Raw genomic sequence first — 70,001 nt, 5'->3', positions numbered from 1 at the left:
GATTAAGAATTCACTTTTAGTCTCCAGTTTCCATATTTAAGTCTTATCTGAAAATAAACAATGACTTGTGATGAAGCAGGTCAAAATATACCTTCAATGTACAACGATCAGGCATAAACATGACAGGTAAAGTGATTAACACTGCTTATCTCTTCTTTACAGCACCTGTTATTGGGTTTGCTCTGGGATTGCTTCAAGAAGTTAATGCTGGTTTTTACAGAAAGGTGTCAAAACACCATTTGTTGAGCATATAGCTGCAGACCAGTCAGTGTGCCCATACTGACCCCTGTCCACTGCCCAAAGAGCCAACAGTTGGACCACAGAGCAATGGAAGAAGGTGGCCTGTTCTTATGAATGACTTTTTCTTTTACATCACATGGATGGCTGAGTGCATGTTCGTCGCTTAGCTGGGGAACACATAGCACCAAGATGCACTATGGAAAGAAGGCAAGCCGGCAGAGGCAGTGTGATGTTTTGGGCAATGTTCTGTTGAGAAACCTTGGGTCCTATCATCCATGTGGATGTTACTTTGACATGTACCTATAGCATTGTTGCATTGTGCTGAACAAACAAGTCCGATCCATAAAGGCCACACATTGCAACTTACAGGACTTAAAGGATCTGCTGCTAACCATCTTGGTGCCAGATACCCCAGCTCACCTTCAGGGGTCTAGTGGAGTCCATGCCTCGATGGGTCAGGGCTGTTTTAACAGCAAAAGCGGGACCAGCACAATATTAGGAAGGTGGTCATATTGCTATGCCTGATAGGTGTATAAAGCCCCTTTCACACTGCGATTCCGGCAAATACACGGATAATGCGACCCGGCATTTGTTCCCAGGCCGCTAGATTTGGTCCATTCACACAGCCAGCGAAATGCCGTAATATGTGCGGTTTCACACACAAAGCTTAACGGTCCCGGGTCGAGTTGACACGTGACATCCTGATGTGAGGTGTAATGGCGAGCGATCTCAGCTTCAGCGCGGATAGTAAGGAGCTCCGTGGTCTCGACTTGTGTCCAGTTTGCACACATTTCTGCTTGTTTAATTTTAGTTTCTTTTGTATACGAACACTCTCTGCGTTTAAAACACCGACTAGCTCTTCTGGCACTGCAGGGTTGTATTATTGAAAAAACAAGCTCTAGGAGTCGCACGATAACTACGTACACGTTGCGGCATTAGTTTCGGCTTTTGTTCACACAGCGCTCGTCCCGGGTCGAATCCCGCAATATTACTAGGTCCCCGACCCGGGTCGAATTCGGTAATCAATGCCGGGACGTGGTTGCTTTCACACAGAAGGCGACCCGGCAATGTTCCGGGAATATTGCGGGTCTGACGTGCAGTGTGAAAGGGGCTTAAGAGATTTTTCTGCTTGTTTGATGAGCAGAAGTCCTAAGTCTAATTGTTTAGAAAACTAATAGTACACTTACCATCAATAAATCACACTATTTAAAGGTAGGGTAGGTTAAAAAAAACTTAATTTGTGTAAACTTTATTTATATATCAATACATAATTAAAATGTAAGCACTCTATGGTTCTCTACTTGATTTTTATACTCTCTTTTCCAGAGTACTTAGATTTATATTATGTATTGACACATTAGGACAAAAGTTTTTTTTAGATAATTCTTACCTACCCTACCTTTAAGATGTAATTAATGTCTATAGCACAAACTGGACAAGTTATAGTTTAATACTTAGGGTTAGTCAAAATCCCAGTAGTGATGCTTTCTTAAGAAAACATCACTAATTAACATTAAGCTACAATAAGCTACAATAAGCGTTTGATCTCAGGAATTGATTCATAAAATGTCTCAGTCTGTTTGTGGTTATAATTTATGTATACTTCAAATGAACTAAAGGGATGCAGAAATGATAAAGACATTAAACTTTTATTGAAAACAAGTTCATACAAAAAAACACTTTAATTTAGATACAAAATGATATTTTGCAAATGTGCATGGTTTATAATAATAGTAACAGTCATCTTACACTCTATAAGAAACAAAACAAACCACACGAGAAGTTAAGGAAGATCCACAAGTAAAATGTTGATCAAAATGTCTTCAGAATATGTCTACACACAGTGTAGCTTCTGGTCTCGCAAATGAACATGGTCAGGGCTCGAAGTCCAAACAGACCACAATTTTGGCACTTGAAGTTTTAAGGTTTTTTTTGGCCTGATGTTCAAGTTCACAGTGGAAGAGGCAACATCAGTGTCCTATCTTAGGACGAGGTTCTGAATGCATTACAGTACAGAGTATTAAATTGAGCATGCAATATCTGATCCCTCAGCGAACAATTTTGGAAGACAAGAGAAAAACAAAACAAAAAACCATAGGAAATCTCCCTGCGAGTAGTTATACAGCAACGTGCATCCTTAAAAAGTGCATTCAAATGAAAAACAAAACACTGGTACATAACTGACACAGCATGATTTTCCCTTGATATGAAAATATCGATATACTAAAAAAAATGTCTTTACATTTCAGTAACTTAGTATATTATATCTCTGGCAAGCACAGACTTGCCCTCACAACCAACATAAAAAAAATGCATTGAATGTTCTACATGCAAGAATGTTTCAACAAATTGAATTTTTCATCCCCACAAAAAAAAAAAAAAAAAATGTCACTGGGTTGTAATGGAATGATAACGAAAATGAGCCAAATGTGATGTCAGAGACTATTGATAAAGTACATGACTACCAATCGGGTTAAGTCTATATGAGCTTAAATGGCTATAATGCGGCACAATCAGTTTGCACCTCAGCAGTAATCTCATATCAAAAAAGACCAGCTCAACCATAATGAAATACGAATCACCAAACAGTCCGTGCCCCCTCTTTCAGGCCCTGAAACGGCATCAAAAATATGACGGAAACATGTTTAATTCGAGTGATGCGTTTTACAAGATGGCTGTCAGCAATGCAGGCACAAGAGAGCTTGGACTTCACGTCTTCTTCCTCTGAACTTCGACTAGCTCATCCTGCAGAGGCCATTCAGGCCCCGAAATCCTCCGCTCCATCTTCCCTTTCACACATCCATACGACACTTCTCAAACCAGCTCTGATCCGCATGGTGAAAGCCCGAGGTGCTTAGAGTGGGAAAAAAACCCTTTTATGATGGGCATCAGTTCAGTTCTAGAGATGCTGGGTTGGTTCAGCAGACGGGAAGCATGCGAGCATTGCCGTTGAATTCCTCCTCCACCTAAATGACAGAAGAACAAAAAAATGTATATTGATATTCAATACTGACTGGTATTCATATTGTGCACACTAAAGGTGCAATCACTTTAGTGCTACTTTGGAAAACTTCACAGGCCAAGATGCCCATTGTCAAAACTTCATGCCTTCATGCGAAACTCACTCAAAAAAACTAAGGTAAATGTGACCGCGCCTTTGGCTAATATATTTTAAACTCACCTCAGAATAAGCCGGGAGTAAGGGGAACTGAAAGTGGGGTGCATTCATAAAGATAGGACTGTCTCCACCATCATAGTCATCCAACAGAGGTGTGAGAGGTTGATCTAGGCTGGAGTCGCGTGTAAGGTCACAGTAGCTTGGTGGAGCGGATGATGGCATTTGCAGGGACACCCAGCTCGCTGACGCTGTGCTGACGGAACCATCCTGGCTGCTCATGCTGTTGGTGCGGCTACCAAAACCATTGTAGGGTACGGTCCCAATGACCAGAGGCAACTCCAAAACCAATTTATCACTGCCAGGGATGTGCATGTAAATCTGTAGATAAAGAAAAACAAAACAGCTCTAAATAAGTGCCTTCTTTGTAGATGAAAAACACAACATTGTGCAACTATAGCAAATACAATATGCAAAAACTCACCATGAGCGCATATTCCACTCGAATAATGTTGCAGCCTAAGATGGAGGGCTTAATCTTAGGGACACGAATGGTCTTCCCCTGCCAGGCATCGCACATGCCGGAGATTATATGGTTGCCACGCACAGAGGAGAGCTTTTGCCTTAAGACTTTGGTGCGGCCATTGGCCTGGTAGGTGTGCTTGGCGACAATCGCTGCTTTGGGTACCACGATGCGAGAACAGGTGTTCTCAAATTTGGCATCAATGCAGATCTCTTCACCCTCACAGAAGCCACGCCTGTCAATCTTGGCGTTCAGAGAAACCTGGCCATCAGGGATGAACATGCAGGTGACCTTCTTCTCCTTCATGCCTCCAGTAGGGGACTGGTGATTGATGGAAAAACAGAAATTATCAACTTGAGGACACAGTTAATTGTTATATCAATAAAGGACGTTTTCCTAAATGGACAAGAAACTACTAATGGAAGTGAATGATGAGAACATCACCCTCTAGAATTTGGATAAGCCCAACCAGTAGTGAAGAAATTATCTATGGGCTAAAGTTCATTTGTGTTGATATCAGTCGAATTAAAGGTATTAATATTAAGAACTTACCAGCAAGTCTGGAGTGTTGACATCCAAGGGCTCTTCAACTTCGAAGTGTTTCTTACACTCCAGGGCCGGCTGAGAGGGTCTTTCCATCAGAGCCTTCACAAAGTATTGAACAAACCCAAACTTGCCCTTGTAGGAAGACACCAGTTGCCTGTTGGGAAAATGACACTTGTATTAATTTACAGGCAAAAATGACTTAAACGGAAATAAATGCCTAGAGTTGGTCAATTGTAATGCTTACCCTTGTTGAGGAAGCTCAAAGCCAAATGTGTATTCATACTTGTTGCCAGGACGGAGAACGACTGACCCATCCGTGTCTGTGAGAAGCAAAGACAAGCGTATTAGTTTTGGACAATTCCAAGAAATCTTCAACACAAGACAAAAACAAACCCACTTAAACCTTCAGGCTTCAGTAAAGGAATCCCCTCACTATGAATGTGGCTTTGCTTTCGGTTAAGAGCTATTGTTAAAATGTTTAGCATTTGACATGACATATAGGACCACTTTCATATAAATAACACATTAAGTTACTGGTTGTGGTAGGTATAATTAGGTTTAAGGGAAGGGTCAACAGTGTAATTATAGAATGTTAGTACAATGTAAAACATGTATGAACAGAATAAATGCATTGTATCAAATGTTTAATTTTAACATTGGAACAAAGTAGCTTAATACACTTAATATATAGTGTCAAATATTTTTTATATATATCCAGCAACGTTATTCCAACATCAGCACCATCTCAGAAAATACATCTAGCGTTATCAGAGCAAGGTCAACATTAAAAGCAAGATAAACCGTTTTAGCTCACCTGAGGGATGGTCATCCAGATGGACAACCTCGTCATATTTCAGATAGTCTACTTCTTCACGGCATCTCTGTTTGCCTTTCGCGTACTCCACTTTAGCGCATCCGATTCCCACGACCCTCATGGACATCACCCTGGTCACCTCCGAAACCTCCAACAAGATCTTCCCAGCCACTTTATCTCCACTGCAGTAAAAAGTCTTGGACGGATCGTTGAAAACGATCTCGAAGGTTTTGACTCTTTTTGTCATCGCCACCATTGTGATTTAAAAGCTAAAAAGAAAGAAAGACTCGCGTCTCTTAGCAACTAAAAGTTGGTAAATCAGCCAGGTATTTAGTAGTAGTCCTTCAAAAAGTGCATACAATCCTCAGCCACAACGAATTAAAGATTGTATGAACTGCAGCTAAATAGTGCTTTATGCAAATAAACAATTCGCACAGTCCTAGCTCGCATGGTTAGAATAGAAGCTTTGTGCACGCTGGGCTAGGCTAGGGTTTTATACTCAGACGTTTCAGCCAGTGACTCACAGGGGTTGTTTACCACTTCAGCTGTTCATGTGGAAGTGGTATGCACTGCATGGCTCAGCGCATGCACAGCGCTCCCATTGGTCGAAAATTAGGGTTTGTGTCGTCACTGGCCAATCAGCGCCCAGAAGCGGCGCGTGGACACCTCGTGGCTGAGAGAGCCGAGCGAGTGCACAGCAGCTGCGGAAAGGGAGGAGGCGCTAGAGGAGTGAACCTGATGAAGAGTCGTCTCTGAACAAAGGGAGTGGGATGTTGCAAGGGCATGCTCAACAATTTGGGGAACCAATGAGACATTCAACCGAAAATGTTTATGTGTGTGATACGTGCACCGTTTTAGATGTTGATGACTACTAGAACACGGGGAGGAGAGAGAAAGAGGTGGTTTTCCCCTCTCTTAAAAAAAATAAGTATTAGCCTACTTTTGAAGGAAGAAACTGATGCCTCTGCTTGCACAAACTGGGAGTGAGTCTCAATCAGCTCCCTAGTCAAGTAGTCAGGGCACTGATCAGGGAGTCAGCCCATTGACTAATGTCCTGATCAGTGCCCTGACTATAACCACGGAGCTGATTGAGACCAAACCCTATTACCATACAATGACTAACATGTACTTGACTGTTTACAGGAGTATACATGACTGTGTGAGTGGTTATGAATTCAGCACAGACAGTATGATTTATGAAGTATTTGTCCTGTGAGGATAATCTAAAGCACTTTTACACTTTTCAACATATTTGTTAGCGGTCCAAGATGAAGTGCACCCCTACCCTTGGGAGATATTCTGTGATATGTTGTATATGGTATGATGAGAAGTGGCCTTTAACATCATAGACAGGACAAACATTAGTACATTTGTGTGAATGTAAAAATAAAAATAACATAAATTACCTTTCTTGGGATTACATTTTTTTTGTAAAAAATAATCATAAAAATGTGCTATGTGTTATTTATACATACCGGTATGCATAGCCTCTGGAGCCTGGGCCTCTAAACATGTGGTCCATCTAGTGTTCAAATAACTATACTACATTAGAATGTTTTTTCTCAACTTTAAGTAGCAAATCTCAAGGGTTAGCTCACCCCAAAATGACAATTCTGTCATTACTCACCCTCATGTTGTTCCAAAACCGCAAGACTTTTTTTCATAATCGGAACACAAATTAAAAAAATGTATGATGAAATCCAAGAGGTTTCTGACTTTTACCACTTTCAGGGCCCACAAATGCAGTAAAGACACCCTTAAAATAGTCCATGTGACTAGTGGTTCAACCTTAATGTTATGAAGTGACAAGAATACGTTTAGTTATTTTATTTAACAATTTCTTCTCTTGTGTGTCAGTCTTTGACACCGTTCACATGAGCAACATGATGCATGCGTGTGGTGCTGACGCAGGAGCCCGGCCAATACTGAGGACCCTGAAGCTCTGCCCTGTATTTTCAATGTGAACAGCGTCGGAGACTGACATGATTTTTAACAATGTCTTTACTAGGGTCTTGCAAGTGGTAAAATGCTGTTATGAGGGGTCAGAAAGCTCTGAGATTTCATAAAAAATATCTTCATTGGTGATTTTCCAAAGATCAACAAATGTCTTATAGGTTTGGAACGACATGGGGTGAGGAACTATATTAATTCCCCACCCCATGTCGTTCCAAACCTGTAAGAAAAAGATTATTAAAGCACCAGCAAAATGATTATAAATTTGTGGGGAAACTAAAAAGGAGGCATTTTATTAGTTTATTATTATACTAATATTTTCTGAGTCAGTGGCTGCAAAGATGAAGTTGAGGATGCTGCCTCCAGGGGGCTGCAAAGGAGTGACGGGGGTCCATGAAAAATCTAGAGAAAAACATTTAAATAAATAAAGTTTTTTTTTAGAATTTAACATGATAAAAAAGTAAATAAAGATATTAAATTAAAATAAATGTAAGCCTACCGTAAAACTGTGAGTAATAATAAAATAAATAAATTAGCTTAAATAAACTTGCAAAAGTTCAGAGAAAAACCATATATGTTAAATTAGGTACAAAAATAAATTAGATCAAATAAATGTTAAATTAACATATAATAAAAATTAAAACAATAAAGTAAAATAAATAAATTAAAATAAATGAATATTTTTTTATTAATCTATGAAATTAATGATTAATATAAATAAATAAATAAATAAAAATTGACTTAAATACACAAAATATAGCTACAATTTATGCAATTAACAGTACATTCTTAAAAAATATATAATAAAGTAACTTAATAGAAACTAATGTTAGATATATAATAATATTTTTAGTGTATTAATCGGGTGTTTATATAAAAATATATATTCCCATGTTGCTGAAGGCTTCATTTATGACGGTCAGGCCACACTCTGTAATTAATTCAAAGTTCACATTTTGTCCAACATTCAATTCAACAATATACAGTTTAACTTTCTGCAGCTCTGGGCAGCCAATCTGGTATGTGAGAAAACCCGAGGCAAAGAAATGCAAAGAAAAGTATTTCCATCATCATTCACTTGCACTTTGTTTGACTTATGTCGTGCTGCTTTGGCTGTGTCTCCTTTAAAGTGAGATTCTGATCTCTTGTTCTGGCATTGCAGCAAGCAAGAGCAATGTGTCTGCTTTTTTGAAAACTATGACACTTCCCACTTTTGTATCTGTAGCAGCCGTGTGATTTGATGACCATAATTTAGTTGGCTAGAAAAAAAGAGCTATAGAAAGTATTTTGCTAAATATGTGTAGTGTACCATATTACATATTGTCGCTCTCCGATTAGCCCACAGGGTCCTAGAGCTCACAGAGACTGAGTTACACACTTTCAAAAATTATTATTTTTTTTTTTTTTAAATCAAAAAGTGCCTAATTTTTGTGGGGGTTATAACAGTTTAGACAACATATACTTACATGTTTATCACTTTTAGCAGTGTTTCATGTAACTTTTAAGGGTTTCCTGTAAAATGACACCACAATTTTGAACCTAGACCACTGTATGTGAGTATGGGAGGCTTTTCAATATGGGTAGGCCAAATCCAGGTGGAAATGGCACTGGAGTAATTTAGTGTAAATACTTTGTGTAAAACAAATGCCAAAGTATGCATATCTCCAGAAAGTATAGACTCTAAGCTTTCAAATGGTACCACATATGACATCAAAGCTCCTCCACAGACATTTAAAATATAAAGTATATACATGACGATGTCATTCCCGACCGTGTACAGGGTCCACATAACAGATTTTCAATAAAGTATCCAAGTCTCCTAGTCAACGACTTTTATAAAAAAAAAAGAAAAAAAAAAGTATTATTTACAATCCCCTGGTGTTAAAAATAGTTCAGATACAATCAAATATTAAAAACATCTACCCATTTCATGGAGGGAGAAAAAAAAAATCATACATTATATAACTAAACAACTTAATTTGGTGAAACTGTGCACTTGAATTGGTCGTTGAGTCATACAGCCTGTGCAGTGCGGTGAATTACTATTGCGCTTTATTAGTCATTTAAATAACGGGTTATTAATAACATTATTTATATATCATTTAACATTGCACCACCCAAATATGTATTTATTTCCTTCTAATTCTCGTTGTCATTGCAGGCTGGTTTAGCCTATATTCACCGAAAAGTGATATTTGTAGCCTGCTTAAAATAGCACAAGACAAAAATATGGAGTCTCGCACATGACTTAATACAAGGGGGGCGGCCAATTTACTACTTCGTTCCCTCGTCCACACAATTTACTAATTTGTTCCCTCGATTTATCGTGGGCATGATTATTTTTTTTTTTTGCCACATCAAAACAGTAAAATGGGCATGGGTAAATTTTACTCCCTGGCGGTTTAGGCTACAGCGACCCCTGCGGTTCTAGGGTTAGTTCATCCAAAAATGAAAATTAGCCCGTGATTTGTTTGAGAAATATAGTGTTTATCATTATAAAATACACGACGAAATTCATCCTCCCCTCCTTCATTAGTAAAATCATAAATGGTCTTTATTAATTTGGATTTCTTCACCACTCTACTACTAACCGGTTTGATGACGTGGTTGTATATGCGGAAAAAGGGCCAAACTAATTAAATAAAATTGGCCACAAATAATTCCGCTTTATTATAACAATAATAGTAATAACTGTTCAGAAAGAACACATTTCTTATGTATTAAATAAAAAAGGACGAAATTAAGTTCAGATGTTAAGCTCCGATGTGCGCTTCATGATTTATTCGAATTTTAGTTGCTACAGCGACCGCGTGTTATGAATTCTTCTGAATGCATAAACAAACCCGACCCGATCGATCGCTGTCTGTCTGTTGTTGAGAGGCGAGGCGAATCCAGACTGAGACTTTTGCTGATTTTTCTGTGCGAATCTTGCGAAGCTGTTCGGAGGATTGCTAAGAAAACACTTTCATTCTAGAAGACCGGATCGAGGATCTATCCTTTACATTGCTTTTTGTTGTTGTTTTTGTATATTTTCATATTATTATTTCTGCAGGGCACTTTTATTTTATTGTTCTTTTCTTGTTTTAGAGGGAGTTTGGGAGTTTTATTTAACTTTATTTTGTTTGATTTATTTTCTTTCTTTTTCTTTCCGAGGAGATCGTTGTCTTCTCTCTTTTTTTCTGTATTGTATTTTGTATTGTATTTTATTGCAGATTGGAGGAGGATGTCGATGCCTCACATGGGTGAAAAAGGAGGTGAGTACTTGATTTTTCATTTGGCTATGGTATGATGTTGTCCAATGATTGACTTAATTAATGTGAAGAAACTTGTGCCAGGTAACCCATTTTATCCCCTAATTTTCCAAGCTAAGTGGTCACATGTTGATTTCTTTTTATATGAAATCAACTTTACAATTTGATAAGGTCTACAGTACAAATTAGTAATTGACCACTGACACTGGTTATTGATTATTATGAAAACGTTACTAACTAAGTTATGTGATGTCTGCAATATTCCAGCCTCGGGCCGCTCCAGATCCAGTAGAGCTACTTTCCCTCAGGAGGTTTGGAGACCCGGTTCTGGTGACCTTGCTCAGGATGCGCCGCAGGACCCGACCCACACACAGAAGATTCCTGGATGTTTAACACCTCTGTCTTGCGAGTTTTCTGTTTCTGTGTCCACAGGTCAGGCTGACAGGAAGTTGGAGTGGCAGAGCGGCAGCCGGCAGAGCCCAGACGATGGACGTCCATCCTCTTCATTCGAACGCTCTCACAGAGGTCAGAATAGGCTTTCGTTAAAGAAGTTGATACATGATTTGGCTTTTGAAAATAGAAAGTTGAAAAAAAGTAACAATTGGATGTGAACGCAGACATTATTAATGTTTATTTTCAAAATCTCTTCCACAGATGCTTCACCTTCACCATCTTTGTCCCTCCCCGAGGACGAAATAGAGAGGCGGTTAAACGATCTAGAGAGGAAGTTGGACGATCTAGAGAGGCAGTTGTTAAGCCCTAGCAGTGGTGATAGCTGGGATAGCCAAAGCGAACAGGGCAGTTTCAGCGACGACTGTTTGTCCAGGTCCGACAGCCTCGAAGGGTGGCTCTGCCCTCCGCTGCCAGGTCAAGTTCCTGTTGAGCCAACAGAGACTTCAAATGGCCGAACCGCTCAGGGTGCCACGGAGGCTTCTCCTGCGAACAAGAGCTCAACAGGTGAGATTGACATAAGGCTGGCCAGTGTAAAGTGTACAGATAGAGATTTTTAGCTGAGAAGTTAGCTGAGATTTGAACGTTAATGGCACATTTAGATATAATGTTTTCTTAACTTAATGGGAACATAGCAACATTCTCAATAAGCCATGAACTACTAATTGCTTTTGAATTGTCAAAGGCAGATAGCTTAGAAATAGCTCCATTGTATTGGATTTGTAACATTACAGATAAGAATTCAACAGTGAATTGTAAGTTATGTCATTATAGCTTTCCTCAATTCTACATCAGAGATGTCTCTAATAGTGTTTTCAATTGTTTTCTTCATTTCAGAAACACCCACAGGATCTAGGAAGAGGAATGTGATTCATTCTTTCCTCGAGAGGCTCTGGAAGGCTATGAAGAGTCCTTTCTGCTGCTGTTGCCTCAGCGCTGTGGATGTCGTGGAGCCTTTTGTCCCTCCACCAGATCTGGAGCCAGAACCTGATCCTAAGCCGTCCTCACCTGCGCCCGTTCACTCCGTCGTCGAGCCAAATAATGGTACATTGCCGGTCGTTATTTCTCAACATTATTCTAAACAATATTGTCGTCTTGTTTTCCTCGAAAATATCTAATGGCTTGTTTTCAGAGAATATTAATCTTACTTTCTCAACACAACTAGCACTGATATTTAAAAAAAAATAAAAATAAAACAATGGATCTAGCAAGCTCATATTTGTCTGCTTGTTTTTCAGAGTCCCTTGAGTCGCTATATAATGTGGGAAAGATGATTGGATCCGGAATGTTTGGCTGTGTGTACGAGGGAACACGCAAATTTGATGGCAAAAGGGTACATCTTACCGAATTGTACAAACATTTTGCCAATGCATGCATCAAAACATATGTAAAACAACTCACAGATGGTCAGCTGCTTGAATACTGTTACTGTTATTGAGACCGTTTTTGTTTTGTTTTGTTTTTTGCTTTTGCAGGTCGCCATCAAGCGGATGACCAAATTTGACAATTTTCTTTATCTTGATATTGTAAGTTGGCCCAATATGATACCTGAGTATGTATTTAGTTGTTTAAGTGCAGATTACTGTAGTTAATACAACCAATAGGAAGCATTAGGTGTAAATGTGATTTGACAAATTAGCCACCAAATAACTTTGAGCTGAAAAAGCTAACTTCTGTCTACTACTTTTCTCTAGCCTGGGCATCCCGAACCTCTCGTTACAGAAGTGGCGCTGCTGCTAATGATGAGGCGGGAACCCATCAGCCCCTACGTCATACAACTATACGAGTGGTTTGAACACCCTCGAAAATTCACCCTCGTTTTGGAGAACCCCGAACCCTGCGAGAGCTTGAAGGACGCCCTCACTCGTCATCCTGGACTGTGTGAAACAGTAGCACGGGTCTTCATGCAACAGGCCGTGCTGGCGGTACAACACTGCATCGAGCATGGTGTTTTTCACAACGATATTAATGCACAGAATATCCTGTTGAAGAAAAACACCTTCGAGCTCAAGCTGATAGACTTTGGCTGCGGTCAGCTATTTAGCAGTGATGGCTACGAGAGCAGCGCATACCTTGGTGAGCATTTTGGGAGTCTGGAAACCGGAATGTAGTGATTTACTAATTATTCTGATGCTTTAAAAGGGAAACTCAACAATGCGCAAATGTCAGGATTACAGGACCACTGCCCACCTGAAGTCTTCACAGAACCCAGATTCCACGCCGTACCAGCAAATGTCTGGGCTCTGGGAGTGCTGCTGTATGAGATGGTGAACGCACGTCGTCCTTTTCGCAATAGAATGGAGACCATACAAGCGAAACTTCGATTTCAGAATGGCAACTTATCCCTAGGTGAGTGAATGAAATTGATAACATTTATAAACACGCACATAAAGCAAAAGCTCTGTACAGAAACAGTTAAAGGTAAAGTACGTACGTACGTTTTTTAAAACACATATCAACGTACAGCGAGAGTTTGCGGCGTGGCTACTGTAGCAGGCGGAGCCACGGGAAAATAAATTGATTTTTGTTTGCAGAAGTGAAAGCCAAAATTAGCTCCATTTATACCTTCAAAGAATAAACGGGTCATGAAGACGTCAAAAGTGAACAGAGCATTGTGATGCTAAACACGTTACAAAGCATGCTTCGATTCCATACATCATCATTATGCACACATTATATTAATCATGTTTTACATGGTCATGACTAACCAGCTTTCTCCTTATTCAAATTTGTACAGGATGCATGGATCTGATTGGGCAATGCTTAGCTGGGGATCCGACTAAACGGCCGACGCTAGAGCAGATGTTACAACATAAATGGATTAGAAATGACGACTCGACTGTAGCTTGGAGTAGTTCAGGAGATTCACTCGATCAGTGATTTCAGGTGTGAGGAAGTGTAACAGACAGAGTAGAATTATTGCCATTTGTCTTAAATTCTGGATTATTTGTAGGGAGGTTTTCAAATTTGTGTTCATTGTAAAGTTCTTGCTATAGTCGAGCAACGTCACCTTCACATTTATATAGCGCTTTATACGATACAGATTGTTTCAAAGTGGCTTCACTGTAATAAACAGGAAAATAACAGAACCTGTGATTCAGTTGTGTTGTAAATCAGCTCTAAAAAAAACATTCATGAGTTGACTTGCTCATATGATCTTTGCATTGTATAGGAAATAACATACTTGCTGTCCTTGGTGGAGGGCTTGAGCTCGAGACTCGACCCGAAGCCTGAAGTCCAACCCCAACCTGAGAGGGAACTCGAGCCGCCACAGCAGAGATCTCGGAGCCGGCCCACGTCTGAGCAAGAAGATCATGACTGAAGACATGTCATCAAGTCATCACAGACACATTTACTCAAAAGGGGACATATTACCCCAGTAGTGGAAAAACTGCACTGGCTTCCCGTTAAATTTCCGATTTATTATAAGGTGTCGCTCTGTGTCTATAAAGCTTCCCATGGTATATGAATATTACGAAATTAAATTTAAATGAATTCTAGTAGACCTCAAAGATCATTACATTTCTTCCTACTTGCAATTCCTAAAACCCGCCTGAAAACTGAATGGGATCGGGCATTTTCTGTGTCTGGTCCGAGACTGTGGAAAACCCTTCCATCTGACATCAGAGCCGTACCCTCATATGGCACGTTTACATCTCGATTGAATACATACTTGTTCTCTAAGGCTTTTAACTGTTGATTCCTTTTCTGTTATTACTGATGGTTGTTTTATTTTGTCTGTTTAACATTTTTGACATTTTTTATTGTTATTGTACAGCCCTTTGGGCTACTCTGTAGTGGTGGGGGCTTTATAAATAAACCACACTTATATAGTGCTTTGTATATGAACAATCCATATATGTGACCCCTGTAAATAAATGCCTTTAATGAATGAAAAAGAAATGTTGTCTTTGTTTTTCTTTTTGTCTTTGGCTAACCTTTGAAGAGAAAAGGCAAATGACTATTTTGTGCTTCCCAAAATAAAACTGTTTAAAATCTCTGTTTGCAAACTTCTCTGCATTGTAGAGCCCGTCTAAAACATAACCCTACAATAAATGAGACTAGAGCCTGTGGACAATAAAATTACAAATAATATCATTTCATGCATGACACACCCAGGGGATATTTAGGTTAAATAAGCTATTCTTATATTATTAGAAAGATTTAGGTCCATCTCAAAGTTTATAGCAAATCAAAAGGTCCGTCATGATGCAGGTTGAGGTCGTTATAATTTACCCACAGATGTTTTACAAATGTACATAACAGATTTTCAATAAAGTATCCAAGTCTCCTAGTCAACGACTTTTATAAAAAATAAAAAAAAGTATTATTTACAATCCCCTGGTGTTAAAAATAGTTCAGATACAATCAAATATTAAAAACATCTACCCATTTCATGGAGAGAAAAAAAAATCAAATCATACACTATATATATATATATAAAAATAAAAATAAACTTAATTTGGTGAAACTGTGCACTTGAATTGGTCGTTGAGTCATACAGCCTGTGCAGTGCGGTGAATTACTATTGCGCTTTATTAGTCATTTAAATAACGGGTTATTAATAACATTATTTATATATCATTTAACACTGCACCACCCAAATATGTATTTATTTCCTTCTAATTCTCGTTGTCATTGCAGGCTGGTTTAGCCTATATTCACCGAAAAGTGATATTTGTAGCCTGCTTAAAATAGCACAAGACAAAAATATGGAGTCCCGCACATGACTTAATACAAGGGGGGCGGCCAATTTACTACTTCGTTCCCTCGTCCACACAATTTATTAATTTGTTCCCTCGATTTATCGTGCGCATGATTTTTATTTTTTTTATTTTGCCACATCAAAACGGTAAAAGTGCATGGGTAAATTTTACCCCCTGGTGGTTTTAGGTAGGCTACAACGACCCCTGCGGTTCTAGGGTTAGTTCATCCAAAAATGAAAATTAGCCCGTGATTTGTTTGAGAAATATAGTGTTTATCATTATAAAATACACGACGAAATTCATCCTCCACTCCTTCATTAGTAAAATCATAAATGGTCTTTATTAATTTGGATTTCTTCACCACTCTACTACTAACCGGTTTGATGACGTGGTTGTATATGCGGAAAACAGCAAAAAAATAAAAATAAAATTGGGCACAAATACTTCCGGTTTATTATAACAATAATAGGAATAACTGTTCAGAAAGAACACATTTCTTATGTATTAAATAAAAAAAGGACGAAATTAAGTTCAGATGTGAAGCTCCGATATGCGCTTCATGATTTATTCGAATTTTAGTTGCTACAGCGACCGCGTGTTATGAATTCTTCTGAATGCATAAACAAACCCGACCCGATCGATCGCTGTCTGTCTGTCTGTTGTTGAGAGGCGAGGCGAATCCAGACTGAGACTTTTGCTGATTTTTCTGTGCGAATCTTGCGAAGCTGTTCGGAGGATTGCTAAGAAAACACTTTCATTCTAGAAGACCGGATCGAGGATCTATCCTTTACATTGCTTTTTGTTGTTGTTTTTGTATATTTTCATATTATTATTTCTGCAGGGCACTTTTATTTCATTGTTCTTTTCTTGTTTTAGAGGGAGTTTGGGAGTTTTATTTAACTTTATTTTTTATTACTATTATTTTTTTTCTTCTTTTCTTTCCGAGGAGATCGTTGTCTTCTCTCTTTTTTTCTGTATTGTATTTTGTATTGTATTTTATTGCAGATTGGAGGAGGATGTCGATGCCTCACATGGGTGAAAAAGGAGGTGAGTACTTGATTTTTCATTTGGCTATGGTATGATGTTGTCCAATGATTGACTTAATTAATGTGAAGAAACTTGTGCCAGGTAACCCATTTTATCCCCTAATTTTCCAAGCTAAGTGGTCACATGTTGATTTCTTTTTATATGAAATCAACTTTACAATTTGATAAGGTCTACAGTACAAATTAGTAATTGACCACTGACACTGGTTATTGATTATTATGAAAACGTTACTAACTAAGTTATGTGATGTCTGCAATATTCCAGCCTCGGGCCGCTCCAGATCCAGTAGAGCTACTTTCCCTCAGGAGGTTTGGAGACCCGGTTCTGGTGACCTTGCTCAGGATGCGCCGCAGGACCCGACCCACACACAGAAGATTCCTGGATGTTTAACACCTCTGTCTTGCGAGTTTTCTGTTTCTGTGTCCACAGGTCAGGCTGACAGGAAGTTGGAGTGGCAGAGCGGCAGCCGGCAGAGCCCAGACGATGGACGTCCATCCTCTTCATTCGAACGCTCTCACAGAGGTCAGAATAGGCTTTCGTTAAAGAAGTTGATACATGATTTGGCTTTTGAAAATAGAAAGTTGAAAAAAAGTAACAATTGGATGTGAACGCAGACATTATTAATGTTTATTTTCAAAATCTCTTCCACAGATGCTTCACCTTCACCATCTTTGTCCCTCCCCGAGGACGAAATAGAGAGGCGGTTAAACGATCTAGAGAGGAAGTTGGACGATCTAGAGAGGCAGTTGTTAAGCCCTAGCAGTGGTGATAGCTGGGATAGCCAAAGCGAACAGGGCAGTTTCAGCGACGACTGTTTGTCCAGGTCCGACAGCCTCGAAGGGTGGCTCTGCCCTCCGCTGCCAGGTCAAGTTCCTGTTGAGCCAACAGAGACTTCAAATGGCCGAACCGCTCAGGGTGCCACGGAGGCTTCTCCTGCGAACAAGAGCTCAACAGGTGAGATTGACATAAGGCTGGCCAGTGTAAAGTGTACAGATAGAGATTTTTAGCTGAGAAGTTAGCTGAGATTTGAACGTTAATGGCACATTTAGATATAATGTTTTCTTAACTTAATGGGAACATAGCAACATTCTCAATAAGCCATGAACTACTAATTGCTTTTGAATTGTCAAAGGCAGATAGCTTAGAAATAGCTCCATTGTATTGGATTTGTAACATTACAGATAAGAATTCAACAGTGAATTGTAAGTTATGTCATTATAGCTTTCCTCAATTCTACATCAGAGATGTCTCTAATAGTGTTTTCAATTGTTTTCTTCATTTCAGAAACACCCACAGGATCTAGGAAGAGGAATGTGATTCATTCTTTCCTCGAGAGGCTCTGGAAGGCTATGAAGAGTCCTTTCTGCTGCTGTTGCCTCAGCGCTGTGGATGTCGTGGAGCCTTTTGTCCCTCCACCAGATCTGGAGCCAGAACCTGATCCTAAGCCGTCCTCACCTGCGCCCGTTCACTCCGTCGTCGAGCCAAATAATGGTACATTGCCGGTCGTTATTTCTCAACATTATTCTAAACAATATTGTCGTCTTGTTTTCCTCGAAAATATCTAATGGCTTGTTTTCAGAGAATATTAATCTTACTTTCTCAACACAACTAGCACTGATATTTAAAAAAAAATAAAAATAAAACAATGGATCTAGCAAGCTCATATTTGTCTGCTTGTTTTTCAGAGTCCCTTGAGTCGCTATATAATGTGGGAAAGATGATTGGATCCGGAATGTTTGGCTGTGTGTACGAGGGAACACGCAAATTTGATGGCAAAAGGGTACATCTTACCGAATTGTACAAACATTTTGCCAATGCATGCATCAAAACATATGTAAAACAACTCACAGATGGTCAGCTGCTTGAATACTGTTACTGTTATTGAGACCGTTTTTGTTTTGTTTTGTTTTTTGCTTTTGCAGGTCGCCATCAAGCGGATGACCAAATTTGACAATTTTCTTTATCTTGATATTGTAAGTTGGCCCAATATGATACCTGAGTATGTATTTAGTTGTTTAAGTGCAGATTACTGTAGTTAATACAACCAATAGGAAGCATTAGGTGTAAATGTGATTTGACAAATTAGCCACCAAATAACTTTGAGCTGAAAAAGCTAACTTCTGTCTACTACTTTTCTCTAGCCTGGGCATCCCGAACCTCTCGTTACAGAAGTGGCGCTGCTGCTAATGATGAGGCGGGAACCCATCAGCCCCTACGTCATACAACTATACGAGTGGTTTGAACACCCTCGAAAATTCACCCTCGTTTTGGAGAACCCCGAACCCTGCGAGAGCTTGAAGGACGCCCTCACTCGTCATCCTGGACTGTGTGAAACAGTAGCACGGGTCTTCATGCAACAGGCCGTGCTGGCGGTACAACACTGCATCGAGCATGGTGTTTTTCACAACGATATTAATGCACAGAATATCCTGTTGAAGAAAAACACCTTCGAGCTCAAGCTGATAGACTTTGGCTGCGGTCAGCTATTTAGCAGTGATGGCTACGAGAGCAGCGCATACCTTGGTGAGCATTTTGGGAGTCTGGAAACCGGAATGTAGTGATTTACTAATTATTCTGATGCTTTAAAAGGGAAACTCAACAATGCGCAAATGTCAGGATTACAGGACCACTGCCCACCTGAAGTCTTCACAGAACCCAGATTCCACGCCGTACCAGCAAATGTCTGGGCTCTGGGAGTGCTGCTGTATGAGATGGTGAACGCACGTCGTCCTTTTCGCAATAGAATGGAGACCATACAAGCGAAACTTCGATTTCAGAATGGCAACTTATCCCTAGGTGAGTGAATGAAATTGATAACATTTATAAACACGCACATAAAGCAAAAGCTCTGTACAGAAACAGTTAAAGGTAAAGTACGTACGTACGTTTTTTAAAACACATATCAACGTACAGCGAGAGTTTGCGGCGTGGCTACTGTAGCAGGCGGAGCCACGGGAAAATAAATTGATTTTTGTTTGCAGAAGTGAAAGCCAAAATTAGCTCCATTTATACCTTCAAAGAATAAACGGGTCATGAAGACGTCAAAAGTGAACAGAGCATTGTGATGCTAAACACGTTACAAAGCATGCTTCCATTCCATACATCATCATTATGCACACATTATATTAATCATGTTTTACATGGTCATGACTAACCAGCTTTCTCCTTATTCAAATTTGTACAGGATGCATGGATCTGATTGGGCAATGCTTAACTGGGGATCCGACTAAACGGCCGACGCTAGAGCAGATGTTACAACATAAATGGATTAGAAATGACGACTCGACTGTAGCTTGGAGTAGTTCAGGAGATTCACTCGATCAGTGATTTCAGGTGTGAGGAAGTGTAACAGACAGAGTAGAATTATTGCCATTTGTCTTAAATTCTGGATTATTTGTAGGGAGGTTTTCAAATTTGTGTTCATTGTAAAGTTCTTGCTATAGTCGAGCAACGTCACCTTCACATTTATATAGCGCTTTATACGATACAGATTGTTTCAAAGTGGCTTCACTGTAATAAACAGGAAAATAACAGAACCTGTGATTCAGTTGTGTTGTAAATCAGCTCTAAAAAAACATTCATGAGTTGACTTGCTCATATGATCTTTGCATTGTATAGGAAATAACATACTTGCTGTCCTTGGTGGAGGGCTTGAGCTCGAGACTCGACCCGAAGCCTGAAGTCCAACCCCAACCTGAGAGGGAACTCGAGCCGCCACAGCAGAGATCTCGGAGCCGGCCCACGTCTGAGCAAGAAGATCATGACTGAAGACATGTCATCAAGTCATCACAGACACATTTACTCAAAAGGGGACATATTACCCCAGTAGTGGAAAAACTGCACTGGCTTCCCGTTAAATTTCCGATTTATTATAAGGTGTCGCTCTGTGTCTATAAAGCTTCCCATGGTATATGAATATTACGAAATTAAATTTAAATGAATTCTAGTAGACCTCAAAGATCATTACATTTCTTCCTACTTGCAATTCCTAAAACCCGCCTGAAAACTGAATGGGATCGGGCATTTTCTGTGTCTGGTCCGAGACTGTGGAAAACCCTTCCATCTGACATCAGAGCCGTACCCTCATATGGCACGTTTACATCTCGATTGAATACATACTTGTTCTCTAAGGCTTTTAACTGTTGATTCCTTTTCTGTTATTACTGATGGTTGTTTTATTTTGTCTGTTTAACATTTTTGACATTTTTTATTGTTATTGTACAGCCCTTTGGGCTACTCTGTAGTGGTGGGGGCTTTATAAATAAACCACACTTATATAGTGCTTTGTATATGAACAATCCATATATGTGACCCCTGTAAATAAATGCCTTTAATGAATGAAAAAGAAATGTTGTCTTTGTTTTTCTTTTTGTCTTTGGCTAACCTTTGAAGAGAAAAGGCAAATGACTATTTTGTGCTTCCCAAAATAAAACTGTTTAAAATCTCTGTTTGCAAACTTCTCTGCATTGTAGAGCCCGTCTAAAACATAACCCTACAATAAATGAGACTAGAGCCTGTGGACAATAAAATTACAAATAATATCATTTCATGCATGACACACCCAGGGGATATTTAGGTTAAATAAGCTATTCTTATATTATTAGAAAGATTTAGGTCCATCTCAAAGTTTATAGCAAATCAAAAGGTCCGTCATGATGCAGGTTGAGGTCGTTATAATTTACCCACAGATGTTTTTCAAATGTACATAACAGATTTTCAATAAAGTATCCAAGTCTCCTAGTCAACGACTTTTATAAAAAATAAAAAATAAAGTATTATTTACAATCCCCTGGTGTTAAAAATAGTTCAGATACAATCAAATATTAAAAACATCTACCCATTTCATGGAGAAAAAAAAAAATCAAATCATACACTATATATATATACAAATAAAAATAAACTTAATTTGGTGAAACTGTGCACTTGAATTTGTCGTTGAGTCATACAGCCTGTGCAGTGCGGTGAATTACTATTGCGCTTTATTAGTCATTTAAATAACGGGTTATTAATAACATTATTTATATATCATTTAACATTGCACCACCCAAATATGTATTTATTTCCTTCTAATTCTCGTTGTCATTGCAGGCTGGTTTAGCCTATATTCACCGAAAAGTGATATTTGTAGCCTGCTTAAAATAGCACAAGACAAAAATATGGAGTCCCGCACATGACTTAATACAAGGGGGGCGGCCAATTTACTACTTCGTTCCCTCGTCCACACAATTTATTAATTTGTTCCCTCGATTTATCGTGCGCATGATTTTTTTATTTTTTATTTTGCCACATCAAAACGGTAAAGGTGCATGGGTAAATTTTACCCCCTGGCGGTTTTAGGTAGGCTACAACGACCCCTGCGGTTCTAGGGTTAGTTCATCCAAAAATGAAAATTAGCCCGTGATTTGTTTGAGAAATATAGTGTTTATCATTATAAAATACACGACGAAATTCATCCTCCCCTCCTTCATTAGTAAAATCATAAATGGTCTTTATTAATTTGGATTTCTTCACCACTCTACTACTAACCGGTTTGATGACGTGGTTGTATATGCGGAAAACAGCAAAAAAAATAAAAATAAAATTGGGCACAAATAATTCCGGTTTATTATAACAATAATAGGAATAACTGTTCAGAAAGAACACATTTCTTATGTATTAAATAAAAAAAGGACGAAATTAAGTTCAGATGTTAAGCTCCGATGTGCGCTTCATGATTTATTCGAATTTTAGTTGCTACAGCGACGCGTGTTATGAATTCTTCTGAATGCATAAACAAACCCGACCCGATCGATCGCTGTCTGTCTGTTGTTGAGAGGCGAGGCGAATCCAGACTGAGACTTTTGCTGATTTTTCTGTGCGAATCTTGCGAAGCTGTTCGGAGGATTGCTAAGAAAACACTTTCATTCTAGAAGACCGGATCGAGGATCTATCCTTTACATTGCTTTTTGTTGTTGTTTTTGTATATTTTCATATTATTATTTCTGCAGGGCACTTTTATTTCATTGTTCTTTTCTTGTTTTAGAGGGAGTTTGGGAGTTTTATTTAACTTTATTTTTTATTATTATTATTTTTTTTCTTTTCTTTCCGAGGAGATCGTTGTCTTCTCTCTTTTTTTCTGTATTGTATTTTGTATTGTATTTTATTGCAGATTGGAGGAGGATGTCGATGCCTCACATGGGTGAAAAAGGAGGTGAGTACTTTATTTTTCATTTGGCTATGGTATGATGTTGTCCAATGATTGACTTAATTAATGTGAAGAAACTTGTGCCAGGTAACCCATTTTATCCCCTAATTTTCCAAGCTAAGTGGTCACATGTTGATTTCTTTTTATATGAAATCAACTTTACAATTTGATAAGGTCTACAGTACAAATTAGTAATTGACCACTGACACTGGTTATTGATTATTATGAAAACGTTACTAACTAAGTTATGTGATGTCTGCAATATTCCAGCCTCGGGCCGCTCCAGATCCAGTAGAGCTACTTTCCCTCAGGAGGTTTGGAGACCCGGTTCTGGTGACCTTGCTCAGGATGCGCCGCAGGACCCGACCCACACACAGAAGATTCCTGGAAGTTTAACACCTATGTCTTGCGAGTTTTCTGTTTCTGTGTCCACAGGTCAGGCTGACAGGAAGTTGGAGTGGCAGAGCGGCAGCCGGCAGAGCCCAGACGATGGACGTCCATCCTCTTCATTCGAACGCTCTCACAGAGGTCAGAATAGGCTTTCGTTAAAGAAGTTGATACATGATTTGGCTTTTGAAAATAGAAAGTTAAAAAAAAGTAACAATTGGATGTGAACACAGACATTATTAATGTTTATTTTCAAAATCTCTTCCACAGATGCTTCACCTTCACCATCTTTGTCCCTCCCCGAGGACGAAATAGAGAGGCGGTTAAACGATCTAGAGAGGAAGTTGGACGATCTAGAGAGGCAGTTGTTAAGCCCTAGCAGTGGTGATAGCTGGGATAGCCAAAGCGAACAGGGCAGTTTCAGCGACGACTGTTTGTCCAGGTCCGACAGCCTCGAAGGGTGGCTCTGCCCTCCGCTGCCAGGTCAAGTTCCTGTTGAGCCAACAGAGACTTCAAATGGCCGAACCGCTCAGGGTGCCACGGAGGCTTCTCCTGCGAACAAGAGCTCAACAGGTGAGTTTGACATAAGGCTGGCCAGTGTAAAGTGTACAGATAGAGATTTTGCTATTTCATGCGTAAGATTGCTCGTTAATGTCAGGTCACATGTACTGTTGCTAACCAAAGTTAGCTGAGATTTGAACGTTAATGGCACATTTAGATATAATGTTTTCTTAACTTAATGGGAACATAGCAACATTCTCAATAAGCCATGAACTAACTGCTTTTGAATTGTCAAAGGCAGACAGCTTAGAAATAGCTCCATTGTATTGGATTTGTAACATTACAGATAAGATTTCAACGGTGAATTGTAAGTTATGTCATTATAGCTTTCCTCAATTCTACATCAGAGATGTCTCTAATAGTGTTTTCAATTGTTTTCTTCATTTCAGAAACACCCACAGGATCTAGGAAGAGGAATGTGATTCATTCTTTCCTCGAGAGGCTCTGGAAGGCTATGAAGAGTCCTTTCTGCTGCTGTTGCCTCAGCGCTGTGGATGTCGTGGAGCCTTTTGTCCCTCCACCAGATCTGGAGCCAGAACCTGATCCTAAGCCGTCCTCACCTGCGCCCGTTCACTCCGTCGTCGAGCCAAATAATGGTACATTGCCAGTCGTTATTTCTCAACATTATTCTAAACAATATTGTCGTCTTGTTTTCCTCGAAAATATCTAATGGCTTGTTTTCAGAGAATATTAATCTTACTTTCTCAACACAACTAGCACTGATATTTAAAAAAATAAATAAATAAAACAATGGATCTAGCAAGCTCATATTTGTCTGCTTGTTTTTCAGAGTCCCTTGAGTCGCTATATAATGTGGGAAAGATGATTGGATCCGGAATGTTTGGCTGTGTGTACGAGGGAACACGCAAATTTGATGGCAAAAGGGTACATCTTACCGAATTGTACAAACATTTTGCCAATGCATGCATCAAAACATATGTAAAACAACTCACAGATGGTCAGCTGCTTGAATACTGTTACTGTTATTGAGACCGTTTTTTTTTTTTTTTTTTTTTTTGCTTTTGCAGGTCGCCATCAAGCGGATGACCAAATTTGACAATTTTCTTTATCTTGATATTGTAAGTTGGCCAAATATGATACCTGAGTATGTATTTAGTTGTTTAAGTGCAGATTACTGTAGTTAATACAACCAATAGGAAGCATTAGGTGTAAATGTGATTTGACAAATTAGCCACCAAATAACTTTGAGCTGAAAAAGCTAACTTCTGTCTACTACTTTTCTCTAGCCTGGGCATCCCGAACCTCTCGTTACAGAAGTGGCGCTGCTGCTAATGATGAGGCGGGAACCCATCAGCCCCTACGTCATACAACTATACGAGTGGTTTGAACACCCTCGAAAATTCACCCTCGTTTTGGAGAACCCCGAACCCTGCGAGAGCTTGAAGGACGCCCTCACTCGTCATCCTGGACTGTGTGAAACAGTAGCACGGGTCTTCATGCAACAGGCCGTGCTGGCGGTACAACACTGCATCGAGCATGGTGTTTTTCACAACGATATTAATGCACAGAATATCCTGTTGAAGAAAAACACCTTTGAGCTCAAGCTGATAGACTTTGGCTGCGGTCAGCTATTTAGCAGTGATGGCTACGAGAGCAGCGCATACCTTGGTGAGCATTTTGGGAGTCTGGAAACCGGAATGTAGTGATTTACTAATTATTCTGATGCTTTAAAAGGGAAACTCAACAATGCGCAAATGTCAGGATTACAGGACCACTGCCCACCTGAAGTCTTCACAGAACCCAGATTCCACGCCGTACCAGCAAATGTCTGGGCTCTGGGAGTGCTGCTGTATGAGATGGTGAACGCACGTCGTCCTTTTCGCAATAGAATGGAGACCATACAAGCGAAACTTCGATTTCAGAATGGCAACTTATCCCTAGGTGAGTGAATGAAATTGATAACATTTATAAACACGCACATAAAGCAAAAGCTCTGTACAGAAACAGTTAAAGGTAAAGTACGTACGTACGTTTTTTAAAACACATATCAACGTACAGCGAGAGTTTGCGGCGTGGCTACTGTAGCAGGCGGAGCCACGGGAAAATAAATTGATTTTTGTTTGCAGAAGTGAAAGCCAAAATTAGCTCCATTTATACCTTCAAAGAATAAACGGGTCATGAAGACGTCAAAAGTGAACAGAGCATTGTGATGCTAAACACGTTACAAAGCATGCTTCCATTCCATACATCATCATTATGCACACATTATATTAATCATGTTTTACATGGTCATGACTAACCAGCTTTCTCCTTATTCAAATTTGTACAGGATGCATGGATCTGATTGGGCAATGCTTAACTGGGGATCCGACTAAACGGCCGACGCTAGAGCAGATGTTACAACATAAATGGATTAGAAATGACGACTCGACTGTAGCTTGGAGTAGTTCAGGAGATTCACTCGATCAGTGATTTCAGGTGTGAGGAAGTGTAACAGACAGAGTAGAATTATTGCCATTTGTCTTAAATTCTGGATTATTTGTAGGGAGGTTTTCAAATTTGTGTTCATTGTAAAGTTCTTGCTATAGTCGAGCAACGTCACCTTCACATTTATATAGCGCTTTATACGATACAGATTGTTTCAAAGTGGCTTCACTGTAATAAACAGGAAAATAACAGAACCTGTGATTCAGTTGTGTTGTAAATCAGCTCTAAAAAAACATTCATGAGTTGACTTGCTCATATGATCTTTGTATTGTATAGGAAATAACATACTTGCTGTCCTTGGTGGAGGGCTTGAGCTCGAGACTCGACCCGAAGCCTGAAGTCCAACCCCAACCTGAGAGGGAACTCGAGCCGCCACAGCAGAGATCTCGGAGCCGGCCCACGTCTGAGCAAGAAGATCATGACTGAAGACATGTCATCAAGTCATCACAGACACATTTACTCAAAAGGGGACATATTACCCCAGTAGTGGAAAAACTGCACTGGCTTCCCGTTAAATTTCCGATTTATTATAAGGTGTCGCTCTGTGTCTATAAAGCTTCCCATGGTATATGAATATTACGAAATTAAATTTAAATGAATTCTAGTAGACCTCAAAGATCATTAAAGCTGCGAGCAGCGATGACGGGCCCAAGCCGGGGGCACCGCCACCCCGGTGGCATCAGCTTAACTGTGCACAGCAGGCAATAGGCATTTAATATGGGGAAAAATAAATAAAGGGACTATGTCAAAGTCATTTGAATTCACCCCATTAACTGCAGCAACTGGTGCTGCTATGACCAGGAACCACAACACTCACATCTATGAGATCAATTACATTTTATTCATTAATTTTATGTCAGATGATGTCAAATGTCAATTTCAAAATGAGTGCAGAATACTGTCCAAATGCTGAAGTTGTTTTATCCTTACACTTCTCTTAAAAATAAATTAAGCCAAATCACAGAGACCGCAACAATGATTTTAATATCAGTGTCAGGTAAGAGTAATATGCGTGCATAAAATTTATAGAACTTTATAAACAGGAGAATATTTGAAAATTGCTCTAATACGCCACATGTATCACAGCAGCTGGTGCCACTATGACCACAAGCCACACCTATTATGAAATTTAAATATAGATTTTTTTTTAATGCATTAGGATATAATGGGTCACTCTCAATTATGTGCAAATGCATCTTTTGCAGCTCAAAATTTTGTAAATTCAGAGGGCCAGTGTTTAATTAAGATATAGTATTTTCTTTGTTGTTTTTACATATTTTTCACACTAAAGTGATAGTTATTTGTGATAGCCTCTGATATGAAGGTTTAAATTATGACAATCAAGAGACAAGGTGGCACACACAAAGAGTGAGAGAGATCCCCTCCACACACACACACACACACACACACACACACACACACTCACACAATCAAAATGAAGCTGGCACCATCCCCCTACAAACAGACACACACACACACACTGAGAGAGAGAGAGAGAGAGAGAGAGAGAGAGAGAGAGAGAGAGAGAGAGATTAAACATGATTTTCAACAAAACAAAAATAGTAAAATCTAAACGGTGGGGAAAAGTTTCAAGCCACACTCATGATGTAATTTAAATATAGATGAATTCTAATGTAATGGGATATAAGTCATTTTCAAATATGTGCAAAGTTATCTTTTGCAGCGCAACATTTTGTATTTATTACAGTATTTAATTCAAGGTATTTGTAGAGTTTTTTTTTTTTTTAAACTAATTTTTTTTACATTTGTATTAGCCTATGATATGTTAGGGTTCAATTATTACCATCGAGAGAAAGTGACACACACACACACACACACACACACACACACACACACACACACACACACACATATCTGGTTCACTATCTTTTTGGGGACTCACCATAGACGTAATGGTTTTTATGCTGTACAAACCATATATTCTGTCCCCCTACACTGCTCCTACCCCTAAACAGTAGTAATGCTGAAGTATGCTGCAGGCAACTCTTATCAGTTAAGCCCATCCACCATCCCCCATCCACAACAACAACCCCCCCCCCCCCACACACACACACACACACACACACACACACACGCACACTGTAGAAATCAATGACACATGTCCCCATGAGGCTGTGTGCATTCAGGTTGAAGTCCCCACCAGGCTAGAAAAAAGAACACACACACACACACACACACACACACACACACACACACACATACACACACACACACACACACACATGTCTGGTTCACTATCTATTTGGGGACTCACCATAGACATAATGGTTTTTATGCTGTACAAACCATATATTCTGTCCTCCTACACTGCTCCTACCCCTAAACCTACCCATCACACAAAACTTTCTGCATTTTCACATTTTCAAAAGAACTCATTCTGTATGATTTATAAGCTTTTGTACCCATTGGGAAGTCCCATGAGTCTGTGTGCATTCAGGTTTTAGTCCCCACCAGCCTAGAAAACCATTCTCACACACACACAGAGGCAAGTTTTTTTGCTTGAAAACTTATACAATATTGCCCTCTACTGGTCATTTAAGGGAGAGCATAAGTGTTGAAAAAACAACAAAAAAAACAACAGTGTGATATATAGAATAACCAGCAGGTGGGAGTATAGCCTTATTTATGAACCAGGCACTTGTGTGCTTATTTTGTCTTTTTTAGGCTTTTGCTAAGGGAAAACCATTTGAGATATCCAATAACCGTTCGCATTTTAGCATCTTCTGTATATTTACTTTATGTTGTCCGAGTTTGGAGGAGATTGAATGAATCGCTTTTGAGGAGAAGGTAAAAACTCAGAGCTCGCTTTCGACTTCTTGTTATCTTCCAACCAAATTATCTGACTTCCTGTTGGTCAGAGCTAATGACTGTAAATTAGAAAGTTGTCCGGCTCGAAATGTACAATATATATACCGAGTTTGGTGACTGCAGATAAAACTAACCCCCCACTTTGGACAAAAGATGGCGCTACTGAGCCCCTCTACCACGCCCGTTTCTGAATCTTTGCTTGCATCTTCTGAACAGCATGTCAGATGTGTGTGTTGAGTTTCATGCAATTTCAAGCATGCTAAGTGTCTCAAAAACACCTAAAAAGATTATTGGACTTTGACACATTGCCATGACAACAGTCTTTCAAGAATCAGGAATCCATTCATATGTCTATATCTGCCATGTTTTGACATTATACTGATGAAGTTTGAAGTAAATCGGGTGAAAATAAGATGGGGATTTAAAGCATTTTTGAAAGTGACACACTTCCTGCTGCCAGTTGGTGGCGCTATAACTTTGACTCACAAAAGTCATATCCATGTGATCGTCCTCTTACAACGAACACACAGCTGAAGTTTCATCAAAATGAATTAATGTATGCAGAAGTTATAATACACTTCCTGTTTGCCTTTTCTCGCCATAAATTCGTCTCTTCGCCACGGCCTAACCGTTTGAGAAATCAGAAAGTTGCTCGCAATTTAGCATCCTCAGTGTCTTGACTTCAGGCTGACCGAGTTTGGTGCTGATCGGGTAAATCGTCTAGGAGGAGTATCGCAAATTTCAGAGCATGCGTTTTCCAAACAACCCATAATTGCTCACTTCCTGTTGGGCTGACACATAACTTAGAGCACGAAAGTTGTTCGGCCCGATGAGCTCTATATGTGTACCGAGTTTCATATATGTACGTGGAAGTGTGTTCGATTTATAGACCCCGTTTTCAGACCCCACTTTAGGGGGCGCTGTCGAGCCCCCCTGCCACGCCCGGGTCCCAGCCTCAGCCCGGCCCTGATGGCCGCGCATTCTGATGCGTGTGCAAAGTTTCAAGAGTTTTCGAGCATGGGAAGGGCCCCAAAAATGCCCAAATAGTCGCGTAAAAAAATAATAATAATAAATAATAATAATAACAAATAATCCTTAGAAGAACAATAGGGCTCTGCGCCCTTTCAGGGCTTGGGCCCTAATTACATTTCTTCCTACTTGCAATTCCTAAAACCCGCCTGAAAACTGAATGGGATCGGGCATTTTCTGTGTCTGGTCCGAGACTGTGGAAAACCCTTCCATCTGACATCAGAGCCGTACCCTCATATGGCACGTTTACATCTCGATTGAATACATATACTTGTTCTCTAAGGCTTTTAACTGTTGATTCCTTTTCTGTTATTACTGATGGTTGTTTTATTTTGTCTGTTTAACATTTTTGACATTTTTTATTGTTATTGTACAGCCCTTTGGGCTACTCTGTAGTGGTGGGGGCTTTATAAATAAACCACACTTATATAGTGCTTTGTATATGAACAATCCATATATGTGACCCCTGTAAATAAATGCCTTTAATGAATGAAAAAGAAATGTTGTCTTTGTTTTTCTTTTTGTCTTTGGCTAACCTTTGAAGAGAAAAGGCAAATGACTATTTTGTGCTTCCCAAAATAAAACTGTTTAAAATCTCTGTTTGCAAACTTCTCTGCATTGTAGAGCCCGTCTAAAACATAACCCTACAATAAATGAGACTAGAGCCTGTGGACAATAAAATTACAAATAATATCATTTCATGCATGACACACCCAGGGGATATTTAGGTTAAATAAGCTATTCTTATATTATTAGAAAGATTTAGGTCCATCTCAAAGTTTATAGCAAATCAAAAGGTCCGTCATGATGCAGGTTGAGGTCGTTATAATTTACCCACAGATGTTTTTCAAATGTACATAACAGATTTTCAATAAAGTATCCAAGTCTCCTAGTCAACGACTTTTATAAAAAATAAAAAATAAAGTATTATTTACAATCCCCTGGTGTTAAAAATAGTTCAGATACAATCAAATATTAAAAACATCTACCCATTTCATGGAGAAAAAAAAAAATCAAATCATACACTATATATATATATACAAATAAAAATAAACTTAATTTGGTGAAACTGTGCACTTGAATTTGTCGTTGAGTCATACAGCCTGTGCAGTGCGGTGAATTACTATTGCGCTTTATTAGTCATTTAAATAACGGGTTATTAATAACATTATTTATATATCATTTAACATTGCACCACCCAAATATGTATTTATTTCCTTCTAATTCTCGTTGTCATTGCAGGCTGGTTTAGCCTATATTCACCGAAAAGTGATATTTGTAGCCTGCTTAAAATAGCACAAGACAAAAATATGGAGTCCCGCACATGACTTAATACAAGGGGGGCGGCCAATTTACTACTTCGTTCCCTCGTCCACACAATTTATTAATTTGTTCCCTCGATTTATCGTGCGCATGATTTTTTTATTTTTTATTTTGCCACATCAAAACGGTAAAGGTGCATGGGTAAATTTTTACCCCCTGGCGGTTTTAGGTAGGCTACAACGACCCCTGCGGTTCTAGGGTTAGTTCATCCAAAAATGAAAATTAGCCCGTGATTTGTTTGAGAAATATAGTGTTTATCATTATAAAATACACGACGAAATTCATCCTCCCCTCCTTCATTAGTAAAATCATAAATGGTCTTTATTAATTTGGATTTCTTCACCACTCTACTACTAACCGGTTTGATGACGTGGTTGTATATGCGGAAAACAGCAAAAAAAATAAAAATAAAATTGGGCACAAATAATTCCGGTTTATTATAACAATAATAGGAATAACTGTTCAGAAAGAACACATTTCTTATGTATTAAATAAAAAAAGGACGAAATTAAGTTCAGATGTTAAGCTCCGATGTGCGCTTCATGATTTATTCGAATTTTAGTTGCTACAGCGACGCGTGTTATGAATTCTTCTGAATGCATAAACAAACCCGACCCGATCGATCGCTGTCTGTCTGTTGTTGAGAGGCGAGGCGAATCCAGACTGAGACTTTTGCTGATTTTTCTGTGCGAATCTTGCGAAGCTGTTCGGAGGATTGCTAAGAAAACACTTTCATTCTAGAAGACCGGATCGAGGATCTATCCTTTACATTGCTTTTTGTTGTTGTTTTTGTATATTTTCATATTATTACTTCTGCAGGGCACTTTTATTTCATTGTTCTTTTCTTGTTTTAGAGGGAGTTTGGGAGTTTTATTTAACTTTATTTTTTATTATTATTATTATTATTTTTCTTTTCTTTCCGAGGAGATCGTTGTCTTCTCTCTTTTTTTCTGTATTGTATTTTGTATTGTATTTTATTGCAGATTGGAGGAGGATGTCGATGCCTCACATGGGTGAAAAAGGAGGTGAGTACTTTATTTTTCATTTGGCTATGGTATGATGTTGACTTAATTAATGTGAAGAAACTTGTGCCAGGTAACCCATTTTATCCCCTAATTTTCCAAGCTAAGTGGTCACATGTTGATTTCTTTTTATATGAAATCAACTTTACAATTTGATAAGGTCTACAGTACAAATTAGTAATTGACCACTGACACTGGTTATTGATTATTATGAAAACGTTACTAACTAAGTTATGTGATGTCTGCAATATTCCAGCCTCGGGCCGCTCCAGATCCAGTAGAGCTACTTTCCCTCAGGAGGTTTGGAGACCCGGTTCTGGTGACCTTGCTCAGGATGCGCCGCAGGACCCGACCCACACACAGAAGATTCCTGGATGTTTAACACCTCTGTCTTGCGAGTTTTCTGTTTCTGTGTCCACAGGTCAGGCTGACAGGAAGTTGGAGTGGCAGAGCGGCAGCCGGCAGAGCCCAGACGATGGACGTCCATCCTCTTCATTCGAACGCTCTCACAGAGGTCAGAATAGGCTTTCGTTAAAGAAGTTGATACATGATTTGGCTTTTGAAAATAGAAAGTTGAAAAAAAGTAACAATTGGATGTGAACACAGACATTATTAATGTTTATTTTCAAAATCTCTTCCACAGATGCTTCACCTTCACCATCTTTGTCCCTCCCCGAGGACGAAATAGAGAGGCGGTTAAACGATCTAGAGAGGAAGTTGGACGATCTAGAGAGGCAGTTGTTAAGCCCTAGCAGTGGTGATAGCTGGGATAGCCAAAGCGAACAGGGCAGTTTCAGCGACGACTGTTTGTCCAGGTCCGACAGCCTCGAAGGGTGGCTCTGCCCTCCGCTGCCAGGTCAAGTTCCTGTTGAGCCAACAGAGACTTCAAATGGCCGAACCGCTCAGGGTGCCACGGAGGCTTCTCCTGCGAACAAGAGCTCAACAGGTGAGATTGACATAAGGCTGGCCAGTGTAAAGTGTACAGATAGAGATTTTGCTATTTCATGCGTAAGATTGCTCGTTAATGTCAGGTCACATGTACTGTTGCTAACCAAAGTTAGCTGAGATTTGAACGTTAATGGCACATTTAGATATAATGTTTTCTTAACTTAATGGGAACATAGCAACATTCTCAATAAGCCATGAACTAACTGCTTTTGAATTGTCAAAGGCAGACAGCTTAGAAATAGCTCCATTGTATTGGATTTGTAACATTACAGATAAGAATTCAACGGTGAATTGTAAGTTATGTCATTATAGCTTTCCTCAATTCTACATCAGAGATGTCTCTAATAGTGTTTTCAATTGTTTTCTTCATTTCAGAAACACCCACAGGATCTAGGAAGAGGAATGTGATTCATTCTTTCCTCGAGAGGCTCTGGAAGGCTATGAAGAGTCCTTTCTGCTGCTGTTGCCTCAGCGCTGTGGATGTCGTGGAGCCTTTTGTCCCTCCACCAGATCTGGAGCCAGAACCTGATCCTAAGCCGTCCTCACCTGCGCCCCGTTCACTCCGTCGTCGAGCCAAATAATGGTACATTGCCAGTCGTTATTTCTCAACATTATTCTAAACAATATTGTCGTCTTGTTTTCCTCGAAAGTATCTAATGGCTTGTTTTCAGAGAATATTAATCTTACTTTCTCAACACAACTAGCACTGATATTTAAAAAAAATAAAAATAAAACAATGGATCTAGCAAGCTCATATTTGTCTGCTTGTTTTTCAGAGTCCCTTGAGTCGCTATATAATGTGGGAAAGATGATTGGATCCGGAATGTTTGGCTGTGTGTACGAGGGAACACGCAAATTTGATGGCAAAAGGGTACATCTTACCGAATTGTACAAACATTTTGCCAATGCATGCATCAAAACATATGTAAAACAACTCACAGATGGTCAGCTGCTTGAATACTGTTATTGAGACCGTTTTTTTTTTTTTTTTTTTGCTTTTGCAGGTCGCCATCAAGCGGATGACCAAATTTGACAATTTTCTTTATCTTGATATTGTAAGTTGGCCAAATATGATACCTGAGTATGTATTTAGTTGTTTAAGTGCAGATTACTGTAGTTAATACAACCAATAGGAAGCATTAGGTGTAAATGTGATTTGACAAATTAGCCACCAAATAACTTTGAGCTGAAAAAGCTAACTTCTGTCTACTACTTTTCTCTAGCCTGGGCATCCCGAACCTCTCGTTACAGAAGTGGCGCTGCTGCTAATGATGAGGCGGGAACCCATCAGCCCCTACGTCATACAACTATACGAGTGGTTTGAACACCCTCGAAAATTCACCCTCGTTTTGGAGAACCCCGAACCCTGCGAGAGCTTGAAGGACGCCCTCACTCGTCATCCTGGACTGTGTGAAACAGTAGCACGGGTCTTCATGCAACAGGCCGTGCTGGCGGTACAACACTGCATCGAGCATGGTGTTTTTCACAACGATATTAATGCACAGAATATCCTGTTGAAGAAAAACACCTTTGAGCTCAAGCTGATAGACTTTGGCTGCGGTCAGCTATTTAGCAGTGATGGCTACGAGAGCAGCGCATACCTTGGTGAGCATTTTGGGAGTCTGGAAACCGGAATGTAGTGATTTACTAATTATTCTGATGCTTTAAAAGGGAAACTCAACAATGCGCAAATGTCAGGATTACAGGACCACTGCCCACCTGAAGTCTTCACAGAACCCAGATTCCACGCCGTACCAGCAAATGTCTGGGCTCTAGGAGTACTGCTGTATGAGATGGTGAACGCACGTCGTCCTTTTCGCAATAGAATGGAGACCATACAAGCGAAACTTCGATTTCAGAATGGCAACTTATCCCTAGGTGAGTGAATGAAATTGATAACATTTATAAACACGCACATAAAGCAAAAGCTCTGTACAGAAACAGTTAAAGGTAAAGTACGTACGTACGTTTTTTAAAACACATATCAACGTACAGCGAGAGTTTGCGGCGTGGCTACTGTAGCAGGCGGAGCCACGGGAAAATAAATTGATTTTTGTTTGCAGAAGTGAAAGCCAAAATTAGCTCCATTTATACCTTCAAAGAATAAACGGGTCATGAAGACGTCAAAAGTGAACAGAGCATTGTGATGCTAAACACGTTACAAAGCATGCTTCCATTCCATACATCATCATTATGCACACATTATATTAATCATGTTTTACATGGTCATGACTAACCAGCTTTCTCCTTATTCAAATTTGTACAGGATGCATGGATCTGATTGGGCAATGCTTAACTGGGGATCCGACTAAACGGCCGACGCTAGAGCAGATGTTACAACATAAATGGATTAGAAATGACGACTCGACTGTAGCTTGGAGTAGTTCAGGAGATTCACTCGATCAGTGATTTCAGGTGTGAGGAAGTGTAACAGACAGAGTAGAATTATTGCCATTTGTCTTAAATTCTGGATTATTTGTAGGGAGGTTTTCAAATTTGTGTTCATTGTAAAGTTCTTGCTATAGTCGAGCAACGTCACCTTCACATTTATATAGCGCTTTATACGATACAGATTGTTTCAAAGTGGCTTCACTGTAATAAACAGGAAAATAACAGAACCTGTGATTCAGTTGTGTTGTAAATCAGCTCTAAACAAACATTCATGAGTTGACTTGCTCATATGATCTTTGTATTGTATAGGAAATAACATACTTGCTGTCCTTGGTGGAGGGCTTGAGCTCGAGACTCGACCCGAAGCCTGAAGTCCAACCCCAACCTGAGAGGGAACTCGAGCCGCCACAGCAGAGATCTCGGAGCCGGCCCACGTCTGAGCAAGAAGATCATGACTGAAGACATGTCATCAAGTCATCACAGACACATTTACTCAAAAGGGGACATATTACCCCAGTAGTGGAAAAACTGCACTGGCTTCCCGTTAAATTTCCGATTTATTATAAGGTGTCGCTCTGTGTCTATAAAGCTTCCCATGGTATATGAATATTACGAAATTAAATTTAAATGAATTCTAGTAGACCTCAAAGATCATTACATTTCTTCCTACTTGCAATTCCTAAAACCCGCCTGAAAACTGAATGGGATCGGGCATTTTCTGTGTCTGGTCCGAGACTGTGGAAAACCCTTCCATCTGACATCAGAGCCGTACCCTCATATGGCACGTTTACATCTCGATTGAATACATACTTGTTCTCTAAGGCTTTTAACTGTTGATTCCTTTTCTGTTATTACTGATGGTTGTTTTATTTTGTCTGTTTAACATTTTTGACATTTTTTATTGTTATTGTACAGCCCTTTGGGCTACTCTGTAGTGGTGGGGGCTTTATAAATAAACCACACTTATATAGTGCTTTGTATATGAACAATCCATATATGTGACCCCTGTAAATAAATGCCTTTAATGAATGAAAAAGAAATGTTGTCTTTGTTTTTCTTTTTGTCTTTGGCTAACCTTTGAAGAGAAAAGGCAAATGACTATTTTGTGCTTCCCAAAATAAAACTGTTTAAAATCTCTGTTTGCAAACTTCTCTGCATTGTAGAGCCCGTCTAAAACATAACCCTACAATAAATGAGACTAGAGCCTGTGGACAATAAAATTACAAATAATATCATTTCATGCATGACACACCCAGGGGATATTTAGGTTAAATAAGCTATTCTTATATTATTAGAAAGATTTAGGTCCATCTCAAAGTTTATAGCAAATCAAAAGGTCCGTCATGATGCAGGTTGAGGTCGTTATAATTTACCCACAGATGTTTTTCAAATGTACATAACAGATTTTCAATAAAGTATCCAAGTCTCCTAGTCAACGACTTTTATAAAAAATAAAAAATAAAGTATTATTTACAATCCCCTGGTGTTAAAAATAGTTCAGATACAATCAAATATTAAAAACATCTACCCATTTCATGGAGAAAAAAAAAAAATCAAATCATACACTATATATATATATACAAATAAAAATAAACTTAATTTGGTGAAACTGTGCACTTGAATTTGTCGTTGAGTCATACAGCCTGTGCAGTGCGGTGAATTACTATTGCGCTTTATTAGTCATTGAATTACGGGTTATTAATAACATTATTTATATATCATTTAACATTGCACCACCCAAATATGTATTTATTTCCTTCTAATTCTCGTTGTCATTGCAGGCTGGTTTAGCCTATATTCACCGAAAAGTGATATTTGTAGCCTGCTTAAAATAGCACAAGACAAAAATATGGAGTCCCGCACATGACTTAATACAAGGGGGGCGGCCAATTTACTACTTCGTTCCCTCGTCCACACAATTTATTAATTTGTTCCCTCGATTTATCGTGCGCATGATTTTTTTATTTTTTATTTTGCCACATCAAAACGGTAAAGGTGCATGGGTAAATTTTACCCCCTGGCGGTTTTAGGTAGGCTACAACGACCCCTGCGGTTCTAGGGTTAGTTCATCCAAAAATGAAAATTAGCCCGTGATTTGTTTGAGAAATATAGTGTTTATCATTATAAAATACACGACGAAATTCATCCTCCCCTCCTTCATTAGTAAAATCATAAATGGTCTTTATTAATTTGGATTTCTTCACCACTCTACTACTAACCGGTTTGATGACGTGGTTGTATATGCGGAAAACAGCAAAAAAAAATAAAAATAAAATTGGGCACAAATAATTCCGGTTTATTATAACAATAATAGGAATAACTGTTCAGAAAGAACACATTTCTTATGTATTAAATAAAAAAAGGACGAAATTAAGTTCAGATGTTAAGCTCCGATGTGCGCTTCATGATTTATTCGAATTTTAGTTGCTACAGCGACGCGTGTTATGAATTCTTCTGAATGCATAAACAAACCCGACCCGATCGATCGCTGTCTGTCTGTTGTTGAGAGGCGAGGCGAATCCAGACTGAGACTTTTGCTGATTTTTCTGTGCGAATCTTGCGAAGCTGTTCGGAGGATTGCTAAGAAAACACTTTCATTCTAGAAGACCGGATCGAGGATCTATCCTTTACATTGCTTTTTGTTGTTGTTTTTGTATATTTTCATATTATTACTTCTGCAGGGCACTTTTATTTCATTGTTCTTTTCTTGTTTTAGAGGGAGTTTGGGAGTTTTATTTAACTTTATTTTTTATTATTATTATTATTATTTTTCTTTTCTTTCCGAGGAGATCGTTGTCTTCTCTCTTTTTTTCTGTATTGTATTTTGTATTGTATTTTATTGCAGATTGGAGGAGGATGTCGATGCCTCACATGGGTGAAAAAGGAGGTGAGTACTTTATTTTTCATTTGGCTATGGTATGATGTTGTCCAATGATTGACTTAATTAATGTGAAGAAACTTGTGCCAGGTAACCCATTTTATCCCCTAATTTTCCAAGCTAAGTGGTCACATGTTGATTTCTTTTTATATGAAATCAACTTTACAATTTGATAAGGTCTACAGTACAAATTAGTAATTGACCACTGACACTGGTTATTGATTATTATGAAAACGTTACTAACTAAGTTATGTGATGTCTGCAATATTCCAGCCTCGGGCCGCTCCAGATCCAGTAGAGCTACTTTCCCTCAGGAGGTTTGGAGACCCGGTTCTGGTGACCTTGCTCAGGATGCGCCGCAGGACCCGACCCACACACAGAAGATTCCTGGATGTTTAACACCTCTGTCTTGCGAGTTTTCTGTTTCTGTGTCCACAGGTCAGGCTGACAGGAAGTTGGAGTGGCAGAGCGGCAGCCGGCAGAGCCCAGACGATGGACGTCCATCCTCTTCATTCGAACGCTCTCACAGAGGTCAGAATAGGCTTTCGTTAAAGAAGTTGATACATGATTTGGCTTTTGAAAATAGAAAGTTGAAAAAAAGTAACAATTGGATGTGAACACAGACATTATTAATGTTTATTTTCAAAATCTCTTCCACAGATGCTTCACCTTCACCATCTTTGTCCCTCCCCGAGGACGAAATAGAGAGGCGGTTAAACGATCTAGAGAGGAAGTTGGACGATCTAGAGAGGCAGTTGTTAAGCCCTAGCAGTGGTGATAGCTGGGATAGCCAAAGCGAACAGGGCAGTTTCAGCGACGACTGTTTGTCCAGGTCCGACAGCCTCGAAGGGTGGCTCTGCCCTCCGCTGCCAGGTCAAGTTCCTGTTGAGCCAACAGAGACTTCAAATGGCCGAACCGCTCAGGGTGCCACGGAGGCTTCTCCTGCGAACAAGAGCTCAACAGGTGAGATTGACATAAGGCTGGCCAGTGTAAAGTGTACAGATAGAGATTTTGCTATTTCATGCGTAAGATTGCTCGTTAATGTCAGGTCACATGTACTGTTGCTAACCAAAGTTAGCTGAGATTTGAACGTTAATGGCACATTTAGATATAATGTTTTCTTAACTTAATGGGAACATAGCAACATTCTCAATAAGCCATGAACTAACTGCTTTTGAATTGTCAAAGGCAGACAGCTTAGAAATAGCTCCATTGTATTGGATTTGTAACATTACAGATAAGAATTCAACGGTGAATTGTAAGTTATGTCATTATAGCTTTCCTCAATTCTACATCAGAGATGTCTCTAATAGTGTTTTCAATTGTTTTCTTCATTTCAGAAACACCCACAGGATCTAGGAAGAGGAATGTGATTCATTCTTTCCTCGAGAGGCTCTGGAAGGCTATGAAGAGTCCTTTCTGCTGCTGTTGCCTCAGCGCTGTGGATGTCGTGGAGCCTTTTGTCCCTCCACCAGATCTGGAGCCAGAACCTGATCCTAAGCCGTCCTCACCTGCGCCCGTTCACTCCGTCGTCGAGCCAAATAATGGTACATTGCCAGTCGTTATTTCTCAACATTATTCTAAACAATATTGTCGTCTTGTTTTCCTCGAAAGTATCTAATGGCTTGTTTTCAGAGAATATTAATCTTACTTTCTCAACACAACTAGCACTGATATTTAAAAAAAATAAAAATAAAACAATGGATCTAGCAAGCTCATATTTGTCTGCTTGTTTTTCAGAGTCCCTTGAGTCGCTATATAATGTGGGAAAGATGATTGGATCCGGAATGTTTGGCTGTGTGTACGAGGGAACACGCAAATTTGATGGCAAAAGGGTACATCTTACCGAATTGTACAAACATTTTGCCAATGCATGCATCAAAACATATGTAAAACAACTCACAGATGGTCAGCTGCTTGAATACTGTTATTGAGACCGTTTTTTTTTTTTTTTTTTTTGCTTTTGCAGGTCGCCATCAAGCGGATGACCAAATTTGACAATTTTCTTTATCTTGATATTGTAAGTTGGCCAAATATGATACCTGAGTATGTATTTAGTTGTTTAAGTGCAGATTACTGTAGTTAATACAACCAATAGGAAGCATTAGGTGTAAATGTGATTTGACCAATTAGCCACCAAATAACTTTGAGCTGAAAAAGCTAACTTCTGTCTACTACTTTTCTCTAGCCTGGGCATCCCGAACCTCTCGTTACAGAAGTGGCGCTGCTGCTAATGATGAGGCGGGAACCCATAAGCCCCTACGTCATACAACTATACGAGTGGTTTGAACACCCTCGAAAATTCACCCTCGTTTTGGAGAACCCCGAACCCTGCGAGAGCTTGAAGGACGCCCTCACTCGTCATCCTGGACTGTGTGAAACAGTAGCACGGGTCTTCATGCAACAGGCCGTGCTGGCGGTACAACACTGCATCGAGCATGGTGTTTTTCACAACGATATTAATGCACAGAATATCCTGTTGAAGAAAAACACCTTCGAGCTCAAGCTGATAGACTTTGGCTGCGGTCAGCTATTTAGCAGTGATGGCTACGAGAGCAGCGCATACCTTGGTGAGCATTTTGGGAGTCTGGAAACCGGAATGTAGTGATTTACTAATTATTCTGATGCTTTAAAAGGGAAACTCAACAATGCGCAAATGTCAGGATTACAGGACCACTGCCCACCTGAAGTCTTCACAGAACCCAGATTCCACGCCGTACCAGCAAATGTCTGGGCTCTAGGAGTGCTGCTGTATGAGATGGTGAACGCACGTCGTCCTTTTCGCAATAGAATGGAGACCATACAAGCGAAACTTCGATTTCAGAATGGCAACTTATCCCTAGGTGAGTGAATGAAATTGATAACATTTATAAACACGCACATAAAGCAAAAGCTCTGTACAGAAACAGTTAAAGGTAAAGTACGTACGTACGTTTTTTAAAACATTTCAACGTACAGCGAGAGTTTGCGGCGTGGCTACTGTAGCAGGCGGAGCCACGGGAAAATAAATTGAGTTTTGTTTGCAGAAGTGAAAGCCAAAATTAGCTCCATTTATACCTTCAAAGAATAAACGGGTCATGAAGACGTCAAAAGTGAACCTAGCATTGTGATGCTAAACACGTTACAAAGCATGCTTCCATTCCATACATCATCATTATGCACACATTATATTAATCATGTTTTACATGGTCATGACTAACCAGCTTTCTCCTTATTCAAATTTGTACAGGATGCATGGATCTGATTGGGCAATGCTTAGCTGGGGATCCGACTAAACGGCCGACGCTAGAGCAGATGTTACAACATAAATGGATTAGAAATGACGACTCGACTGTAGCTTGGAGTAGTTCAGGAGATTCACTCGATCAGTGATTTCAGGTGTGAGGAAGTGTAACAGACAGAGTAGAATTATTGCCATTTGTCTTAAATTCTGGATTATTTGTAGGGAGGTTTTCAAATTTGTGTTCATTGTAAAGTTCTTGCTAAAGTCGAGCAACGTCACCTTCACATTTATATAGCGCTTTATACGATACAGATTGTTTCAAAGTGGCTTCACTGTAATAAACAGGAAAATAACAGAACCTGTGATTCAGTTGTGTTGTAAATCAGCTCTAAAAAAACATTCATGAGTTGACTTGCTCATATGATCTTTGTATTGTATAGGAAATAACATACTTGCTGTCCTTGGTGGAGGGCTTGAGCTCGAGACTCGACCCGAAGCCTGAAGTCCAACCCCAACCTGAGAGGGAACTCGAGCCGCCACAGCAGAGATCTCGGAGCCGGCCCACGTCTGAGCAAGAAGATCATGACTGAAGACATGTCATCAAGTCATCACAGACACATTTACTCAAAAGGGGACATATTACCCCAGTAGTGGAAAAACTGCACTGGCTTCCCGTTAAATTTCCGATTTATTATAAGGTGTCGCTCTGTGTCTATAAAGCTTCCCATGGTATATGAATATTACGAAATTAAATTTAAATGAATTCTAGTAGACCTCAAAGATCATTACATTTCTTCCTACTTGCAATTCCTAAAACCCGCCTGAAAACTGAATGGGATCGGGCATTTTCTGTGTCTGGTCCGAGACTGTGGAAAACCCTTCCATCTGACATCAGAGCCGTACCCTCATATGGCACGTTTACATCTCGATTGAATACATACTTGTTCTCTAAGGCTTTTAACTGTTGATTCCTTTTCTGTTATTACTGATGGTTGTTTTATTTTGTCTGTTTAACATTTTTGACATTTTTTATTGTTATTGTACAGCCCTTTGGGCTACTCTGTAGTGGTGGGGGCTTTATAAATAAACCACACTTATATAGTGCTTTGTATATGAACAATCCATATATGTGACCCCTGTAAATAAATGCCTTTAATGAATGAAAAAGAAATGTTGTCTTTGTTTTTCTTTTTGTCTTTGGCTAACCTTTGAAGAGAAAAGGCAAATGACTATTTTGTGCTTCCCAAAATAAAACTGTTTAAAATCTCTGTTTGCAAACTTCTCTGCATTGTAGAGCCCGTCTAAAACATAACCCTACAATAAATGAGACTAGAGCCTGTGGACAATAAAATTACAAATAATATAATTTGATGCATGACACACCCAGGGGATTTTTAGGTTAAATAAGCTATTCTTATATTATTAGAAAGATTTAGGTCCATCTCAAAGTTTATAGCAAATCAAAAGGTCCGTCATGATGCAGGTTGAGGTCGTTATAATTTACCCACAGATGTTTTTCAAATGTACGTGACAGATTTTCAATAAAATGTACAAGTCTCCCAGTAAATGGCTTTTATAAAATGTTTATTATTTACAATCCCCTGCTGTTAAAATGTGTAGATTTAACCAGATTTAAAAAGGGCATTGATACCTTAAAAAGCCTGTAGTTTAAATTTACCCCTATATTAATTTATTTTCACAGTGTTTAAGCAACATGTAGGCTGTGTGGAAAGTCACACAATTGGCACAGCCAAATGATGTTTTTAGCCTACTTTTAAATGGTCAAACTTTGGATTAATTAGGCCTATACATTTTAGTTTTGCAAATTTTATTTGCTATTGCGTTGGTATTCAAATCTGCCCGTTTCCTGAAAGATGAGTAGGCTACAGCAAGTTTGTCGGTGTTGTTCTCGTATTTAAATGATAACTAAACAAATTATTTTGATGAAACTGTGCACTTGAATTTGTTGTTGAGTCATACATCTATGCAGTGCGGTGAATTTTTATTGCGCTTTATTGTCTTTTTAGGGTATTTTAGTAATTTAAATAGCATGGGTTATCTTAATATGTGATTAATATAATTATTTATATTATTTATTATAATATTATACACCATCCAATTATGTATTTTTCCCTTCTAATTGTCGTTGTCGTTGTGGGCTGGTTTAGCCATTCCAAAAAGTGATTATTGTAGACATGGAGACATGACCAGTGGCGTAACTTACTAATGATGGGCCCCAGTGCAGGCTATTACGATGCCCCCCCTGGGCTGCACAGGGGACGCTCAGCAGCCTATATTAACCTAGCCTAAATTTAACACTTCGATTTCTATAATAGGATATCCGCTGTTTGTTATCACTTATAAATCAAACATTAATGCCTTATTCTGTGTCACATGATATGGAGCACCGCAAAAGACCTGCAAGAAAAAAATCGTGTGCACAGTTTACTAGGTTTAAAACGTGCATAATTTCACCACCTGGTGGTTCTAAAGAGAACCGCCAAAATTTAAATTTAAATTAGCTCATGAAAATTACCTCAAAATTAAAATTAGCCCATGATTTACTCAACCTCAGATCATCCATGGTGTATGTGACATTCTTCTTTCAGATGAATCTCAGTTATATTAAAATCTCAGTTATATTAAAAAACTGCTTAATGAAGTGAATGGCTTATTTATTTTAAAGTCTGTATAAGTGCATCTATTCATCATATAACTGCTCCACACGGCCCAAGCCTTCTGAAGCAAAGCGGTGCTTTTGTGTAAGAAAAATATCCATATTTAAAACTTTATAGACTAAAATAACTTCTGGCAGATAGCTGTACGCAAGTCGACTTATGGCAAAAGAGTACTTCGCCACTTCTCTTCAGATGGCCTTTATTAATCCCCTGGTGCCGTGTGAAACAGTTATGATGGATGGATACACTTTTATGGAACATAAAGCTGGGAAGAGCCAGGACATTTTTTTATAACTCCAATTTTATTCGTCTAAAAGAAGAATGTCATATGGAGGATTTGAGGGTGAGTAAATCATGAGCTTATTTTCATTGTTGGGTAAACTGACCTGTATGATCTTTCTCTGGATTTCTACACCATATAGGGGGGAGCTGAATGCTAGACAATTTAGGTAGAATTATAGTTATATTAAGCATCCATAAGTAGGCTTTCAGTTCAGTGACATTGGTGGGACATGGAGCCTCTGGCAGAGATTTGACTTTGTCTGTTCGTAGGTCTAACACTTGGGCATATACAAGATGCCCAAAGAAGCATATTTCCTTTAGGATAAATGTGAATTTGTTCCTTTTTAGGATGCAGACAAGAGATAGACTGACAAATGTGTTAATCCCTGTAGCAACCTGTGGTCCTTTGGTTGAAACCTTTTGAGCGCTAAAGTCACTTCAAAGGTAAGGAGAATGTTTGTGAAAATTTACTTGTGGGTGTTGATGGTGAGATCCTGCTTGGAGTTTTTATTCATCACAATCTGCTGGTAGCCATAACTCATGTCTAGCTTTGAAAAAGATGAGCCCCGAGACAAAACTGTGAAGAGGTCTGGTGTTGTCATAGAGAATATCAGACAGCCTTCACTTATGTTGGATGGTGTAGAACTGTCTGATAAAAAATGTAACAATAAGCATATTCGCAGACATCTGCAAAGTGGTGACTCTGTTGCTCCAAGGGGGAAGTTTTATTGGAATTCCTTAATAAGTGAAATAAATTTGGAAAAAAACATGGTTAATTCCTCACAAATACTGTATCTCTAATAAAGCTAAAGAGGTCCATTTTAAACTTTTGCATAACATTTACCCTACAAATTGTTTTATTGCTAAGTTTCGAGATATTGACACATCCTGCAGCTTTTGTAAACAGGACACTGAAACCATTCCTCATTTATTTTTTAATTGTCCAGTTACCAAAAGGTTTTGGGAAGATTTGGGTACTCACTTTCTCCAATCTCAAAATATAACTCACTCTTTTACCCTGAAAGATATTATTTGTTACTTTTGTTACCCAAAAAATGGCACTCTGGAGTTTGTATTAAATTTTATAATCTTAAATGCTAAGTTCTTTATACACAAGCAGAAATTTAATAAGTCTTCCTTATATTTTAAACTTTATATTTTGGAACTTAATATGCTTCTTAAATCACTCAAGCTTGTTAAGAACAAGAAGAATGGAAAACTTCTGTATAAATATTATGACCTATTTCCCGAATCGTCTTAATGTTCTCTTTTTTCTACCTCTATGTATGTTTGTTTTTTTGTTTTTTGTTTGTTTGTTTTATTTCCGGTATGGTATATCTGTATTAATATTTGTTTGTATATTGTTGGTTTTGCACCTTTGTACCCAATATCACCTTCAATAAAAAAAAAAATAAAAAAAAAAAAAATAAAAAAAGAGAGATTTTTTGGGGGTCTTTGGGTCGAATGAGACATTGGCTCCCTCTACTGTTCATCCCCATTTATAGCACAAGAATGCATATGTATCAACGTCTGTGTCACAATTATATCGCAATAATAAAAAAGGAACAATATATCGTGGGATAGTGACAATATATTGTGTATAGTTCATCCAAAATCCAACGTACTGTGAGAATTAGAGTCTCCCACAGACACTTAAGGTCCGGCTTCCCAGGTTTAGAATGAGCTTAGATAAGTCCTTAATTTAATTAGGGCATTTAAGTATCTTTTTTAATGTACCCAAGAAGAAAAAACATCTTGAGACAAAACAATGGCTTTGACATATTTTAAGTGTAAGTTTCTTTAAGTTAAAACTGCTCAAACATGCATTTTAGTTAAATAGTTCACACAAAAACGAATCAAAAATCAATCTCATGTTGTTCCAAACCTGTATGAGTTCCTTTGTTCAAAAGAAGACATTTGGAAGAATGTTTGTAAGCAGTAGAGCAATTCACTTCCATAGTATTTTGTTTCTATGGTAATGAATGGTTGCTCTATATGCTTATTCATCAAAATACCTTCGTTTGTGTTCAGTGTTCAACTATTCCTTTAAGCCTTGTCTGTGAAACCTGGGTTATAGTTTTAAGAGTTTTAGTGTCAGTACTACATTAAACTACTATAATGTTTAATGTAGCTAATGTATAATGGGGGGGGGGAGGGTATTTGTGGGTCCTGATAAAGCCTACATTATTTTAAATATAGCTAGTCAATGACAGAGTGCAAGCACAATAATAGACCTTATAATAATGACATTAATAAATAATAATAATAATGTGACGATAATGTCGCGTGAAAAAATAGTATATTACACTTTCACTTAACATGAGAGCGCATCTATAGCTACCTGATAGCTACCATAAAGAGTAGCCTATATTAAAACGTTGAGATAAAACAGTCTATTGGATACTTGGTATCATTTTGCAGTTTTAGGCTAGTAATTGTATTGCTTTAATAAGCGGTTAAAAAGACATTACACAAAATACATAATTTAATTGGGAATTTACTGACAGTTTCCAGTAGTACAGCGCAGTACTTCCAGGTGAAAAGTCACTTAAAAGTCTCTCAAATATGGCTGCTCCCTTGGAGTTGTTCTGTTGGAAAGGCGACCATGGATTACCTTCAGTAGATGTCGATTGTTTAACTGTGCTGGTAAGAAAAAAACACATCGGTTGGCAGGATATCACATTAGTTTCCTCTGTTTTATGCTTTGCTGTATTTGCCGTAAATGTCTCGTTTGTCAGGAGATGGGAGGTGACTTACAGCACGCGTGATTTGATGGTGCCAGAAATCATACACTATGGGTTCATACTTTAAACACTCTCATATGTCTAACCTTTATGTTAATAATATATAATGAGCGATCGTCCTCCCATAGGTTCAGTGGATGGGGTACACTAATTACAGTAATTTAAAGGGATAGGTCACCCAAAAATGGGTGCTGAACACAAAAGAAGATATTTTGCAAACTGTCGGTAACCAAACAGTTGATGAGCCCCATTGACTTCAATAGATCCAATAACAATTTTTTTGAAATATGTTGTTTTGTGTTGAGCGAGTAAAGTTTTCGTTTTGGAGTGACCTTTCCCTTTTATTTCCACAATGCCACAGCTCAACCATAAAAGCAGAGATGCTGAGTTTTCACATTTACTATAAAACTCATTGTTTTACAAGAAAAAAAAAAAAGAAGACCTCTATATCGTGTGCAGTGTGTCTTTTATCACTTGTCTTTGTTTGTGTGTGCTACTCAGTGTGGATGACGGTAGAGAAAGACAGGATTATCTGCCTGTCCGGCACAGCTGTCTAAACAGCCAACAGTTTGTGTATGCTAGGGAGTAAAGGCTCCCTTACTGCAGATATCCAAACTCCCCAAACACAAAAACAAACAGTAACCGTGAGGTTCTCATGTTTCTCGACAATGACGAAAAATGAAACTTTAGAACAAGGATAATAACTAAAAATTATTTTCAACATGGCCATACAGTGATCCTGCTATTTATTCAGTCTAAGGTTGAACCACTGTAGTCACATGGACCATTTTAACAATGTCTTTACTACCTTTCTGGGCCTTGAAAGCGTTAATTACATTGCTGTCTATGGAGGGGTCAGAGAGCTCTGATTTCATCAGAAATATCTTAATTTTTGTTCCGAAGATGGATTTGGAATGACATGAGGGTAAGTGATTTATAAAAGATTCTTAATTTTTTAGGTTAACTAACCTTTGTTACGTTGAAATAACTTTAATGACTGTTTCTCTATGAATGAATTGCTCTTATGTAACATACACTGTAAAAAGATAACTGTGAAAAATACAGCAACTTGCTGGCAGCAATTACCTTGTAAGTTGCTGTATTTCATTTCCCAGTATTCTTACTGTAAATATAATCGCAGTAACTTTTTAATTACTGTAAAAAAATGTACAGTAATAATCACAGTACTGTATTTTATAATTATACTGTAATCAGGATTACTGCATTAATTTTGTGTACTGTAAAATAAAGACACTGTCACAAATGCCATTTATTTTCTCACTTTTAATTTCAAAAATTCATAAAAAAAATAGTATAGCATAATTTGTTCAATGTTACAATTTATCTGTACATTTTTTATTTCATCACTTTTCTGAACATACAAAAAAACACTTTTCTGAACAAACAAAATCAATATTTATTAAAATGTTTGGATAAAATTACAAATGTATAAAAATGTAATTATTTAAAAACAGCAGGATTTCAAATCTATATATTTTCTGAACATATACATTTTTTTCAATAAGTTAACATTTCTCTGTGAACAATTTATTTCATTTCAGCCCTTTTTTGAGCAAACAAAACAATCAATATGTATTCAAATGTTTGGGTAAAATTACAAATCTATAAAAATTAAATGATTTAAAGGGATTGACTTCCCATTGACTTCCTTAGTAGAAAAAAAATACTAAGGAAGTCAATGGGACCCATCAACTGTCTGGTTACCGACATTCTTCAAAATATCTTTCTTTGTGTTCAGCAAAAGAAAGAAATTCATACAGGTTGAGGGTGAGTAAATGATGACACAATTAAAATTTTTGGGTGAACTATCCCTTTAAAAACAGAAGGATTTCAAACCTGAATATTGTTTTTCTCCAATAATGTTTTTTTTCCATAACTATTATTCTTTTAAAACTTGACCTGGACTTCCTGGGCCTGAGTCTTCTGCCCTGTAGAAGAAGAAATTCATTATTAATGTAAAAGTTTAAAAGTAAGACAGATGGGTTGATGACATACACATAAAGTTTTAAATAAATATTAGTATTTTTTATATGCTTTGTTGGTGGTTTGTGGAGTAGCATCCCCCGGGGCTGATATTTTTTTATAGCTTTACAAAAGATGTAAAATGTAAATGTATTTTCGTTAACACAAACTGTAACATCTGTAAAAATAACAACCTATTTTTAAAAGATAAAATGTAAATATTATGGAGTTGCAACTCGACTCTTATTAGACAGAATTGGTTTCTGTCATTTGCCATTACTTTAATATTTAATAACTGTCTACATAAATATTATAAAATTGTACATGAATATCCCACATTTCTGCCACAATACCATGTTTGCAGTTAGTGATACAACAGTGAAATTTATGTTTGTGAGTTCTGAATGGAAAAGTATTCTAACTGGCTGGTGTTGTCACACAATGTTCCTCCTGTTTTTCATGTCAGTGTTGTTGAATCACCTTGTGTTGACGCTGTAAAACTGCCTGATTTGAAAATGATGCTTGGCAGGCCTAAAGGGATAGTTCACTTTAAAATGAAAATGCTATTATCACATACTCAACCTCAAGTTGTTTCAAATCTGTATGAATTTCTTTCTCCTGCTGAACACAAAAGAGGATATTTTGAAGAATGTCGGTAACCAAACAGTTAACTGGAGCCAGTGACTTCCATAGTATTTTTTTTTTTACTATTATGGAAGTCACTGGCTCCAGTTAACTGTTTGGTTACCAACATTCTTCAAAATATCCTCTTTTGTGTTCAGCAGAAGAAAGAAATTCATACAGGTTTGAAACAACTTGAGAATAAATTTTAAAGTGAACTATCCCTTTAATAGACAAGTTGCTGGCCACCCCTGACTTTCAATCACCATTTAAAGGGATCCCCTGGTGTTGAGACTTGTATGGCTTAATATAACATAAATGATGTCTCTTACTGAATTATGTAGTAGAAAACCCATGAAAGATCTACGTTATTTTAAAAATCGATTTTATATTTGGACCATGGGCGGTGCCATTTTGTTTGCGTTCTAGGTTGATGACGTAGAATGGTTGAACTCCTCAATCAGCTGGCGTTACCCGTAGCTATTTTTACCACAACGCAACTCGAAAATTGTTTCAGAGTTAAACAAAACCAATGAATTCCTTTGTAATTATACTTAAAACACACTCAAACATACATGTGCACACAAACTCACCTACACAAGTCACAAACAGATCGGCGGGCGCGCACACGATCGACAGGCTCTGTCTCACTCGAGATGTTGGGCTGCTCAGTCTCCACGACAGGGGCTGAATCTGAAATCGACCTTATACCCTTAAATAGGGCATTATTTGAAGGGACGGACATTTGTAGTGTTGTCCGACACCATAGTGGACATGTTCGAGTGCAGTCATTCAGTCTCACGTTCACCGCAATAACGAGTGTAAAGCCGATTTACAAACAGCTGTCCGACTTCACGCACTCAAACATACATGTGCACACAAACTCTCTCTCTCACACAGACTCACACACACCCCAACAGATCGGCGCGAACACACACACACACACACACACACACACACACACACACCCCAACAGATCGGCGCGAACACACACACACACCCCAACAGATCGGCGCGAACACACACACGCACGCACTGCGTGCGCGGATACACAACCCTCAATCTATTCCCTGTGTTGATATCCTGTTCAACACATCCTGTTCCCTAGATAGACTGTTGATAGTAGATTAACTAACGTTATAATGCCTAATGTGACCAGCAGAGGGAAATATCTAGGTAGGACGATGGGATAAAGTAACGTGAGGAAGAGAGGCAGGATGTTTTGGTGATGATGCATGCGATTGAGACAGAGCAGTCTGTCAGAGCTAGGTGTGTGTGTGCGCGCCCGCCGATCTGTTTGTGACTGTGTAGGTGAGTTTGTGTGCACATGTATGTTTGAGTGTGTTTTAAGTACAATTACAAAGCAATTCATTGGTTTTGTTTAACTCTGAAACAATTTTCGAGTTGCGTTGTGGTAAAAATAGCTACGGGTAACGCCAGCTGATTGAGGAGTTCAACCACTCTACGTCATCAACCTAGAACGCAAACAAAATGGCGCCGCCCATGGTCCAAACATAAAATCGATTTTTTAAATAACGTAGATCTTTCATGGGTTTTCTACCACATAATTCAGTAAGAGACATCATTTATGTTATATTAAGCCATACAAGTCTCAACACCATGGGATCCCTTTAAAGGTATTCAAGGTAACAATTAAAAGTCTCACCTGGAATTAGTTGTTCTGCCAGTTATACTCGATGAAGTCCCTGATGACCACCTTCCCAGTTTGTCTGCTAATCTGGACCTTTGAATTGCACTCGCTGTGCTCTAGGTTAATTCTGACGAAGAATCTGAAAATAAAAACATTAGGCTATGCATTACCCTATCCAAGAAAAAATACCTATTTTTTTTCTATTGAATCAGTAACAACTAGAGATTTTTGGAATGTAAGTGCAAGATGCTTTATATGTGAAGTAACCCTTAATATTGGCATCTATTATGTATGTCGAGCTTGGATCTTACCGAGCATGATGAGTCTGGGAGTGTTTGGCAGGAAATCTGAGCCTCAGCGTTTGCTTAGGTGGAAGTTTCTTGTAACACAAAATAAAACGAAAACACAGTTTTAGAAATCACAAGTTCAATATTCATAAGAGAAAGTGTGTGGCAATACTGTAAAAAATTACAATTTCAAATAATTTTTATTTAAAGCTAACGTAGCTACTATTTAATAAAATAAAAGACGTTATAAATGTAATTTCGCCAGATAGGCTAAGACAAATATTAATACAATATATGCTTCTAAAAGTCGGGAATGGCACTCTATTAACAATCTAACTTATAGGTTCTGCAGCTTGAAGGCAATGAAGTTCAGAAAAATCATGAAATTATTAAGAATATGTTAAGTAACGTAGCAGATAACGTTACCTCTAGCTGGCTGCGTTTTCTCTGCCCGCTTAACTTCAATGTCTGATTCCTCAGGCGGCAACAGCAAGCAAGAGAAAAGAAACGAGAGATTATTAAACGGCTACCGCGCCAATAAATACAAAAAATTACACCATTTTAAATTAATGTCATTTCCCAATGCTAACGTTAGTCTTTAATCAAATTAAAGACGTTAAAAATGTAATGTTGCCGGATAAGACAAATCTTAATACAGTACAGCGCATGCATGCTCCCACAAGTTTGAATAGCATTTTACCAATCTAGTTTCTGGGGGTTTCCATTCAGAAAAATCACGATTAATCACTATGAAAAATATGTTAAGTTAGGCCTAACGTACATACCTCAGCTGCGTTTGCTTTCAGCTCGAGACCGTCGAGAGTCGGCAGGCTTTGGCTCACTGCCTCACGCGCATGTGGTGACAGGAAAAAAAGCGATCACATTATGTGACGGATCAGCACCAAAACAGATCACATCCACAATTTAATTTTTATTTAACAATACTATCCTTCTATAAATTAATGACGTTATCAAATGTTGCCAGACTAGAAAATATATCGAAATCATGCAGAAATATTTGTGGAAATAAAATTATAAAATGCACACACAGCATGAGACGAGTTTACTAGAAAGTGTGCCGCTCATTACTCTTTTCTCTCTCAGTGCACTCTTAAAGTTGAACAAACAGTTGACTTTACAAGAGTAAACTTTGGAAATACATTATGTTACCTTTCTGAAGTAAAAATTCGGATGAAAGTGGGGAATCTCGTAGCTTTCCTTGGCTGAAAAAAAAATATTCTAGAAAATGCTGTATTGTGATTCACAGGAGAGAAAAAAAATACTGTAGAATTTACTCGCCATTGAAAAAAGACCATGATGCTTTGCAGATCTACAGCAACATGCTGTATACAGGTTCTACAGTAAGTATTTTCTCATTTTACAGTAATAATGCTGTGAAAACTACAGATATTGGTTACAGTGTACGAGGGAATTATACAAATTAGGTAATGCCACAAATGTAGTCTAAGTCAGTCACAACATTAGTGCTGAATACGTTTTCGCCGCACTGGTTTTGAGTGATGCGTTTGTGTAGAATGCGATCAAAGCAAGTGAATTTGAATTGCTTTGAATAACCCTTTTTAATGGCAAAACTACACCCAAATACAACTGAAGTCTGTGTTAACTCTGTATTGCAGTGCCAAACTTGTACAGTGTGAAACTATGTTGTGAGACATTCATTAGCCTCATATTTATGTGCTTTGGACAGTCACTGAAACCTGCATGTTGTATAAACAGAAGGTACCTTAATAGGAAAAATGCCAAATGATGACACAAAACATGACGACTGGTGTGGGGAGACCAAGTTTCATTCTTAATACCTTTAACATAGAGCTGCTTGATTCTGGATAAATTGAGAATCACATTTTAAAAAGAAAAAAATTGAGATCTGCATAGATAATTACACATCATAACTAGTTTAAGTGTGAAAAGTCTCACTTTGTTTTATTTATTTATTAATTTGTCATAGCCTAAATGCTCAAACGTGTTTTTGCTGTTGTTGCTCTGTGGTATAAGTTATAGAGGCAGCAGAGGTTTTTGCAATGGTGATGACTTTCCTCTCTGATCTCGTCACAGAGGCTCGACTCTCCAGTTGCCATATATTGTTATTGTTATACCAGTTATATTGATTAGAGTAAAGATTTATGTGCTGAGCAAGAGAGCTATATTTGAAACATTTTAGGCAGTTGTCACTTTGGAAATTGTTTTGGTTTAATAGGTTAGATAAAACTATTTAAAAAGTAAAAGGCCAAAAAATTATCTAAGGGATGCAAAATGAGGAATGCACAATATTGGATCAACTGGATTGATATTTTTCAACTAATTTTGGCTGATAATTATTTGTTTTACGTACGTGATATACTGATTTAAAAAAAAAAATGCTTTCGTTTTTTCATTCTGCTGTCTGATTTCTAATGTCTCTACTAAAAGGATACTTATTAAAGATAAATAAATGTTAATAAAGTTATTTTGAAAGTAGTATAATACAGAGTATATTAAAAGCTCTAAAAGAACTAATAAATTCAGTAATTTTTCACCCCAGACAGATGCAGTTGTTATCCTAGTCTTACCAGGCTCTCGCACATTTAATTTGTACACTGAAATCTGGCCAGACTTCACATTCTCATCAAATCTTCTGTCCAATCAAATGCTGTCTAGAATCTAAAGCCCGCCCCCAATGCTTCTGAAGTTGCGGCTGAAATTGATCAGTTTTTATCACATTTACCAATTTCTATGTAGTGAACAACACTTAGCACACTATATATGTGGTAGGAAACGATTCAGTGTAACTCAAACTGAGTCAAACTGAATCTGTGTATTTACGAAACACTATTGGCTGTTTCAAAAAAGGGGAGGAGCCGCTAATAGCTGGAGCCATTTCAGGGGAAATTACGTCAACACATTGAATAATGCGGCACATTTCAAGGCACTTCAGTGGGCCTTTAAATATTTATTGTATCATCCGATGTTGTATCGATAATGTCATGCATCCCTGTTTTAAAGCAGAGGTGAATTCTGTAATTTTGTTTCATACTGCTTTTTGTTGAACACATGAATTTCTGCATTAATATTTCTGCAAAAAATATTTAGTTTTTAATCTAAAGTGGCTTGCAATGCATTGGTGCTACACTTTAAAAAACAACACAAAAAAAACATAGTTCATGCATTCCCTGGGAATCGAACCTATGATGTTGCTGTTGATAGCGCAATGCTCGTTTGAGCTCGTTTGAGCATAAGTGTCTAGTTTATATAAATAATATTTTTCAGTCTGGTTAAATGTGGTCTTTTTTTATTGGCCTAAGCAAGTACAACCACACTATGCATGAAGGTCCACCCCCAAACCTAGCGTGGAGGCCCACCCCTCAGTGGGCCTTAAACAGATTGTAAAAATGTACAAATGAGACTGAGTTTTGCAACCAATTCACCAAAATGCTAAATAGTTGCAAAGTTACATATGAAGTTGTTCATAAGTCTTTTGCAGGGATGGGTCGCAGTGGTTGAATGCCAATAGCATTTTGAAACATGCTTTGAGATCCCTGCATTCTGTTCCAATTCATTGCATTCCATCCAGCTTTTCTAATACACAAATGCATATTTCCCATGGCTAGGCCGTATTTTGAGGTTAGTCATACAGGTCTATTATAACATATAGCATATAGTTTCATATTGCAGAACCCTCTAAACACCACATAGAAAATAAATAAATAAAATAAACTATGTTCAAAACTATTGCTCACTTAAATTTTTTTTTCTCATTTTCTCAAATTTGAGTTTGACTTGATGTACCAACATAACTAAGAGTGAAATTAAAAATTCATTTAAAATATAGGCATAAGACGTTAAAAAAATATCGATACACACAGACATATAGAATGACTTAACTTCACACATTCTAGAACATATTTTTGAACGGTTGTGAAGTAGTTAAACAAAATACCTACACCAAGAGCTTCCATTCAGAGCCCCATTGGCTCAGACCGCAACATAAATGTGCAGACGACGTTAGAAAAACATGAATGAAGATTTTAAGACCAGTAGCACATGGATGGGTTGGGCGGCTGAGATTGAAAGACATGAGCATTAGTTTAACTGCATCCAGACGTTTTCTCAGGGCACTTCTCACATTACCAGTAGTGCTTGCAGCCATTCAACTCGTAATCTTAAAGATGTTCTACTTACTGGCTTCACCTTTTACTGTCCAATTTACATTATTCGTTTCTGTTAAAAACACACTATTACACTTACTCTCTTAGTTTTCCATAAACAAAGAAAAGATAACACTATGAATTATTTTCCTGCTAAATGCCTTCTCAGCACGGCTGTCAAGAGCCACAAACCACACTGGAATTTACAGAGCAGCAGTGCTGCTGTTTGATGTCCTTTAATAGTTCTTCGGTGACTGGTTGGAAACGAGAGACTACATCAGGTCTCTCTCATCTGATCTTTCCTTCTTACCTTCATCTTTGCTCAGGGATGTGACTTTCATAAATTTGAGGAACGTGCGTGTGCGAGCTATGTTTGGCGTCTTCATGTTCAGTTTAATGCAGCTGACTGGAAAATGTTGTTTACTAACAGAGCTTGGCGTGAGTCCAGCACTTGATCTCCCCCATTGGCAAACATAAGACCCTCCCAGGCACTAACTCAAGTCAGCACATTTTTGGACGGCACAATTAGTGACTTACCCGCCGAGCCCCAGAGAAATGTCTCGATAGCAATGTAGCAAATACATTTCAGCTTCTTGGAGTAAACACTGATTTGCTGTTCTTTTATTATTATAAAATATAGCTTTTTAAAAAAAAATTACATATACATTTTTTTCATAAATTGCTTGGCTCTAGTTTTAGATGCTTGACATATATTAGGGTCAATGACACAATGTTAATTTTTGCTCAATACATTAAAATGCAATTCACAAAAGGTTTATTCATTGTAGTAGACTAAAGCTAAAAACATTTTAACAAATTATTACTTGAAATGAAATGAACATGGTTTGAGATTAAATATAATTGAACAACTTTAGTCAACTAATTGCCAAGGCAACATTTCTCATTTTCTTTTTTTCATTGAGTGTAACTTGATGTAATAGCACTAAAAATTAAACTGAATTTGAAATTTCAAACTAGACAGAGTAGATGATTACAAAAATAGTAAACATTGCAAAAAAAAACTTGTGGTATCAATGATACTAAAATAACTTGATTCACACATAAAATGTATTTTTTTTGGAGCAAAATTTAATAAATTAAGTTTTTAGGGTGGATACAACTTTGCTGACATTTAATGGGAAAAAAAGAAAAACCTCAAAAGTGACTTTTTGAAAGAGAATTTTACATAATTGTTAGTTTTTAATGTAAAACATGTTTTGAGGCCAGTTTTTCTTCTTCTTTTTTTCCAAATTACAACATAATTATTGTAAGTCCAGAGGATACTTTACAAATGGTTATCATACTTTGCGCAAACTAATTATTTTTATGTGAAAAACTATTTCTCTGTAGATAAATGATTCAGATTGTACTTCCAGAACAACAATGTTGCATACTTTTCTTTTTTTGTTTGTATCTTGGCATGAATTAATAGCATGAGTTAATTCCATGTTTTCTTTCTTATTTTTCTCTAAGGCCTATGCCAAGTTTGCTGGTGCCCCTCTTAAAGTTCACAAAATTACCAACCCATGGAGAAGCCCTACAGGTGAGTTTACCACTGCAGCAAGTACAGCAAGACTGCAGTTGTCATCTGACACATTCAAGCTGTTAAAGTGAGCTACTGCCATGGACTGAAGACTGTATGAGGGAACCTTAGAGTGCTCATTATACCCTCTTTCAGTTTGGGTCAGAGTTCAATAGGTCATGTGTCAAGCCTCCATGACTCCTGGAACCCTGTGTGGAGAGTGTTTAATTTGAATACACTTGCACTTAAAGGAGATGTGAAAGTGATCCAGTAATCTAGTAGTGGTGGCTTTGGGAGTGGCCTCGTAGGGCAGCAAAGCATTCTGTGAAATGTTTCCGAAGATGAACGGAATTTCCTCTCTCAAGACCCAAAAAAGTTAAAGACATCCACTAAACAAAGTCCATCTCACTACAGTGGTTCTACAATAATTTTATGAAGCGACGAGAATAGTTTTTGAAAGCAAAAAACAAATAAAATAACGACTTGTATCGTGATGGCCGATTTCAAAACACTGCTTTCTGAAGCATCGAAGTGTTATGAATCAATGTATCGAATCAGCGGTTCGAATCATGAATCGGTACGCTGTTTCATAAAGCTCTAGTTTCAGGAAGCAGTGTTTTGAAATCGGCCCATCACTATATAAGTCGTTATTTAGTTAGTTCAGTTTTTTTGCGCACAAAAACTATTCTTGTCGCTTCATAAAATTATTGTAGTACTGTAGTAAGATGGACTTTTTAAAAATGTCTTTAGTACCTTTTATAGGTCCTGAGAGAGGAAATGTCATTGCGGCCAATGGTGGACTTTCTGAGCCATTGGATTTCAACAAAAACTTTTTCTTTTTTTAAAGATTTTTTCAACAAAAAAAATTGAGGAGGACCTCCTTTTTTTGAGGAGGTCTTACGGGTGTCAAACGGCATGAGGGGAAGTACTTAATTACAGAATTTAATTTTTTGGGTGAACTAACCCTTTAAAGGAGTACTTCAGTGCTGTGAAGATGAATCTGTATTTAAACTGGGTCATTAATGTAGTAGTAAAGTGAAATTATTTTTTTATTTGGTGCTTTCTAGACTGAGAAAAGACTGAAAATGCATTTGTCTGAAAGACAACAATTCCCAGAATGCTTCCCTGCCCTACGAGGCCACTCCCAAAGCCACCGCTACTGGATCACTTTCACTTTCCCATCACAACCGCGTTCATCTTCATAAAATCAGTTCAGTTAGAGAACAGACACTGCAATTAAAAACTGAACGTGTCTGTTCAATATAATGTGATTTAGCCGCTGAGGGAGTGTCACAGCCCAAACTCTGCAGGAGTCAGATTACATTGACAGTCATGGACGAGCTTGTGATGAGAGCTGAGGTAAATGCAACCGCGCTCACAGCCTAGATTCACAGCGCATGTTCAGTCTGTTGCGTTTTCAGTTCATGCCTTTCATAGGAATTAATTTGAGAAGTTTAAACGCACACTTTGCTCCGCCTGCCGCACCGTTTACATGAATGCCTGCAGCTGCGAGCTGAGCTGTGAGTGAGATCCCATCCCCCATACGCAGGTTGAAAACATGCGGAAATGGCTCTCTCTGCTGGCTGTAGTCTTTAACCTCTGGCCAAAAATTCCTCCGATGACGCAAATATCGCCAATTTGCGTCATCCAAGGAATTTTTCCAGAAATAAAATGCATAAATCTCTTGTCTCAGGGGGATATGAGGGGGGGGGAGCACAATCATTCGAATATACTCCAGGGTTTCTACTGATACAAAGCCATATGCTAATCGCTGAAGTAATCCTTTAAGGCAGTGTGTTACATTTTTCTGAAATTTTCTCCAGTATAGGGGTTAACTTGCAAACGATTTCCTCCTCCAACAGGTACACTGCCTGCTCTGAAGACTAGGGAAGAAGGAAGCATTTCCCAAACCAGTAAGATCATCATTCATCTCCGGAAACAGGTGAACGACACCACCCCACCCCATTAACCCCTCTTTAACCCTCAGAGGCTAACAAACTTTGGGGGCAAGATAAACTCTGTCTATCTTTCACACACACTTAACAGGTGAGGATTAGAGCCTAAAGCTTCTCAGCATCTAAATCAAGATCTGCATCCTCAGAAAACAGGTGAAGGATTTCCCTTAAACCAGTTTGTGAGCAGATGCTAAGTAGATTGTGAAAGGGTGCTGAGTGATGTAATGACAGCTGTTCTGAAGCTCTTTTAAAAGGAAGTTGTTAATGACAGTAAATATATTTTCTGAGGATTATGTGACCCTAAACACTGGAGTAATGGCTGCTGAAAATTCAGCTTTGCTATCTCAAAAAATGTATTACATTTTACACTATATTTAAATAGGAAATGGGTATTTTAAATTGTAGTAATATTTTTCAATATTGTTGTTTTACTGTATTTTTATCAAATATAAGCATCCTTGGTTATAGAAACATCTTACTAATCTTAAATGGTACCTCATAATTCATTTCTGCTAGTTTATGTAGAGAAAAAGCAAGTATAAGTCGGTACACTGATGGTCTTATTTGATAATATAACAATAACCCATTATTTACAATACTGAATACATCTGTATGCTGATAATAACTATAATTCAAAAGGTTGGTTACCTGACATACAAACGGAAATCCACCCAGAAAACCTGGCAGATTTTTTAAAAGAGAAGCTTCTATTTAAATTTTAACTTCATGTTTCATATCTAGGGTTAAGTTATTCTTAGCAGGACAAACATTTGCAAGCAGAGATGTGCACAGGATTTTTGAAGGGCAGTTGCTCTGAACTAAAAAAAAAGGGGCACCCAACCCCTTTTTTTTTAAAATATTTTTTTAATTTTTTTATTTATATTATTATTATTATTTTGTATCTAGGCCTATGTGAAATTCTGCATCCATTGTATTGATGTTTTTTATTTTTTTATTTTCCACCTCCAAAGGGCAACGTGAGTCGAGAAGGGCATACGGGCAGTTGCCTGGGCAACCTGAGCAACCCCCCTGTGCACGTCCCTGTTTGCAAGACATTTTAAAAGAGTACCTGACAGGTTGTCACTTTTCACTTTTTAATTATAGAAAATAATTCCGACTTGGTCATATTAGTTGTCGTAACTGTCGTTAGACTGAGCGCGGTTTCCCAATAACAGCTTCTGGTTTGTTTTTTAAAGGCGGTGGGTATGGCTTGAGCGTTTATAGCTTGTTAGCGGTGAACTAAGAGCATGCACAGCATGTCCGAGTTACTCCCATGAGAGAACTCTGGAAATTGACTTATTTTATTGTTTAACTTTTCTCATTACATCCCTTTAATCCTTGAGAGAGTTTTTGGCAGTGTGGAAGACATTCAGAGATGTCTAAACACATCACGGTCAGTTACATTAACTGCTAACAGTCACATTAACAACTGATGTTATTTTGCAGCTGCTCCTTTGATTGATAGTCACTGCTTATTTCACCTATACAGTAGATGAAGAACATGGTATTATTCAATGCAAATGTGATGAGTGCTTTTAAAAGTTGCAGTTAAATAATGGTCTCTTGTGTTTCAGAAGTACAATGCAGACTATGACCTATCAGCAAAGGAGGGCGCAGATACGCTTGCCTTTGTCTCCCTACTGGAGGAAAAACTGCTACCTGCACTGGTGAGGAGAAAATAAGGGTGTTTCCACACCTGTTAAAGAACCTGGCACATTTTCACCATTAGTCCAGTTCATTTAAGAATATATGAACACTGCAATGCTTGGATCTGCACCGAAATAAATCGGTCTGAGAACGCCTGAATGAGTTGGGCTGTGTTTATCAAAAGTGTTGTGAGCTAAGTTGATCGTAGAGACAGTTTGTTGCAATGGATCTATGATCATTTTGAAAAATGCAGCTGTGGTCTCAGCCCATTTAAAAACAAAACTGGAGTGGTTTGCTTGTGGAAAGAAAGCAATCCGACCCAACGCACCAAAATTCTGAAGTTTACTAGGTGTTTAGCTAGCATCTCAAAGAGATGTGCTATAATTGCTCTGTGGAACAGTGTCGAACCACAGATTTTAGGAGTGTGTTTATGGGAATTTTTGACTACTCTTCTAGAAGCACATCTGTGAGGTCAGGCACTGATAGACGAGAAGGCCTTGCTCGCAGTCTACGCTCTAATTCATCTCAAATGAGTTTTATCCGGTTGAGGTCAGGACTCGTTGCAGGCCAGTCAAGTCCTTTTACTCCAAACCCTCTCATCCATGTCTTTATGGACTTTGCTTTGGGCACTTGTGTGCAGTCATGTTGGAACAGGAAGGGGCCATCCCCAAAACTTTTCCCACAAAGTTGAGAGTAGGAAATTGTTCAAATTGTCTTGGTATGCTGAAGTGTTGTGTTCCTTTACTGGAAAACAACCCCACTCCATAATCTCCCCTCCACCAAATTTTACACTCGGCACAATGCAGTCATGCAAGTACCGTTCTTCTTGCAACCGCTAAATCCAGACTAGATTGTCAGATAGAGAAGTGTGATTCGTCACTCCAGAGAACACGTCTCCACTGCACTAGAGTCCAGTGGCAGCGTGCTTTACACCCCTGCATCCAACGCATTGCACTTGATGTAAAACTTGGATGCAGCTGCTTCATGGAAACCAATTCCATGAAGCTCTCCATGCACTGTTCTTGAGCTAATCTGAAGGCCATACGAAATATGGAGGTCTGTAGTTATGGACTATGCAGAAAGTTGACGAATTCTGCGCAGTGTGTCCTACCACTTTGTGGCTGAGTTGCTGTTGTTCCCAATGGCTTCCACTAACAGTTAACCCGTGAAATTATTATAAAATTATGAAATTATATCCCGGTACCATGTTTGAATTCACTGAGCTCCTGAGTTTGTAGAAGCATTCTGCATGCCTAGGTGCTTGATTTTATAAACCTGTGGCCATGGAAGTGATTGGAACACCCGTACTCAATGATTTGTAGGGGTGTCCCAATACTTTTGGTAATATAGTGTACATTACTGTTTCTCATCGTTACAAAGTTCTTTCTCTTTGCACAGTCAATTGTACTCTCTTTATAATGAAAATGCTGATGTTTGACTGTCCCCCTGCGGACATCTGGCATGTTTACTCATGTGCCGAACATCCTATTTTCATCTTTAAAACTGTAAAAGCTACATTAAGAACCTAATTGAACTGTGAAACTTCATATGTTCCTGAACCATTCTGTCTGGGTAGGTCTACACACTGTGGATAGATTCAAAAAACTATGTGGATGTTACACGGGGCTGGTATGCAGAAAACATCCCCTTCCCTCTCAACTTCCTGCTACCCAACCGCATGCACAGCCAGCAGCTGGAGAAGTTGAGACTCGTGAGGGGAGACCCAGTCCTGGAGCCCGGTGAACAGCTGGAGAAAGAGGTGAGAGGAGAAGAACAAGCACTGAAGATTTGTTCTGTTAATTTTAAAATCTTGATGTCATACACATTTATAAGGAAGGAAATGTTAAAAAGAAAGGTTTGACATGGAAAAACAATACAATCAATACATTCTACATATACAAAAAAACAATACAATCTGTTCTAAACTTTGGAATCATTAAGATTTAACTGCATGAAGAATTACATGCAAAATGAGAATTCAGCCATAAATTACTCACTGTCATGTTGTTCTAAACCTGTAAGACTTTCGTTCATCTTCGGAACACAAATAAAGATCTTTTAAATTAAATATGAGAGCTTTTCACTAAGCAAAGACTACCACTTTCAAGTCCCAGAAGATAGTAAAGTCATCATAAGATTATCTCCAATGCGTGTTCTTGAGAGCACCAAGACGCATGCGTGTTGTTGATGCGAGAGTAGATGTGGATGTCGGAAAATGGATTTAAGATTAATATTTAGTAAATAAAGTGGTGAATTGTTTTTTTTGTTTTTTTGCACAAACAAAGTACTTGCGTTGTTGTGAATTAAATAGTAATAATGTTTAATTCATTGTCTTCAATAATAACAGAAACGGTTTTGTCAAAAATTTGTCATCCTTTTCCTAAACTTCAGTAAACAGTTTATTTTAATTCAAGTTGTCAGTGGTCATTATTGCTTTGCTAAGAAGAAAAGACATTACACGCGTTGTTTCATAAAATTAAGGTTTAATCACATGAATTACTTTAATGATGTCTTTACTACCTTTTTGGGGCTTATTTGGGGACAATAAAACACAAAATTATTATAATTGTTTTAAACATTGATAATAATCATATTAGAATGATTTCTGAAGAATCATGTGACACAGAAGACTGGAGTAATGATGCTGAAAATTCAGCTTTGGCATCACAACCTCATTTAAATATTTAAATACAAAATGGCCATTTTAATTTGTAATAATATTTAATGGTATTACTATTGAATGTATCAAATGAATGCAGCTTTGGTGAGGTTAATAGACTTCTTTCAAAACCATTAAATAACCTTACCGTCCCCTAACAATATACTACCATCTTTGGTCCTGTGCACACTATTCTAAAGATATTTCAACTAATGTATCTGAAACTGCACAAACTAGTTGGTAATGTTAACCAGTTTCTACTAAGCAATTCAACCATTATTTTAGGCGACTGTAACAGGCAATTCAACCTTTTTAAAAAGCTTTCACTATTTAAAAGTGTAGTTTAACACAATTCAATGCAAAAAAGTTATAATGTATGCTCAAGTAAAATCTTATCCAACTTTGTCATTAAGGCCTGGTTTCACAGACAGTGCTTAAACTAAGCCAGGATTATGCCTTAGTTCAGTTAGGACATTTAAGTGCCTTACAATATTGTACATCTTGAGACAAAACAGGGGCACTGACATATTTTAAGATAAAACAACTTTGTTAGAGCAGCTCAGGCATGCGTATTAGTCTGAGACCAGGCTTGAGCCTTGTCTGTAAAACCGGGGGTAAGAGATTATTTTTGCTCATCTCAATGCAAGCTGCTACATTCAAACCATGAGAACATGAGAGCAATTTCTATATGTGGGCTTTGTTTTTGACAGTCTCTTGGTGGTCTGCATTTGTTTCAAAGACACATTCTGCAGGATCTCCATCATACCATATGTTTACACAACATAGAAAGAATTGGGTCAGATGACTCATTGCCATGGCAACATGTCTTCATGTTATCACTGCTTTGTTGGGTTTAGAGGAAGGCTATGGAAAAGAGTGTGTAATTAATTTAGATTTTATGAGCAAAGACAGATGTACATGTCCTTTTTACACACACAAAAAATGGCAGAAGTTTTTATCGATCAACTTTGTGTTTGTGTTTCTGCTCTGCAGCTTTATCGTGATGCATTTGAATGCATGACCCTCCTATCGCAGAGACTGGGGTCACAGAAATTCTTCTTTGGAGACTCGTAAGCAACACCAATTGTGTGTAATTGCATAATTTGTGTATGTATGTGTTTGTGTGAGGGCGTGTAGATGTGACCATGATATTTTGTGTGCTTCCAGTCCCTCATCGCTGGATGCATATGTGTTTGCACACCTGGCTCCTCTGTTGAAGATCAAATTGCCTAATGGAAAGCTCCAGCAGCACCTCAACTCTCTGAACAACCTGCAGCAGTTCTGCTCCAACATCCTTGTACTCTACTTCCCCTCTGATACACGAGGTGGATATTGTTGTATTATATTGTTACAAAGATTTTGATTTATTATTGTTATTATTCTTATAAGGAGTATTGTTCATTTAATTATTATTAAAGGAAGTGTATGTAAGATTTTAGCCAAAACTAGTACTGCAGTCACTTTTAAATGACTGTAGAGCGGTGTATCCCCTCTCCCCCTCCCCCCTGACTCGAGGTTGCCAGATAGGCTGCAGGAACGTTTGCAGCTGTGGTAACTAGAGCAAATCTGGCAACCCGGATGCCGAAACACTACTGACTTCGTTATTGATAGATAGGTGGAGGGCGGAGCTTCAGGCCAAAACACATGTCAGCATCAACATCAGCTGAGGGCTGCAACAACAACTTTTAAATTAAATGACAATATCCTGGCCGGACTACTGTTGTCAGTGATATAAGTATTTGAAATTAACATGATTTCTTAATTTCTAGTCACATATCAGGGCGATTTTGTGATTAATAGAAATACATTTCTTACATACAGTTCCTTTAACAACAATAATCATATTAAATTAATAATTTAATCTAAGGTTAATTGAAATTAACAATAAAAAATACTATTAATAATAATCATATTTTTTTAAATTAAGGAAAGTTTTTGTCATTCATGTTATAGTATGATCCTTAATCAAATTAATAATAATAATATTTATTATTATTTATTTAAATTAACAATTTAAATTAAATATAGTAGAAGTATATTAATTTAAATTATTAATTGTATTATTGACAACACTAATACTACTAATAATACTTTTATAAATCATTAAAAGTAAAGATGTACATTATGAATAAAATGCCATTAAATATTATGAAAAATAAAAAAACTTCCATAATTTAATTAATAATAATAACCTTATAATTTAATAATAATAGTTTAATAATAATACAACTATTTGTAGTAGTAAATATTTTATATATATATATATATATATATATATATATATATATATATATATATATATATATATATATATATATATATATATATATATATATATATAAAATGAATATTATATAAATACCAAAAAACTAAATTTAATGTAATGCATCATTATTATTATTATTACTAATCATAATTAATATTTTAAATTAATTTATTTTTTTATACCGTTCTAAAAAATATTGTGAAAATAAACTAAATGAAGTTTGATCTGAGGCTCCTTTTATGACCTCTGATTGTGTAAATGCAAAGTGAACTGGACTAACCCTTAACCATTTTGCTCAATCGAACCAAATTAACGTTTACCTTCCTCTTTTTCAGAGGCACAAGGTCGCAAGATTCATGTTCAGCCTGATAGCAGCGACTACGACAATGAGCCCCACAAGCGCCGTAACCAAATTCTTTCCATTTTGTTTGCGGTGGGATCCATGCTGGGTTACGCCATTCTCACTGGGATTGTTACGATTAGGCGTGAGCGGCCGCAGCTGAAGAACTCTAGCCATGATGAGGAGGATGAAGATGACGAGGACTAATTGCAAAAGGAACCATGGAATGGGTGCCATTAGGGATAAGCAGTGCACATTCTAGCTCACCTGCCATTCAGAGCGGAGCTGCACATACCATTACCTCAGTTCTTTTTAGTGTCCCATCATGCACGAGTGCCCTCTGCCAGAATCGCTCGCTTGATGTAGCCTCAAGTGAGCCCCATATTGGTGCTTTTCCTTTTATTTTTTTATTATTGTTAATATAATTGTTACTTGAATAGTTATTATTCTACTGTGATCTGTAATTTTGTCAGGTCTTTCACAGACAGGAATTTTAACTTGATTTTCAGGTCATTAAACGATATCTCACAGTTTTATCTCCTGGTCTGCTTTCAAGTAAACATGCCACTTCAAAAACATTCAACCTGGGAACGATTAAGCACATTTACATCAGCATTCTTAACCTTTTTAAGTTTAATAAGCCGTTAATACATGTGGTCATGTAAAGTGTTTTACCCGTTTTCCTTTATCGGAACAAGGTTATAAATGGCTTAAGCATAAACTGATCAATGTAGATAGATTTTTGCCACTTCCCCTGATTTTGCCCAGCAAGTAAACACATGAACCTTGTTTTGTCAGCCTATTCAAGTGCGCATTAATATAAGCTTTTTCAAAATGGATATGAACACGGGTTTACTAGAGTCACTACAAGTCTAGTCAATCACATTAATATGATTATGAACATGTAACGTGTTATCTTTCTTTAAAACACGTGTCCCTAATTGCATGAAAACAATATACTCAAAAAAAGAAAAAAAAATACTGTTTTTCGCACAGATGACAATATTGTAAAAAAAAAAAATCACCACCTATAGACTGAACACAAAGGCTTAATACACGCGCATGATGTCACCTTTTTAACAATTTTGCATTTTTGTAGTTTACGTGGAGACAATTACGTTAGGCTATCGTTTTAAAAAACTTGCACTTTGAAATCCTTTTTCAAATGTGTTTTCAGAACCTTAAGATGATAGCTAAACGAATGGCTAAAATGCATAAAAAGTTTCCCATTTTCTAGTCTACTGCCATGCAACGGCCCCTAACATTCTATTATCTATGGAATACATACAACTTCAATCATGTCAAAAATAATTTCAAATACAAACCCATGGGGGCACTCTTAGCAATTTAATGATTCAACCAAACTAAGCTTGACCTTGGTTGACCCACCAAAGTGGTAGCAATGTTGAGTATTTCTACCGACATTTGAAACACTCTCACATTACATAAAACACAAACATATGAAACCCCATGGGAAGTAGGAGGCAGCAATTTTCCACAAAATCTTAAACTTGATGGTAGCCTAAACAGCAGCATGATTAGAAACAATGCTACTGAAATAATTTTGATCCGAGATATGTTTGAAGATCATAAAGCAAATGCTAAAGTTAAATGTTAAAAGCATGCAAGCTGTGTAAACAACCATCTAAAGTCTGTTAATCTACACAGATTACCTGATACTTGTTCATAATGCTGAAAGAATTTAAAACAAAACAGCCTTCAAACTGTGTACTTTGCGGTTATAACCATTCAAAGCTGCTTCAATGTACACTTGTTGATTTTTTTATTTTTTAAATGATTATCTATGGACTCACAAGATACAGAAAATGCACTCCAGCCATGTTCTAAACAAAACATTGCGTCATTAAATGTGAAATCCTGTCATGCGCCAGTGACTGACAGTAAAATTGTTTTATAAGAACTTTAAAAAGGTTTAACCCTGTGAGGTACAGCATAGGTCTGGCCTCAGAGCAACAAAACGGATGACCCCACTGTACTTCAGGTTTCCGGTGAGAGATTAGGATGGAGAAGACCAGCTGTATAATGGCCCCAGACTCCAACTTAACTGCAGTGTTTGGCAAGAAATAATAAAGTTCTCGTCAGGAGTTCTTTGGAGAGCTCTAAAATCTGGCGGATTTATAAAGCTTTGCATCTTGAGTGGTCAAAGAGCTCCAAGATGGTTGGTTTAAGATAAGAAGTCTCTAACAAGTTTACTCTGCAATGTGTTGGAAACGTTAATAGTTTGACAGTATGTTTAGTCTGCAGGACAGCATTACAGGTCACGTCACCAAATTAATGTAATATTTAAAGTTTGTGAAGCATAACAGTGCAGCTGTTAATGTTAACAGCTTTTCTTCTGTATATCTAATTTTGGAGCTAGAAACATTGGCTTCCACGATGATGTATATATGATGTACAGTATACGAGCATGAATACTGATTGCTAAATCAGAGCAATTATTGCTCATATTAGTGCGTTTTCTTAGCCTGACAAGCCAGATCCACATCAAGATGTTTGGTCTAGAAACTCACCAATGACAGGGCTCAGTCCGAGGGGCGGGATAAACGGTTGTCTTTCAAACTCCCTCTGCACACAATTGGATAGCGCTACAACCAACCAGAGCAACATGAAGCGGTGCTTGTTGAAGCTAGTAAACGTGAAGATTAAACTTTCGCCGTATCCGGTCGGCAAAACTCGGAACATATCTTCCCTTTTTAAGAATGACTTCAGTGCCATTCTTTGATCTTTTCTCAGAGAAAAGCTTAACTCCAAGTCTTCCAGAGTCGCGGTCAAAGCTGATTCGAAAAGCCTGCGTTTGCCAGCGTCTGCATTTACTAGTAGCACGCAAGCGCAACTCGGCCTTCGTTATGTTAAGCCCCGCCCACCGACTCTGTGCACGATGTGATTGGCCCGACCAGTTTGGTTTTTACAGCTCAGAAGTGTATTGAGAGTTGCTAGACGACACTCGCGGCAGATTAGATTTCCTGCCGCTAGGGTGCGTCTAGATTTCTAGGCTAGTGTTTTCTTTCACAATACACTGATAACTCCCAAAAATCAGTTTATTGAATTAACTTGTTCTCCATTTACATGCAAACAACAACCCTGTGTAACAGAGACCTGCTAGTAAAAGCTGTGTGGGTAAACCTCACAGTAAGCCTCACTCCCCTTATATCAAAGACGCTCTAGCGACAGACACTTGCAGTGTTTAGTGCCCTTGTTACCATGCCCTGCCACTTATGCTAGAAACACCTGTTCGAATCATACTCAGAGAGGGGCAAGTAAAATAAAGGGGGTTCATTGGTGCCATGTCCCGGATGGTAGTGAGGTTTAGAGGAGTGAGTGTAACAGAGGCC

The 70,001-nt window shown here is 38.1% G+C and overlaps 6 protein-coding genes and 1 long non-coding RNA gene across 12 annotated transcripts; 5 read left to right on the top strand and 2 right to left on the bottom strand.

Annotated features, from left to right (window-relative positions):
- Positions 1 to 1,870: 1,870 nt before the first annotated feature.
- Positions 1,871 to 5,718, bottom strand: txnipa (thioredoxin interacting protein a). The gene is made up of 6 exons (XM_067425397.1): positions 5,239 to 5,718; positions 4,669 to 4,744; positions 4,431 to 4,578; positions 3,840 to 4,199; positions 3,422 to 3,736; positions 1,871 to 3,206 (listed from the first exon to the last, which is right to left on the bottom strand). Exons 1-6 carry the CDS (start codon positions 5,492 to 5,494, stop codon positions 3,159 to 3,161), a joined length of 1,203 nt encoding a protein of 400 aa, XP_067281498.1. The 5' UTR covers positions 5,495 to 5,718; the 3' UTR covers positions 1,871 to 3,158.
- A 4,288-nt stretch (positions 5,719 to 10,006) lies between these two features.
- Positions 10,007 to 14,202, top strand: LOC137047701 (serine/threonine-protein kinase pim-3-like). Of its 2 annotated transcripts, XM_067425531.1 has the most exons (10): positions 10,007 to 10,445; positions 10,710 to 10,967; positions 11,097 to 11,399; positions 11,730 to 11,936; positions 12,131 to 12,225; positions 12,368 to 12,418; positions 12,587 to 12,968; positions 13,062 to 13,241; positions 13,630 to 13,778; positions 14,065 to 14,202. In XM_067425531.1, the coding sequence occupies exons 1-9, from the start codon at positions 10,415 to 10,417 to the stop codon at positions 13,770 to 13,772; spliced, it is 1,650 nt and encodes a 549-aa protein (XP_067281632.1). In that variant the 5' UTR covers positions 10,007 to 10,414; the 3' UTR covers positions 13,773 to 13,778; positions 14,065 to 14,202. The 2 variants fall into 2 exon arrangements, with proteins under 2 accessions (XP_067281632.1, XP_067281633.1); XM_067425532.1 differs by lacking the exon at positions 13,630 to 13,778 and having other exon boundaries at positions 10,008 to 10,445; positions 14,065 to 14,201.
- A 1,452-nt stretch (positions 14,203 to 15,654) lies between these two features.
- On the top strand, positions 15,655 to 20,401 carry LOC137047978 (serine/threonine-protein kinase pim-3-like). Of its 2 annotated transcripts, XM_067425918.1 has the most exons (10): positions 15,655 to 16,645; positions 16,910 to 17,167; positions 17,297 to 17,599; positions 17,930 to 18,136; positions 18,331 to 18,425; positions 18,568 to 18,618; positions 18,787 to 19,168; positions 19,262 to 19,441; positions 19,830 to 19,978; positions 20,264 to 20,401. In XM_067425918.1, exons 1-9 carry the CDS (start codon positions 16,615 to 16,617, stop codon positions 19,970 to 19,972), a joined length of 1,650 nt encoding a protein of 549 aa, XP_067282019.1. In that variant the 5' UTR covers positions 15,655 to 16,614; the 3' UTR covers positions 19,973 to 19,978; positions 20,264 to 20,401. The 2 variants fall into 2 exon arrangements, with proteins under 2 accessions (XP_067282019.1, XP_067282020.1); XM_067425919.1 differs by lacking the exon at positions 19,830 to 19,978 and having other exon boundaries at positions 15,671 to 16,645; positions 20,264 to 20,400.
- Positions 20,402 to 22,673: 2,272 nt separating this feature from the next.
- LOC137047977 (serine/threonine-protein kinase pim-3-like) lies at positions 22,674 to 26,639 on the top strand. 3 transcript variants are annotated; one of them, XM_067425916.1, is made up of 10 exons: positions 22,674 to 22,835; positions 23,100 to 23,357; positions 23,487 to 23,789; positions 24,167 to 24,373; positions 24,568 to 24,662; positions 24,806 to 24,856; positions 25,025 to 25,406; positions 25,500 to 25,679; positions 26,068 to 26,216; positions 26,502 to 26,639. In XM_067425916.1, the coding sequence occupies exons 1-9, from the start codon at positions 22,805 to 22,807 to the stop codon at positions 26,208 to 26,210; spliced, it is 1,650 nt and encodes a 549-aa protein (XP_067282017.1). In that variant the 5' UTR covers positions 22,674 to 22,804; the 3' UTR covers positions 26,211 to 26,216; positions 26,502 to 26,639. The 3 variants fall into 3 exon arrangements, with proteins under 3 accessions (XP_067282017.1, XP_067282016.1, XP_067282018.1); XM_067425915.1 differs by lacking the exon at positions 22,674 to 22,835 and having other exon boundaries at positions 22,855 to 23,357; XM_067425917.1 differs by lacking the exons at positions 22,674 to 22,835; positions 26,068 to 26,216 and having other exon boundaries at positions 22,856 to 23,357; positions 26,502 to 26,638.
- An 11,410-nt stretch (positions 26,640 to 38,049) lies between these two features.
- LOC137047703 (serine/threonine-protein kinase pim-3-like) lies at positions 38,050 to 43,032 on the top strand. 2 transcript variants are annotated; one of them, XM_067425533.1, is made up of 10 exons: positions 38,050 to 38,654; positions 38,919 to 39,176; positions 39,306 to 39,608; positions 39,986 to 40,192; positions 40,386 to 40,480; positions 40,615 to 40,665; positions 40,834 to 41,215; positions 41,309 to 41,488; positions 41,875 to 42,023; positions 42,309 to 43,032. In XM_067425533.1, the coding sequence occupies exons 1-9, from the start codon at positions 38,624 to 38,626 to the stop codon at positions 42,015 to 42,017; spliced, it is 1,650 nt and encodes a 549-aa protein (XP_067281634.1). In that variant the 5' UTR covers positions 38,050 to 38,623; the 3' UTR covers positions 42,018 to 42,023; positions 42,309 to 43,032. The 2 variants fall into 2 exon arrangements, with proteins under 2 accessions (XP_067281634.1, XP_067281635.1); XM_067425534.1 differs by lacking the exon at positions 41,875 to 42,023 and having other exon boundaries at positions 38,051 to 38,654.
- Positions 43,033 to 47,329: 4,297 nt separating this feature from the next.
- mtx1b (metaxin 1b) lies at positions 47,330 to 67,178 on the top strand. The gene is made up of 8 exons (XM_067426279.1): positions 47,330 to 47,474; positions 57,733 to 57,802; positions 59,644 to 59,723; positions 61,311 to 61,403; positions 62,960 to 63,142; positions 65,036 to 65,112; positions 65,210 to 65,367; positions 66,644 to 67,178. The coding sequence occupies exons 1-8, from the start codon at positions 47,394 to 47,396 to the stop codon at positions 66,853 to 66,855; spliced, it is 954 nt and encodes a 317-aa protein (XP_067282380.1). The 5' UTR covers positions 47,330 to 47,393; the 3' UTR covers positions 66,856 to 67,178.
- Positions 48,992 to 52,975, bottom strand: LOC137048221 (uncharacterized). Its single transcript, XR_010899344.1, has 4 exons — positions 52,541 to 52,975; positions 52,139 to 52,206; positions 51,843 to 51,966; positions 48,992 to 49,521 (listed from the first exon to the last, which is right to left on the bottom strand). It is a non-coding gene; the product is annotated as an uncharacterized lncRNA (long non-coding RNA).
- Positions 67,179 to 70,001: the final 2,823 nt, after the last annotated feature.

Source organism: Pseudorasbora parva, chromosome 19 (genome assembly GCF_024679245.1).
Source record: "Pseudorasbora parva isolate DD20220531a chromosome 19, ASM2467924v1, whole genome shotgun sequence".
Taxonomy (NCBI): domain Eukaryota; kingdom Metazoa; phylum Chordata; class Actinopteri; order Cypriniformes; family Gobionidae; genus Pseudorasbora; species Pseudorasbora parva.
The sequence above is the reverse complement of the archived record's forward strand: the minus strand, read 5'-3'. Positions and strand labels throughout refer to the sequence as shown.

Coding starts and splice junctions, on each gene's coding strand:
- txnipa (XM_067425397.1), bottom strand. CDS start 5,494: ATGGTGGCGATGACAAAAAGAGTCAAAACCTTCGAGATCGTTTTCAAC. Junction 4,200..4,430: donor TCAACACTCCAGACTTGCTG/GTAAGTTCTTAA, acceptor ATCAATCACCAG/TCCCCTACTGGAGGCATGAA. Junction 3,207..3,421: donor TACTCCCGGCTTATTCTGAG/GTGAGTTTAAAA, acceptor TCTGTCATTTAG/GTGGAGGAGGAATTCAACGG.
- LOC137047701 (XM_067425531.1), top strand. CDS start 10,415: ATGTCGATGCCTCACATGGGTGAAAAAGGAG. Junction 10,446..10,709: donor TCACATGGGTGAAAAAGGAG/GTGAGTACTTGA, acceptor GCAATATTCCAG/CCTCGGGCCGCTCCAGATCC. Junction 10,968..11,096: donor ATTCGAACGCTCTCACAGAG/GTCAGAATAGGC, acceptor TCTCTTCCACAG/ATGCTTCACCTTCACCATCT.
- LOC137047978 (XM_067425918.1), top strand. CDS start 16,615: ATGTCGATGCCTCACATGGGTGAAAAAGGAG. Junction 17,600..17,929: donor TGCGAACAAGAGCTCAACAG/GTGAGATTGACA, acceptor TCTTCATTTCAG/AAACACCCACAGGATCTAGG. Junction 19,442..19,829: donor GAATGGCAACTTATCCCTAG/GTGAGTGAATGA, acceptor AAATTTGTACAG/GATGCATGGATCTGATTGGG.
- LOC137047977 (XM_067425915.1), top strand. CDS start 23,054: ATGAAAACGTTACTAACTAAGTTATGTGATGTCTGCAATATTCCAGCC. Junction 24,374..24,567: donor CGTCGTCGAGCCAAATAATG/GTACATTGCCAG, acceptor CTTGTTTTTCAG/AGTCCCTTGAGTCGCTATAT. Junction 25,407..25,499: donor CGAGAGCAGCGCATACCTTG/GTGAGCATTTTG, acceptor CGCAAATGTCAG/GATTACAGGACCACTGCCCA.
- LOC137047703 (XM_067425533.1), top strand. CDS start 38,624: ATGTCGATGCCTCACATGGGTGAAAAAGGAG. Junction 40,193..40,385: donor CGTCGTCGAGCCAAATAATG/GTACATTGCCAG, acceptor CTTGTTTTTCAG/AGTCCCTTGAGTCGCTATAT. Junction 40,666..40,833: donor ATTTTCTTTATCTTGATATT/GTAAGTTGGCCA, acceptor ACTTTTCTCTAG/CCTGGGCATCCCGAACCTCT.
- mtx1b (XM_067426279.1), top strand. CDS start 47,394: ATGGCTGCTCCCTTGGAGTTGTTCTGTTGGAAAGGCGACCATGGATTA. Junction 57,803..59,643: donor CCCATGGAGAAGCCCTACAG/GTGAGTTTACCA, acceptor CTCCTCCAACAG/GTACACTGCCTGCTCTGAAG. Junction 63,143..65,035: donor GTGAACAGCTGGAGAAAGAG/GTGAGAGGAGAA, acceptor TCTGCTCTGCAG/CTTTATCGTGATGCATTTGA.